This window comes from Sapajus apella, unplaced genomic scaffold, assembly GCF_009761245.1.
Source record: "Sapajus apella isolate SASKATOON/1434 unplaced genomic scaffold, GSC_monkey_1.0 scaffold30, whole genome shotgun sequence".
Classification (NCBI taxonomy): Eukaryota; Metazoa; Chordata; class Mammalia; order Primates; family Cebidae; genus Sapajus; species Sapajus apella.
Window position 1 is genome coordinate 6,518,815 of NW_022436970.1, and position 72,089 is coordinate 6,590,903.

Consider the following 72,089-nt stretch of genomic DNA (forward strand, 5'->3'; position numbering starts at 1 on the left):
ATATGAAATTGTATGTATACATACATATACACATACATAAATATACATAATATATGTATATATGTATATTTGCTTCTGTACTGCCATTAGAAGAGGTGCAGATTGAGCACTTACAGAATGCCCCCTTTGGCTTTTCTGAGGGTTGGTGTCACTTTGCCCTATAACAGTAGCCTAAGGTTGTTTTAAGGTGCTCTAAAACCACCTGCATGATGCCATTTTAGGAGCAGAACAAGATAATTAAACAGAGCTTTACAAAGAAACCATATTTGCCGCAAAATCATGACCTTGTAGAAAAACTCAAACACAATAATGATTCAAATAATGCAAACACTAAAACATATTTTTCCATTCCCTATTTCATTTTACCTCTTTCCCAGGTACTATTTGAATCGTCATATACAAGGAAATGGCACATGCCTTTCTTTAATGCATTCTAGCAAACTTATATTACTTTATGGTTGGTAATTGTAAATCATGGGGTAATGAGAGCTGCAGCATGAATATAGAATATGCTGCTTTTTTTGGTATGAAGCTAGTTCTTAAAAATTATCCCTGATGGCTTTAAATTGCCTATAATTTATGTGACGCTAATGATAGTTATGTAGCCATCTGGAATATGGAAGAGTACTTATTTGTAAAACTTCTTTATAATAATATTTACACACAGAGTGCACCAAAGATTAAAGCACAGATGATGATGGAAGGCACAGTCATCATAAGCTATCAGCCATGTGGAGACAAAGTAAATTTTTTTTGACTGTTACTTTTCTAATCCCACCACGAGACAAACAGATGTTGACTATCTTATTGATGAAATTGAAAGGCTTGGAAAGGATTTTATGATGCTTCATTGTGAACTTGAATATCCCATGTAAACATGAATTTAAAAATGCTATTCCCAAAGATAAGAAAGGAATACTGAAAATGTTATGAACGAGAAATATTATGAATAAGATCTTCTAATTCTTATTCTATGCTATGTAAGATGAAAGGGAATCCAGTTTATACACACACGTGTGCACACTTGCACTCATTTGTTAATGTATTTATTTGCTTTAATTCAATAAATATTTAGTAATTGTTAAATGTCAGGTACTTTCTTGGTGTGCTTAGGATACATCAGTAAGTAAAAGACAAAAACCTCTCCTCTTGTGAAAAGAAGAGAAATTCCATTGCAGATATTTAGTACCTTAACATGTATTTTATGTTCTTGAAGTAACTGAATAAAGACTTCCTGTATTGAAATCATTTTCAGTATCTTGGAGTATTTAATCTCTGTCAAGAATAAAATATATAAGATGTTTCTCCTTTTTAAACAATTAGTATATATAAATGTTTTATATTTTGGAGCAGAGAGAGGGAAGGAGATAACCAGCCTGACATATATGCCTTGTAAGTCTTGCATTTTTATTCAGAGGTGCTATAGCTTGTATCAGGCTTCTAATTTAACTCATTTTTTTTTCTGTAACATCATTTTAATGTCCCTAAAGATCAACTGTAGTGACACCCTTTTGTAATTATCCAGAAATACATTAGCCACAGCAAACATTAAATGAACACTTCCCTTTTATGTCACATGGTTTGCTAACTTGTACAGTCTCATTTAATTCTTGATTAACATTATGATTTAAAGGATTTATTGTCTCCACTTCATAAATGTGAAGGCTAAGGCTTAAAGTTTTTAAATAATGTGTCTAACATCATGCTGTTGATAAGTAATAAAATCAAAATTTGAAGCTGGCCATATTTCTTCTCAAGTATAGAGGGCAAAAAATCTGCCACATGCTTTGCTGCAATTCATGAACACCACTACCTACCAGCTGAGCTGTTTGTCAAATCATGATTTAAAAAGCTCTCTTTTCTCTGGACCTTAAGTAGAAATAATATTAGTCACTACCTCCCAGGACCACTGAGACGATAAAATCAAATAATTAGGTTAAGCATGTTATAAAATCTGAGTCACCTTGGTTGTGTTCATTTTTCATATTTACAATTTACATTAGAGTCAGAGACTTAAATATACACATATATACAACCAAATATTGTCATGCCTCCTCATTGCAGAAGGCATTGTGCCCTTTTGTTCTCTAAGAATTCATTTAACCAAGAGATGGTATTCATTCCAGTTAAATATATTAGAACTTCCATATTTAAGAAATAAAAACATAGACTGGAATAGAAATTCTTTTCAATTATTCTTTTAGCAAAGTTTTTCTCAAAGGAAACAAAATTGATTATGCTATAGAATTTGATAGCCCGTGTCTCTGTGAAATATAGAAAATAGCTATTTATCTAAATGCACTGTATCCCTTGGTAAAAATTTCTGCTCTGGACAGGAGGAATTGTTGCAAATGATGTATGCATTGTCAGAAACATGCATCGGTATCTTTGCTATGTATTTTGCATAAATTCCTATCATTACAGAAATTTTATCAAACACATATTAAATAATTTCTTCTAAAAAGTACATCTCATGTTTATTTGTTCCTATATTCAAAATTTTATATATTGGTATTTCTTTTAAAAAAACTCTTAAATAATATAGTAAATCATAACACTAATATAATGCATACATTATGAAGATTGTATAAGCTACTTAAAACAATGCTTTATTCCAATATTAATGCTGAGTTAAGGAGGTATAATTTCTGGAAATCTATAACCTGATTTATTCAGTAGTGTCCTGTTAATGACAAGGAACCTAATGAGAATAGCCAGGACAATTCTAAGCTAAAATAATAAAGGTGGAGGCATCATGCTACCTGACTTCAAACTATACTACAAAGCTCCAGTAATCAAAACAGAGATACACACTCATGGAACAGAACAGAAGCCTCAGAAATAATGCCACTCGTCTATGACAAACCTGATAAAAACAAGCAATGGGGAAAGGATTCCCTAATTTATATTATATAATAAATAGTGTTGGGAAAACCGACTAGCCATGTGCAGAAAGCTGAGCTGGATCCCTTCCTTACACGTTATACAAAAATTAACTCAAGATGGATTAAAGATTTAAACATAAGACCTAACACCATAAAAACCCTAGAAGAAAACCTAGGCAGTACCATTCAAAACATGGGCATAGGCAAGGACTTCATGATTAAAACATCAAAAGCAATGGCAACAAAAGCCAAAATAGACAAATAGGATCTAATTAAACTTAAGAGCTTCTGCACAGCAAAAGAAATTATCATTAGCGTGTACTGGAAAGCAACAGAATGAGAAAAATTTTTGCAATCTACCCGTCTGACAAAGGGCTAATAACCAGAATCTACAGAGAACTTAAAGAAATTTACAAGAAAAAAAACAAACAAACAAAAAAAAAACACCTCATCAAACAGTGGGTGAAGGATATGAACAGACACTTTTAAAAGAAGACATTTTTGCAGCCAACAAACATAAGAAAAAAAGCTCATCACTGGTCATTAGAGAAATGCAAATCAAAACCACACTGAGATACCATCTCATGCCAGTTTGAATGGCAATCATTAAAACATCTGGAGAAAACAGATGCTGGAGAGGATAGGGAGAAATAGGAATGCTTTTACATGGTTGGTGGGAGTGTATATTAGTTCAACCACTGTGGAAAACAGTCTGGCGATTCCTCAAGGATCTAGAAATACAAATACCATTTGACCCAGCAATCCAATTACGGGGTATATATACCCAAAGGATTACAAATAATTTTATTATAAAGACACATCCACACGTATGTTTATTGAGCACTGTTCGCAACAGCAAAGACTTGGAACCAACCAAAATGCCCATCAATGATAGACTGGATAAAGAAAATGTGTCCCTTTGCAGGGACAAGGATGAAGCTGGAAACCATCATTCTCAGCAAACTGACACAAGAACAGAAAACCAAACACTTCACGTTCTCTGTCATAAGTGGGTGTTGAACAATGAGAACAGATGGATACAGGGAGGGGAACATCACACACCAGGGCCTGTTGGGGGGTGGGGAGGCTAGGGGAGGGATGTCAGGGGATGGGAGGATTGGGGAGGGCTAACATTAGAAGTACCTAATGTAGATGACAGGGGGATGGATGCAGCAAACCACCATGGCATGTGTATACCTATGTAACAATCCTCTGTGATCTGCACATGTACCCAGAACTTAAAGTATAATAAAATAAAATTAGAAAACACCTACAAAAAAATTAAGTATAGTCACAAAGCTTATAAATACAAAAAATATATAACAAAGAAGTTAACACAAATTCTGGAATCAGCCTTCCTGGAATCAAATCCTAGCTTTGCTCCTTACTAACAATTTCTCACTGTATTCACTTTCCCCATGAGTATAATTGATAATAGTAGTACTTCTTCACAGGTTGTATGAGAATTCAGTGAACTGGTTTGTATATTTTAAGTTCTTAAAACTGCCTGGCATGTAGTAAGCCCACAATACATGTTAATATTATTAATATCACAATTTGACAAACTATGAACACACGCTTTGAAGGTGGTTTTTGTTCTGTTTTTGGTGGTAGGGTTTTGAATTCAGTGTTCTCTGTTTCAAAGCTCATAGAGACAGCAAGAAACACATTTGGATCAAAACAATGGATGTTACATTTGCTGAGCTGGATCCTGTGTTCCCAGGCAGACAGAGTCATTTGACTGCAGCAGATACCTCACAGTACAAACAGTAATTGGAACTATTAGCTTTGAAATTTTCTCCTGGCAACCCTGACACATTCAATCTTTCACAGATAGTACACTCAGTAGTTCCAAGTCTCATTTCCCCTATTCTTGTCCCTCAAATCATTTAGAGGTAAACAGAAATGGAAGTGAAACTGTATCCAAATTATCCCTTGCTTAATCAAGAGCTGAAAGTATGACATAATGCAGACTTTACATTAATTCTGTTTGCCCAGATCACACATCTCAGGGAATAACTGACATAATTAAAAGTGTAACAACCTCATTCAACATTGTTAACTTTAGCACATGTATTCCATTTCAGTGATTTACGGATAACTTTGAAAGTCAACATTATTCAGCCCCTTTCAAATCCTATGGATTGATCATTCCATAACTACAGCAAGTACATCCAGTAACTGTGTTATAAATTAAATGTTCCTTGGAACAGATGATTTACTGTGACAGTTCAACAGTGCTCAATTTTGGTTACAATAACTCTTCATTGAACAGTTAAATGCTACCAAGAAATACAATGAAAATATGTGACAATGCCAATTATAGAAGGATATTGTATAGCTTTGTTAAATGTGGCCTCTATTTTATTTTCAAAATGATGAATAGTTCGGTGATTTTTCCCCTTATAAAACAGGCACAATTTTGCATCATTTTGATTTTTATTTTATGCTTACCTTTTGCCATCTAACTCCAAGTCCATAAAAGGCCTCTAGTCTCCTCATTGAGTAAGGAAGTACTCAGAGTAGGACCTGGAATATAGAAGGGATCAAGCGTAGCTATAATTGCTATTGATTGATTCACACATTTACAAGTCCTCACAAAAATGCACACAACTAAATGTGATCATGTCTAAGTAAAAGTAGCTCTAAGGGACCTGATTAAATGTTATTACTTACTTATTACATTTAGAACTTACTTAAAAATTATAAAAATTTAAGCTGTTTCTCCCTTTTTGGAACAGTACATGTGTTACAGACTTAGGTAATCTTAAATTGGCACAGGAAAACTCTGTGTCAAAGTATTGCAGGCATATAGTCAAAAGAACTAATGGTTTATTGTTTCCTTAATCTCCTTATAATTCTTTGTATAATATTATCTTAGTTAAAGCAGAAGCTTGGGATTCAGACCTACTGAAGTCAATACTTGTTCAAATTAAGACTAAAAATTTAAAAGTATTTAAAGACTGTACAAAATTAAAATACCACCATCAATTTCATTTCTAAACACTAGTAGTTAGCAAACTAAAAGTGAAATTAAGAATTTTCTTCTATGTACAATATAACCAAAAGCAATAAAATTAATAACAATACATTTAACAAAAGAACAAAAGAAGCACACGGTAAACTGCAAAACATTACTGAAAGAAATTAAAGACCTAAATAAATCCATGTTAATTATCAGAAGGCAAATTTCTTAAAAATGCTGTACTCTACAAATTAATCTACAGATACAACAGAGTTCCTATCAAAATCCCAGCTATGTGTTTTTGGGTAAAATTTGGCAAGGATTCGAAAGTCATTTGACCAAACATTTTTCTAAAGAAGATACAGGAGTCCATGAAAAGATGATTAATATCATTATCATTAAGGAAATGTAAATAGAAACCACAATAAGGCATCACTTCATACCCATTAGGATGACTAAAATAAAAAGACAAACAGTATCAAGGGTTTAGGAGAATGTAGAAGAAGTAGAACGCTCCTCTATTTTGGGTAGAGAAGTAAAATGGTTCAGTGACTTTGAAAATCAGTTGGCATTTCATCAAAATGTTAAACATAGAGTTCCCATATGACCCAGCAATTCGACTCTTAGGTCTTCCACTCCCAAATAAATAAAATCTTATGTCCACGTAAAAATGTGGACATGAATGTTTACACTAGCATTATTCATGATAGCCAAACAGTAGAAAAACCCAAATGCCCATTAAATGATGAATGAATAAGCAAAATGTGGTGGAGTAATATGGATTATACTTGGCAATAGAAAGGAATAGAGTATTGATATATGCTATAACATGTATAAGCCTTGAAAGCATTATGCTAAGTGGTAAAAGCCAAGCACAAATGTTCACATCTTATATGATTTTGAATGTCCAGAATAAGCAAATCCATAAATACAGGAAGAAGATTAATGTTTTCAGGTGCTTGGGGTAGGGGAGAACGGGCAATGACTGCTAGTAAGTACAGAGGTTCTTTTGGTGATTAAAAAAGTGCTGGAAAATTGGATAGTGATTATGGGTGCACAGCTCTTTGAATAAACTGGAAACCAATAATTGTGCACTTTAAAAAGGTGAATGTTAGTAAATTATACTGCAACACAACTGTTATGTAAGGAAAAAATTAAAAAAAATTTTTTTAATGAAAGAAAGACACCCTAATTTTGGAGTTACCTAAAATGGTAGTACAGAAAAAAGACCAAGTACTTCAAAGTATGTAAAAATGATAAGTAAAAAAGCAGTTTACCATGCCTATATATGAACAATCTTGTACAGATTTCCTATTAACAAACATGTTAATTTGTATAGGGTAATTAACAAGAAGTCAGTTTCCTGGGTCATATAATAAATACATGTTTAACTTTATAAAAATTGCCAAACCATTTTACAGTTGCTGTACTATTTTAAATTCTCAGAGCAAAGTATGAGCATTCCCATTGCTTGATATCTTTTCTGACACTTGGAATTTTTAGTTATTTTTATTTCAGTGCTTCTAATATGTGTAACGTAGTATCCCATTGTGGCTTTAATCTGAATTTACTTAATCGCTTTTTTTTTTTTAATTTTCAAGAGCTAGAGAGGACTGAACACTTTTATTTATGGAATATTGGGAACCAGCAGAAGGTTCTTAAACAGATAATAAGATGTAGCATATACATCAATGTCAAGACAAATTTCTATTTGTGCTTTCTTTAGCTCCCATTACAACTCATCTCTTTAGTTAAAGTTTGCTGACGTATCCTAGAATTTGGCATAATCCTTTCCAGTGTTGGCTCAAATCAAAATAATCTGTGAAGATTTTAAATGACTGAGCTGCTGGGATCAGTGCAGGATCTTCTAACATGAGTTCTCCAGGACTTTGCCAGGCTTGATGTTTTTGCAAAGACTCTCCCATTGCAGAAGCAGGATTGGGAACACCAGCTACTATTCAGCAGGCCTGGAGTCCAAGAGAGTCTCCAACATAGTCACTACATAAACCAATGTAAACTCTTCCTACCTCCAATACTGTGACAACTGAACACTGGGTAACTTACATAGAGTCTCTTCCTCTGTTAAGAGGGATGCCAGTGTCTTCTTATAGCCCTTTATTTATTGCCTGAATTGTCACTCATCTGCATGCTACATAATGGATAACTCTAAATGAATATGAAAATGGAATGTTAATTTTATTAAATTTGCCAAATAATGAAATTAAGCAGAAATGTAACTTTGATGGTGTTTTCTTTACTCATTTACAATATGGAAGGAAAAAACTGTTATTTTCATATAGTCTGACAGCAATAGAGAAATAAGAACCATGACAAAGACCTCATTACGGCCATAATTTATGATTTTTGTAACCTCAAATTATCAGAATTTCTATTTTCAAGCAGAACCATATCTTAACCACAACAGAGCTGCTTTTTCCATGCATACCATGACCATAAACATGGATATACTGTGCTTTTGGAGGCTGAGGCAGGAGGACTCCTTGAAGTCAGGATTTTAAGACCAGCCTGGGCAACATAATGACATCCTGTCTTGACAAAAATAGTAATAGTTGAAAAAAAAAAAAAAAGTTGGGTGTGGTGGTGCACCCCTACAGTTTCAACCTCTGGGGAGGCTGAGGCAGAAGGATTACTTGATCCCAGGAATTTGGGGTTACAATGAGCTTTGATTACACCATGGAACTACAGCCTGGGTGAGAAAGAAAACCCTGTCTTAAAAAATAAATGGACAAATTCCATGTTAACCACTGACATCTCCTATCCTATTATCAATTATCATAGATTATCCAGATTTAATATTTTATTAAGTATGAAATTAGTCATAAACTTGTGTTTCACAACATAATTTGTTTAACATTCTTATATTTTAACTTACATCTGTATCTTATTTTTTCCATAGTAAGTAATGTAAGTTTGAAAATTTGAAGTACTTTCGCCCCCTTCCAAATAAAAACTTAAAATCCTATGATTCTACATCCATTTTCCTTCTTCTTTTCATATTCATTCTGAAGGTAATCTCATTATGAATAGAAATAATATTTAATCACACTGCTTTACAGGGGCGGTAGAAAGCAAATAATGTAGGCTCTGCTCTTTCTGTATAATGTGGACCCCTCTGTTTTGCATTGGAAGTAATGCGTATGCTTTCACTCGGATGTGTCTCCAATTATTGGAGAAACCCGCATGCTGTGTCCTTGCATCATTTAACACTTCCACAGACCTCTTTGGAAGTCTCAGCTGCTTTCCCCACACTACACTAGGGGAGCTGGTTTTAAAACCAAGATTTAAAACATAACAAAATACGCAACAGCTTTTGTGTTTTGGCCCTCCCCCAGACCAGTTGGGATTTTTCTGCTCTTTCCATTTACCATTCTACCTTCAGTTTTATCCTAGTTTGTGGTGGAGGGGTGAATAAGACAATTCTTCTGTGTCTGACCTTTAGTCATTTTTCAATCCCTTTTATAGTTCATCCTCTAGCCCAGAAAAGGGTTGTTTCTGCTCTTTTTGATCACATGACTGTACTTTATTTTAGACTTTTTGGTCTATACTATCAATGCTATACCTGAGTACCCCAGACTTCTCTGAATTGTATAATTACTGCCAATCTAAGTACTTTGACTGAATTCATGTTATCTCATTGCAAGACTTCCCATAAAGCTACAGTAATCAAGGCAAAAAGGATACTTTCAAAAGGATAGGCATTCATCTCACTGAGAAGAATATACAGTCTAGAAATAAACCTACACAAGTATAGTAAATTAATTTTTGACAAAGATTTAGAGACAAATCAATTGAGAAATAAGTCGTGCCTAAAAAGGAATCTTGATCCATAACTCACAACTTGTGCAAAAATGAACTCAAATGGGCCATAAATCCAAGTGCAAAATATAAAATTATAACTTTTAGAAGAAAATCTAGAAAAAAAGGACTCTAGGTCAGATAAAAAAAATTCTTAGTATAATCTTCCCCCAATTTGGGCTTTATCAAAATTAAAAACTTCAGCTCTGTGGAAACACAGAATGAGAAGACAAGGCACATACTGCAGAAAATAGTTTACAAATACTGTTTTTGACAAAAACTTGTTTACAGATTATGTAAGAACTTTCAAAACTCAACAATAAGAAAAGATGCAACCTGATGTTTAAAAATAAGCAAAAGATTTTGACTGATTCATCCAAGATGACATGGATAGCAATAAGACCAGAAAATATGCTTATTTTTAACAGATTTATCAAAGACATATGGATAGCAATAAAACTATGAAAACATGCTCAATATAATTATTAATTAATTATCAAAACGTATTAAAATCACAATGAGATATCACTGCATAGTAGAATGAAAAAAAAAAAAAAAAAAAACTGGCAATACTAAGAACTGACAAGAATGAAGACCAGTTCTAACTCTCACATGTGACTGGTGGGTGTGCAAAATAGTGCAGCTGTATTGGAAAGCGGTTTGACCTTTTCTTATAAATACTGAGCATATATTTAGTATATGACCCAGAAATCCCATTTTTGATATTTAGCTAATTGGAATACACAGCTATGTTTATATAAATCCTGGACCCAAATGTTAGTTTATCATAGCTTTATTTCTAATCATAGAAAACCTCGAAACAACGCAAATGTTCTTCAACCAGTAAAAGGATAAACAAATAGTGGTACACATGCCATTGTACACTCTCAGCAGGACAGACTATTGATTCCTTGAACAATATGGATGACTGTTGAATGCATTTTTCTTAGTGAAAGAATTAGATGTGAACAATTACATACTATCTGATCGTATTATATGACATTCTGAAAAAGGCAAAGTTATAGGGACAGGTATCAGATAAGTAGATTCCAGGGGCAGGGCTAGAGGTTGAGGGGGAAATGGTTGTATCTAAAGGGGCAGCCTGAAGCAATCTGGGGGGTAATGGAACTATTCTGTGTCAGGATTGTGGTGGTTGATACATTACTCTATGTCTTTGTCAAAGCCCATAGAACTGTACTCCACAAAGTAAATTTTATTGTTTTAATTTTTAAAATTAAATAAAAAGCACTTTGGAAAATTCAAAGTAGTGATGACTTTGTTCTAGGTTGCACTCTCCCTCTTTCTGAAATAATATAATTACTTAATTCAGTGTTTAGATGGTTAACTAGAAACACTAAAATTTACAAAATAACATATACTAGAAAATATTTAGAACATATTATCCAGTTGCTCTGTTACTAAATTGGGATTCACCATGCTTATGGTGAATTTCTGTAATCTTATATTGCCTCAGCATTGATTTTAAATATATTTTTAACTTTCTCATGCCAGAGGCAGGACTTCTTCACCCTTGACAGTTTCGAGTTCACCACCACCTCCCAGTTTTTCAATGTGACTGACACCTATAATTGCCTTATACACCTGCCTCCTGGTGGCCACTTCCTTATGGGACAGCAAGATACAACTTTACTGGCCCCCCCACACAGCAAGAGATGCACAGATATGCCACAGTGACCACATCTCAGTCATGGCATGACTCTAGAGAACTCATGCCTGCTTGTTATAAACCCACCAATTAGAACTCCCTGAGGGAAACCTGCTTGAGTAATGCCCAGGACCTGATCAAAGGCTTTAGCCCAGAGAACCTTCGCTCTTTCTCTCTCACTTCCCACCTAGTGGTTCACCAGGCATATCCCTGATGGCCCTCCCTTTGCTCCATTGGTCTTATGAGGTATGCTGTTCTTTACTTTCTGGGAGCCATAAGTAAAATCTGCTTCTGTTTGTTGAATTGCCTCTTCTGTATCTCACCTGACTGACACAACCAGAACCTAACTTCTTCCCGGCTTAGAGATCTCCTACAGAGTGGCGATTTTGGTAGGAATAAACTGGACATAGATCAGACAAGAGCCACAAAGATGTCAGCCAGTATATACAAGTATCCTATGAGAGGAGCACATGGTCACAGGTCAGACACACAGGCATTGGGCCACCAGCAAGGATAATAAGTATCCAGTGATAGGCATACTGGAAGCATCCTTGACCAAATCCCTGGAGCCCTGCCAAGGCAGGGATAGAGTTCATAGCCACTTTCCAGAGACAACAGCAAATCAGAGGAAAATACAGTTGTTACTTATTACACCATATGTTTTCATTGTCATGGCTTATAACATAAACAGATTTTATGTTTACTATGTACCATAGGCAAAAACTCCAAGATGACAAACATGTTAGAATCCAAAAATTCATTGGGGATTTCTCCAGGAAGTTCTCCAAAAATGGGTTTTAGATGCCATTTCCATTGTGTTCAGGGCATAGGTATTTGTAATTACTTCTATTGCTGAACATGAAATTTATAATGATCTATTGATAAACAAATATTCCATCAGAGTAGACTCATTAATAAGATATAAGAAAAGAAATAAATGAAGTTGCTCATTAGACATGAAGGAGAGAGACAGAAAAATTGATTTTACAAATATGATTAAAGGGGTTTTATATTTTACAACAAGAGCCACATGGAAAATTTCACATTTTTGGCACAAGATCTTAAATATGAAAATAACCGAGTTAAAAAAATCTGTGCGAAATCAGTGTTAATAGGATCTCATTTGATGGGCTTCTGACTGATTCTTCTCAGGTAAGGGAAAATAGTGAAGTTTGCATCAATGCTTCTTTTCTAAATTTCAAGTGATAGGTCAATCATTGAGCCTTCTACATTTGTTGCCATCACATCAAAAATGTGGAAAGAGGAAAACTATTAACCATGGCTTTTTTTTTTTTTTTTTTGAGACGGAGTTTCGCTCTTGTTACCCAGGCTGGAGTGCAATGGCGCGATCGCGGCTCACCGCAACCTCCGTCTCCTGGGTTCAGGCAATTCTCCTGCCTCAGCCTCCCGAGTAGCTGGGACTACAGGCGTGCGCCACCGTGCCCAGCTAATTTTTGTATTTTTAGTAGAGACGGGGTTTCACCATGTTGACCGGGATGGTCTCGATCTCTTGACCTTGTGATCCACCCGCCTCGGCCTCCCAAAGTGCTGGGATTACAGGCAACCATGGCTTTTAAGAAACACAATTACGTATATTATAGTATGGTGTACCTAACAGAAAATGGCAGTGCAACATGTTGCTCCAAAAGGCTCAGTTTGAGCACTCCTTTAAAGTAAGTTGTCCTTCTAACTATCTCACATGCTATGATATCAAAACCTAGTGAACAACTTGCCCTTGATCCAGTGACTCTCCTAGGCTATTGTTTCTTCCAGCTACAAAAGTTCCTACCATGTTCTTCAATGAGAAGCTACTGTCATGCTCAGTACACAATTATTACCAGTTTGATCATTTTGTTTACCTAAAGCAAAAGAGAAAGCCCTTGCTCAGTTGACTTTTGGAGACAGTCATCTGATCTATGACTCCTAATTGTCTTTACATATATATATTCCTATTACTGGTGTAGATCACTCATAGGAATTTCTTCCCAAATCATAATTCCTCTTTCAATAAAATATATTTCTAATATTCCACTCTACAATGGCAAAATAGTTCTAGAATTTCATTTTGTAACTAGTGCCAATGACATGAGCATCAAAAATATAATTCACATATGTTCACTGATAGTACCGAATACATTGGCTTGAAATGATATGCTTGACTATCTACTTCTTTCACTAGACAATAATTTCTTCCAATTGGGGATGGTGTTTTATTCTATTTCTGGTAATAACAGGAGTATAGTGATGCCCAGTATATCAATGAGTATCATGTGCTCGGTTACATAAAGGTAATGCATCAAGGTTTTGATAATCATATAGGATGTTACAATTTCAAATTGTAGCGGGTATTCTCCGCATTTTATACAATGGGACATTTCTCATCTGTTCATTGTAAAGCAGAGAAATGGTAGAGAATGCACGATAGTTTAATACAAAGAACATACAGTACATACACTACACATAATTACATGTAATCAGAAGCAAATTTTCATTCTTGCATTAATTGGATATGGCCCTAAAGAAGTCATGAAATATACTGAATTCCAAGGTTTTAAGTGGGTGTATAATTAGGAAGCAAACCGGAATTTTAAAGTATAATGACTTTGATTACCTTCAGCACATTATGGTGCCAAGATTTTTATGACATTCTCCTCAATCATTTAGTAGTTTTCTGCTGTACTCAATTAGACAAAGATTACTTGGTTGAGGTTCAGTGCTTTGGGTGTTGTGACCTTGTTTTTCTGTTGGTAGTTCGTTAACTCTGGGTCATAATACTTGTATGTTGGTCAAGTCCAGTGTTTCTTCCAGGGTGATTTTAAAAAGTACAAATGCATTGACATCTCAAAGACAAATCAAGTCAGAATTTTAAGAGTGTGATCATAGTATCATTTTTTAAAGTATTCCTAATGATTCAAAAATGAACTTAAAGTTGAATCATTGGTCTATATCCCAATAAAGTTAAATGGAAAAGCCTGACCTCATTAAATTCTATCCTCAGAATGGCCACCAAGGAATTGGCTAGTTTCTTGAGACAATACATTTAGTTTTATATATTACATATACATATATTTGTGTGTGTGTCTTCACTATTTTAGTAAATGTTATGTTGTGAAAATTAAATATGATAATCAAATTACATAGACTTAAGTTTTAATGAATATTTCAATGAACAACTCCTTCCATATTATAATTTCATAGATAAATGCAAGTTAAAGTAGTTGAACACAAATATAAATGAAGAATAAAATGTGAATACAATGATATAACAAATAAGTAAACATTTTCAAAGATTGTACATATTTAGATGAAGACATCATACTACACATTTACTGGATACAACATTTCGTTCTACCACAACAACTGGTGAAAGATTATTTACTTTAAGTCAGTAAACTATCCAAATGACAAAAAGAGCTTGTTGTCTGAATAATGAATATATTAATACCATGATCTATGAAACCTGGATATAAGTTTTAGGTAGAAAATATCAGAAATGCCATACAAAAGTCATCAACTTCAAAGACCAAAAGTAGATAAATCCACGAAGATGGAAAAGAACCAGTGCGAAAAGGATGAAATTGCCAAAAGCCAGAACACCTCTTCTCTTCCAAGGGATCACAACCCCTCAGCAGCAAGGGAAAGTTTGATGAATTGACAGAAGCAGCCTTCAGAACATGGCTAACAACAAACTTCTCAGATGAGTCCCAAATTCAGGTCTGAGCTCCTCAGCAGCCAGCAGAAAAATGGAGTCCCTCAGAAGGGAGTTCTAAAGAAGCAATTGCAGATAACTATTTTCTAGCTCCAGACTGGAGAAGAGATCCTCTTTGACAAGACCAATCAGAAAAGTGTTGTACTGACCATGTGCATGTAGGGGGAAAAAATACATTTGTATAACACCTCCTTGCTTATAAAGGGCTTCCACATGCATTCCCCTCCTTCATAAAAAATAAAAAATAAAAACCTTCTCCTCCGAGCTAAAGGACCATGTTCTAACCCAATGCAAAGAAACTAAGAACCTTGAAAAAGGTTACACGAAACCAGAATAACCAGTGTAGAGAAGAACATAAATGACTTGATGGAGCTGAAAAACACAGCACGAGAACTTCATGAAGCATAGACAATTTTCAATAGCCAAAACAATCAGAAGAAAAAATATCAGAAATTGAAGATAAACTCAATGAAATAAAGCAAGAAGGCAAGATTAGAGAAAAAAGAGTGAAATGAACAAAGCCTCCAAGGAATATGGGATAATGTGAAAAGACCAAATCTTAGTTTGATTGTGTACCTGAAAGTGACAGGGAGAATGAAACCAAGTTGGGAAACACTCTTCAGGATATTATCCAGGAGAACTTCCCCAACCTAGCAAGGCAGGCCAATATTCAAATACAACAAATCCAGAGAACAGCACAAAAGTATTCCTTGAAAAGAGCAACCCCAAGGCACATAATCATCATATTCACCAGTGTTGAAATAAAGGAAAAAATGCTAACAGTAGCCAGAGGGAAAGGTCAGGTCACCCACAAAGGGAAGCCCATCAGACTCACAGTGGATCACTCAGCAGAAACCCTACAAGCCAGAAGAGAGTGGGGGCCAATATCCAACATCCTAAAAGAAAAGAATTTTCAACCCAGAATTTCATACCCAGCCAAACTAAACTTCAAAAGTGAAGGAGAAATAAAATCCTTATAGACGAGCAACTGCTGAGAGATTTTGTCACCACCAGGCTTGCCCTACAAGAGCTCCTGAAAGAAGCAGTAAACATGGAAAGGAACAACCAATTCCAGCCACTACAAAAACATATCAAATTTTAAAGACCATCTAGACTATGAAGAAACTATATCAACTAATGGGCAAAACAACCAGCTAGCATCAAAATGGCAGGATCAAATTCACACATAACAATATTAACCTTAAATGTAAATGGGCTAAATTCCCAAATTAAAAGACAGACTTTGACTGGCAAATTGGATAAAAAGTCAAGACCCACTGGTGTTCTGTATTCAAGAAACCCATCTCAAATGCAAAGACATGCATAGACTCAAAAAAAGGGAGGGAGGAAGATTTACCAAGCAAATGGAGAACAAAAAACCAAACACACACACAAAAAAACAGGGGTTGCAATCCTAGTCTCTGATAAAACAGACTTTAAACCAACAAAGGTCAATAGAGACAAAGAAGGGCATTACATAATGGTAAAGGGATTAATGCAATAAGAAGAGCTAAGGATCCTAATCGTATATGCACCCAATACAGAAGCACCCAGATTCACAAAGCAAGTTCGCAAGTCTTAATGGCCTACAAAGAGACTTAGACTCCCACACAATAATGGTGGGACACTTTAACACCCCACTGTCAATTATAGATCAATAAGACAGAAAATTAATAAGGATATCCAGGACTTGAACTCAGAACTGGACCAAGCGGACCTAATAGACATCTACAGAACTCTCCACCCCCAAACCACAGAATATACAATCTTCTCAGTACCACATCACACTTATTCTAAAATTGACCACATAATTGGAAGTGAAACACTTCTCAGCAAATCCAAAAGAATGGAAATCATAACAAATAGTCTCAGACCATAGTGCAATCAAATTAGAACTCAGGATTAAGAAACTCACTCAAAACAGCACAACTACTATAGAAACTAAACAACCTGATCCTGAATGACTACTGAATAAATAATGAAATGAAGGCAGAAATAAAGATATTCTTCAAAAGCAATGAGAATGAAAACACAACATACCAGAATCTCTGGGACACATTTGAAGCATCCTCTAGAGGGAAATTTATAGCACTAAATGCCCATCAGAGAAGCAAGGAAAGATCTAAAATCAACACCCTAATGTCACAATTAAAAGAACTAGAGGAACAAATTCAAACAAATTCAAAAGCTAGCAGAAGGCAAGAAATAACAAAGATCAAAACAGAACTGAAGCAGATGGAGACACAAAAAACCCTTCAAAAATCAATAAATCCAGGAGTTGTTTTTTTTAAAATATTTACAAAACAGATAGACCTCTAGCCAGACTAACAAAAAGAAGAGAGAGAAGATTCAAATAGATGCAATAAAAAATGACAAAGGGGAAATCACCACCAATCCCACAGAAATACAAACTATCATCAGAGTTTACTACAAATACCTCTATGCAAATAAAGCAGTAAATCTAGGAGAAATGGATAAATTCATGTACACTTACACCCTCCGAAGACTAAACTAGGAAGAAGCTGAATTTCTGAACAGACCAGTAACAAGGTATGAACTTGAGGCAGCAATTAATAGCCTACCAACCAAAAAAAGTCCAAGACCAGACAGGATCACAGATGAATTTTACCAGAGGTACAAAGAGAAGCTGGTGCCATTCCTTCTGAAACTATTGCAAACAATGCAAAAAGAGAGAATGCTCCCTAACACATTTTATGAGACCAACATCATGCTGATACCAAAACCTGGCAGGTACACAGCTAAAAAAGAAAATTTCAGGCCAATATTCATGATGAACATTCATGCAAAAATCTTCAATAACATACTGGCAAACCGAATCCAACAGCACATCAAAAAGCTTATCCATCACGATCAAGTAGGCTTCCTCCCAGGGATGCAAGGCTGGTTCAACATCAGCAAATCTGTAAACATAATCCATCACATAAACAGAACCAAAGACAAAAACCACATGATTATCTCAATAGATGGCAAGAAGGCCTTCAACAAAATTCAACAGCCCTTTATGCTCAACAAACGAGGTATCGATGGAGCATATCTCAAAATAATAAGAGCTATTTATGACAAACCCACAGCCAATATCATACTGAATGGGCAAAACCTGGAAGCATTCCCTGGCACAAGACAAGGATGCCCTCTCTTACCACTCCTATTCAACATAGTATTGAAAATTCTGGCTAGTGCCATCAGGCAATAGAAAGAAATAAAGGGTATTTGAATAGGAAGAGAGGATGTCAAATTGTTCCTGTTTGCAGATTGCATGATTGTGTATTTAGAAAACCCTATCGTCTCAGCCCAAAATCTCCTTAAGCTGATAAACAATTTCAGCGAAGTCTCAGGATACAAAATCAGTCTGCAAAAATCACAAGCATTCCTATATGCCAATAACAGACAAACAGGGAGCCAAATCATGAGTGAACTCCCACTCACAATTGCTACAAAGAGAATAAAATACCAAGGAACACAACTAACGAGGGGTGTGAAGAACCTCTCCAAGGGGAACTATAAACCACTGCTCAAGGAAATGAGAGGACACAAACACATGGAAAAACATTTCATGCTTATGATTAGGAAGAATGAAAATGGTCATACTGCCCAAAGTAATTTATAGATTCAACGCTATTCCCATCAAGCTACCAATGACTTCCTTCACAGACTTGGAAAAAAAACACCTTAAACTTCATATGGAACCAAAAAAGAGCCTGCATAGCCAAGACAATCCTAGGCAAAGAAAACAAAGCTGGAGGCATCATCCTACCTGATTTCAAACTATATTACAAGGTTACTATAATCAAAACAGCATGGTACTGATACAAAACAGAGATATAGAACAATGGAACAGTACAGACGCCTCAGAAAGAACGCCACACAACTACAACCATGCAAGCTTTGACAAACCTGACAAAAACAAGAAATGGTGAAAGGATTCCCTATTTAATAAATGGTGTTGGGAAAACTGGCTAGCCATATGCAGAAAGCTGAAACTGGACCCCTTCCTTACACCTTATACAAAAATTAACACTAGATGGATTAAAGATTAAACATGAGGCCTAACTCCATAAAAACTCTAGAATAAAACCTAGGCAATATCACTCAGTACATAGGCATTGCAAGGACTTCAAGACTAAAACACCAAAAAGCAATGGCAACAAAAGCCAAAATAGATAAATGGGATCTAATTAAACTTAAGAGCTTTAGCACAGAAAAAGAAACTATCATTAGAATGAACTGACCAACAGAATGTGGAAAAAAAAAATTACAATCTACCCATCTGACAAAGGGCTAATATCCAGAATCTACAGAGAAGTTAATCAAATTTACAAGAAAAAAACACAACCCCATCAAAAAGTGGGTGAAGGATATGAACAGACACTTCTCAAAAGAAGGTATTTTTGCAGCCAACAAGCATGAAAAACTGCTCATCATCACATTAGAGAAATGCAAATAAAAACCACATTAAGATACCCCCTTCACCAGTTAGAATGATGATCATTAAAAAATCGGTAAACAGATGCTGGAGAGGATGTGGAAAAATAGGAACGCTTTTACATGGTTGGTGGGAGTGTAAATTAGTTCAACCATTGTGGAAAACAGTGTGGCTATTCCTCAGGGATCTAGAACTATAAATACCATTTCACCCAGCAATCCATTACTGGGTATATATCCAAAGGATTATAGATAATTCTGTTATAAAGACACATGCACACATATGTTTATTGTGGCACTGTTCATAATAGCAAAGACTTGGAAACAACCCAAATGCCCATCATTGATACATTAAAGAAAATGTGGCGTATATATACCATGTAATACTATACAGCCATATAAGAGCATAAGTTAATGTCTTTTGCAGGAACATGGATGAAACTGTAAACCATCAATCTCAGCAAACTGACAGAAGAATAGAAAACCAAACACCACATGTTCTCACTCGTAAGTGGATGTTGAACAATGAGAACAGATGGACACAGGTGGGGGAATATCACACATCGGGGCCTGGGGTGTGGGGGGCATGGGGAGGAATATCAGAGGATGAGGACATTGGGGAGAAATACGTAATGTAGGTGACAGGGCAATAGATGCAGCAAACCACCACCATGGCACGTGTATACCTACATAACAAACCTGCACGATCTTTATATGTACCCCAGAATTTAAAGTATAATGAATAAATTTTTTAAAAAAAGAAAATGCCATCAAATCATGGTTAGCAGATTATGATCAACTGAAAGAAGACTTACTATCTACAATAGAACGTTGCTTTAATCAACCTAGAAATTCAAAGCAATTTTAATCCAATCATCAACAGGTGTTTTGTGTTTTACTTTTTGAAACTTTACAATTTGATTTCAAACTTCTTACAAAGGATTTACCAGAAATAGTCAAGTCATTCTGAAGTATAAATAAGAATAACTTGCCCTATAGAATAATAAAATTTACCATAAAAGTCAAGTAATACAGATACTGGGATATTGGCACAAGAGTAGGTCAATAAATCTCTAGATGACTAGAACTGAAAGTCAGAATCCACACATACATAATAAAAAAGAAAAAATGTGGGTAGACAAGATACACAGTTTTAGGATTAACAATTTCCTCCTCCTCCTCCTCATTATTATTATTATTACTATTATTATTTGACACAGAGTCTCGCTCTTTTGCCAGGCTGGAGTGCAGTGGCTTGATCTTGGCTCACTGCAAACTCCGCTTCCCAGGTTCAAGTGATTCTCCTGCCTTAGCCTCCTGAGTAGCTGGGACTACAGGCACGTGGCACCATGCCCAGCTAAATTTTGTATTTTTAGTAGAGATGGTGTTTTACTATGTTGGCCAGGATGGTCTCCATTCTTGACCTCATGATCCTCTCACCTCAGCCTCCCAAAGTCCTGGGATTACAGGTGTGAGCCATCACGCCCGGCCTCAAAAGATATTTTTAATAGCATATGGGATGTTATATTTAATAGCATGTGGGATGGTACATTAAGTAACCTTAAGTAAATATGAAAAATTAATGTTTATCTGCATAATTGGTGAATGGGTATTTGTTAAATTATTTTCTCCATGATACTGAAATATTTCACAATACAAATTAAAAACTCATTTACTACATCAGTAGTGACAGAACTTAAATTTTAGACTCAAGTATCTCTGTAAACTTCGCTAAGTATCACTTTTCTCATTTATAAAATAAAGCTATCAGAATAGATCTGTAGTTTAAAGCCAAAGTCCATACTCTAAACCCCAAATGGCAATGTTCCTCTTTGTTCCAACCTATGTAATTCAAGAAATTTCAATGGGCCTTGACTTTTAACTGTATTTATTGGTCAGCCTTTATTTGTCAAATAAGTGACTACAGTTCTTAACTCCCTTTGCTTATTTCTCCAAGAAGGAAGCACTTATCATGCCATTTCCAATGTAATGCACTAACTGGACCTTAATGGTTGTCATCTTCAAGTTTATCCTTAATTATGGCAACATGCCCATAACTTCACATATCCCTTTGGGAAAACAGCAAAAGTATACTGCTTTCCATTCAAAAGAATGCAAACAGATCCTAGCTAGACTGCAATTCTGTATTGAAGGCAGGCACTAGCTATGTCTGTAAAGACGTGCCAGGCCCTTCTTGGTTCTCTCATACTTCCTGAACCGTCTTTTCTATATAGAATACAGCTGAAGCAAATGAAGATACCGTCTGTTTAATCTTCTACTCAACTTCCAGAGTGTCTGCTTTACATAATGACCAGATAGGACTGTTAAAAGGGGATTTAGTGGAAAATAATACTCCTACTACAACCACGTGCTTAACCAGAGGAGTGATCTCTTGCTGCCCTCCAGGTAAGCTGTTACTTAGATGATCAACTAAAACTAGGAAAAGGGCAGGCTTTGACGATATCCCTGGTGTAAAGAATAAAGACAGCATGACCATTCACTCATTATATACATTCCAGTATTGCATTTTAATAAAGATGCTGAGACTTCAGGATAATCACTAAAGTTATTTGTAATGCAACCCAATTTCAAAGTCAACCCATTCCTTAATCTCCTCCTATACAGCATTTCCGTAAGCTCCTTTCATTATTGGGCCTTTCATAGCATCATCCTTATTCCCCAAAGATTATTGTACCTTGAGCTGTTGCACACCCTGCAGAATTAAAGTGCTTTGCATACCACTCACTTTCCACTTCTCTCAAATTGCTACTTAAGACTCAGAATTCCCCAACAGGAATTGGGCAATTGAGTGAGCAGATCATGGGCTCTCAATCCTTTTCAGGTTCTATTGCTTTAATTGAGGGTAAAATCACCTCTGGTTCAAATATTTTTGCATTCTAAACCTCGATCCTTATAACTTAACTGGAAATTCTCAAGGCCTTGGAGTATAAGGAGAATGGATCATGTCAGCTTCATTTAAGGGTGCTGAGTTTTGCTCTGGCAGGCACTTCAGTTACTGGGGCTACATTGGAGCTTGTCAGGCTTGATTTTATTCTTTATTATGGTAATCAATTTTAGTTCTAACTTAATCCTTAGGCATATGTTCTTATTTTGGAGCTTGATCCTTGGTTTTAAAACCTTTCCTTTGTGGAGTCTCAATTGAATGTCCAAGGTGCTCAAGAGAGCTGCTTCACCCTTCCTGCACTGGGAGTCACAGTCCCTGGGAGCCTCACAGCAACAGCTCACTGTTAAGCCTCACAGGATCTCTTCCAGCACAACCACAGCTCAGCCCAGGAGACCTGCTGAGAATCCACACTCAGACTTCCCCAGCCTCCCTCTATGCAACTGCCTCTTCTGTTATATGCTAGTTTCCCAAATCCCAGCTGCTTCAGCAAGACCCCATCCACTTGAGCTTCGCCTCCTGGCAACGTCCACTGAAAGTGCCCCAGGCAGAAAGGGTGATCAATGTGGTTTATACATAGATTCTTCTTAAAGAGCAGGGTTTTGCGCTGTCTTTTGTTCAATGCAAGAAAATCACTGCTTCATATTTTGCACGGTTTTATAATTCCTCGTGATGGGAGGGCAAGAAGAGTACCCATCATTCTGTCAGGCTGGAAGTGGACACCTGGCTCTCTTTTTCCATGATGACTTTTTTTAATAGCCCAATTTCAGTACAGTATATTTTCATGAAAGTGCCAGCAGATGTCAGCAAAAGGCAAGGTAGAGATATATGCATTTTGTAGTGGATGCTAAAACTTTAATTAGCAAAGCCAGAGTTCAGTCAAACATCTCCCTTTTCTAAATGTAATGACTCCATCTATAATTCTGTTTTGAGGGGGGGATTGGATAGCTGGAAGTGCAAAGAAGAATCTGATCTGGCAGATGAACAATGAGCCTGCAAATCACTCAATTGCTCTGACCTGTCTTACCGGGTCCTGTGAACTCTAACTCAGAGGACTATTTACAGAAAAAAAATGCTACACAGTGGTTTATTTAGTTCCATCTTGAAGGGGACAGTACCCTATTACACCAGATTTTTGAATAAAGTGGTAGCCTGAAGTTGTACCCCCCCAAGATTGACTAAACCTTAGACAGGCATGTTCCTGTCTCTAGCCTGACCTTCTTTTGCTTATGAGATTTAAGTTATAAAATATGTAAAGTCTTTCTCTGCTCCTCTGAGATGTAACTTTTAAAAATTTCCTTGCCAGTTTTACGTGGCAGGACTTTTTCAAGAACCTGGGACCATTCCTTTGAAATGTCATCAAAAGGGAAGATACCTCCTTCATCTCCCAGTTTCTGTCCGAAGGTAGAAGTTTAACCTTAGTGGACAGCAAGTTGTAAAACTACCTTCTGCCATGAAGATACAGAAATGCTTATTTTGTCCTTTGAGTAACACCAATTAGCAAACATAGAGGCCCTATCATCTTCCTACTCCATCTCTTGAAGAGTCTCCAGCGCTTTGTTTCATCAGAGGTGAGCTCAAACTGACTTCTGGACTCTCTCTCATGTTGCCATAGCCTTGAATAGTCTTCCTTGACCTGTTTGTACAACTTTGCCTTTAGCATAAAAAACTGAGATTTATTTTAAAATTTTTAAGTTAGCCTTTGCCAAAAGTATGGTATTCAGCATACTTAATATTATGCAGGCATTCAATAGAGGCTCTGGGTTTTTGAATGTGAAGTACTTGTGTGTGTGAAAAGGTATGAATTCCTTGTTTCAGAAAAAATTTCTGTGACAGTAATAATGATTGATTAGATCAGTGAATATACTAAAAATTATTAAATTGTACACTTTAAGTGGTAAATTGTACTATAACGCACACATGGGTGGGTTCAATCCACTCAGTGACTACAACCAAGAAAGATTTGTAAAGATTGTATTACTTGCAACAAGTAAGGAGGACCTGGAAATAATCCCCCAAAGCAGTACCGCTCCAAACAAAGGTGAAAGCTGGGCTTTTATTGGGCTAATAGCTGAACTGTTGCATGTAGAGGTGCAGTAAAGACAGAGCAGGCGCAGCCGTCACTGATTATGCTGCTACATATGTCCTGTGGATACAAAATGGTAAATAAGCTCCAACTTGGGCTGGGTTTTGAATATGGGAATGAGGAGCATTCATCAAAAGTTTATCTCCTACTTAGGCATCTCTGAATCCAACTGGTTTTTGTTTTTCCGAGGTTGGGCTTCTTCTTGGGACTTTTTGAAACAACAAAAACTTAACGTGCAAGTGACAAACGGGTTATTCTTCACAATGTGTACCTGAAAATGGGGAGCCTGGGTTACAATATGATATGTGAATTAAATCTCAGAGAAATCTGCCTCCCCTGTAATTCCAGCACTTTGGGAGGTGAGGCAGGCAGATCACAAGGTAGAGTCCTGGCCAACATGGTGAAACCTCATCTCTACTAAAAATACAAAAATTAGCTGGGTGTGCTGGTGTGCGTCTGCAGTCCCAGCTACTCGGGAGGCTGAGGCAGAAGAATCACTTGAACCCGTGGGGCAGAGGTTGCAGTGAGCCAAGATTGCACCACTACACTATGGCCTGGTGACAGAGTGAGACTCCATCTCAAATAAATAAATAAATAAATAAACAAACAAACAAATAAATAAATAAATGAAGAATGGTAGGAAGTGTAGAGTCCTGGTAAAATAAGCAACAAAAAGGAAGTCAACCCCGGTGGGGAACAATTGTTCTGAGAGATGGCTAACCACAAGCAACTTGCTGACACAATATCCTGTTCCCAAATATCTCACTCCACATACAGCCTCGGAAACACTAGCTGATCTGCATGTAGCCCCTCTCAGCAGTACAAAAATCCTCTCCAGCTCCTGCCTCCTTGCAGACAGCCCCTTCTGTATTGTGCTGCCCATTGCACTCTCACAACGTATCTTGGCACTTTCTCTAATAACACTGCCTTTCTGTACCCACAAGTGTCTTGGTAAATTCTTTTATTGCCCACAGCCAGTTGCACCGGCAACATGAAGTATCTAAGGAGTACAGTGATTGTTAGCTAAACTAAAGCCTAAAAAAGGCAAGGTAGGAATTTTTTTAGTGGTAATAAGATTCATAGTTTGTGTTGTTATTTCACACATTAAAGAACTCCTTTGTCTCTTAGATGTTTCAAATGCTTTCAAAACATTGTTCAGATAATTATACAATTCATGAAACAGTGGTTTGTGAAATTTAAAAATGGCTAAAATTAAATTAGTTGATTATGCATGCTAAGGGAGTCTGCTTACTAAGCATTTCTTTAAAGTACATTGTGTTTTTAACTGCAAAAAAAGTCATAACTTTAGCAGCTTCTCAATGGGATTCTTGAACTCTCCAGAACCACTAATCAACTTGAGCAAAAATTACATTTTCTTATTAATAATTGCTTGATGCATATGGCTTTAAAATATATCTTTGCTAAAAGCAATGTACATTTCATTGACTCCATGCTGTGAAAGCAGTGTTATTGTACACTGTGAGTCTAGTAGTAGAAATCATTTGTTATACACAAGATTTTATAATAACCACTTTATAAAACAATGTTCTTCCATGTGTAATAAAGCCAAAATATAGCTATTTTCCTATGATAAATTTGTTAAAAGCAACTGGGAAAAAGCAAAAGCGTGCAGTGAGTCTATGTCATATGTGAAATTGCTCTTAAATTGCTCTTACTTTGAAATCAAAGTTTTAATGGTATATAATTTCTTCACTAAACCCTGTGTACAGCAGAAGGTATTGTATTACTATTTTATTTTGAACTGAATAGCATTCTAAAGTAATTTGATCACATTAACCATGTAACACTTATGCTATAAACTGAGTCTGGATGAATTTATAATACTCCTCTTTCTAATTGTAAGTAAAGACAGTACTCTTGTGATTTTTTTATAAATACAAATATTTCTATATATATATACACACACATATATGTGTGTATGCACATACATGCCTATATACACTGTATATAAATACATATGCGTATATACCTACATATATATTTAAATATAAGCATGTATGTATCTAAATTTAGATACATCTTTCTATTATCACTTTTTGTAGACTCATGTGTCTGTTACATAATCATGATGAATAAAACATGGCTATACTGTTCTTAAGAAAATTTTCTATTTAAAATATTTAAAAAATAATTATTGTTTTGTTACAGAATGTTTAAGTATAAAGACTCTAGATATAAAACTGCTATTCTATAGAAAATATATACCTATCTTAAATACAAAACTATTAAGATTTGAATATCTTCCCATAAACACCTAAGCAGTTCACGAAATCATACTTGATAACAATATGAGTTGGAGAACATATTTCCTTAAATCAGTTACAATGATGAAAAAGTCTATTTAAATAAATAAAACCAAAATATTCTCTTATCATCAGTTCTGAATTCTATTCTCAGGGTCATAAAACTGACAAACTGACTTTGAGAACTGTGTTGACCAAGCTAGTGGACAAATACAACTTAAAGAAGTCAACTGATTCTGTTAGAGTGAAAATGACATTCTATTCATTTAGTACAAAGAGCAAAAGAATGTTTGTGAGAATCAAAATATTAACTACATGACTAAAACACCAAAAGCAATGGCAACAAAAGCCAAAATAGACAAGTGGGATGTAATTAAACAAAAGAGCTTCTGCACAGCAAAAGAAACTCTCATTCAAATGAACCGCCAGCCAATAGAATGGGAAAAAATGTTTGCAATCTACCCATCGGACAAAGGGCTAATATCCAGAATCTACAAAGAACTTAAACAAATTTACAAGAAAAAAACAACCCCATCAAAAAGTGGGCAAAGGATATGAACAAATACTTCTCAAAAGAAGACACTTATGCAGCCAACAAACATATGAAAAATAGCTCATCATGACTGGCTGTTAGAGAAATGCAAATCAAAACCACAATGAGAGACCATCTCATGCTAGTTAGAATGGCAATAAATAAAAAAACAGGAGACAACAGATGCTGGAGAGGATGTGGAGAAATAGAAATGCTTTTGCACTGTTGATGAGAGTGTAAATTAGTTTAACCATTGTGGAAGACAGTGTGGTGATTCCTCAAGTGTCTGGAACCAGAAATACCATTTGGCACAGCAATCCCATTACTGGGTATATACCCAAAAGATTATAAATGATTCTATTATAAAGACACATATGTTTATTGCAGCACTGTTTATAATAGCAAAGACTTGGAAACAACCCAAATGCCCATCAATGACAGACTGGATAAATAAAATGTGCACATATACACCACAGAATATTATGCAGCCATAATAAAGAAGGAGTTCTTTGAAAAGTGGGCAAAGGATATGAACAGACACTTTACAAAAGAAGACATACATAAGGCCAACAAACATATGAAAAAATGTTCATTATCACTGGTCATTAGAGAAATGCAAATCAAAACTACATTGAGATACCATCTCAAGCAAGTTAGAATGGCAATCATTAAAAAATCTGGAGACAACAGATGCTGGAGAGGATGTGGAGAAATAGGAACACTTTTACACTGTTGGTGAGAGTGTAAATTAGTTCAACCATTGTGGAAGACAGTGTGGCGATTCCTCAAGGACCTAGAACCAGAAAAACCATTTGACCCAGCAATCCCATTACTGGGTATATATCCAAATGATTATAAATCGTTTTACTATAAGGACACATGCACAGTAATGTTCATTGCAGCACTGTTTACAATAGCAAAGACCTGGAACCAACCCAAATGCCCATCGATGATAGACTGGACAGGGAAAATGTGGCACATATACACCATGGAATACTATGCCACCATAAAAAAAACAATGAGTTCGTGTCCTTTGTAGGGACATGGATGAACCTGGAAACCATCATTCTCAGCAAACTGACACAAGAACAGAAAATCAAACCCTGCATGTTCTCACTCATAAGTAGGTGTTGAACAATGAGAACACATGGACACAGGGAGGGGAGCGTCACACACTAGGGTCTGTCGGGGGGAAACGGGAGGGACAGTGGGGGGTGGGGAGTTGGGGAGAGATAGCATGAGGAGAAATGCCAGATATAGGTGAAGGGGAGGAAGGCAGCAAATCACACTGCCATGTGTGTACCTATGCAACAATCTTGCATGTTCTTCACATGTAACCCAAAACTTAAAATGCAATTAAAAACCCCTATTAAGGTTCAAATAAAGACAATAGGAAAATCATTTAAAAAAAAAGAAAAGAATGAGTTCATGTCCTTTACAGGGACATGGATGAAGCTGGAAACCATCATTCTCAGCAAACTGACAGAAGAACAGAAAACCAAACATCACATGTTCTCACTCATAAATGGGTGTTGAACAATGAGAACACATGGACACAGGGAGGGGAACATCACACACCAGGGCCTGTTGTGGGGTGGGGGCTAGGGGAAGGATAGCATTAGGAGAAATACTAATGTAGATGACGGGGTGATGGGTGCAGCAAACCACTACAGCACGTGTGTACCTATGTAACAAACCTGCATGTTCTGCACATGTACACCAGAACTTAAAGTATAATAAAAAATTAACTACAATTTGATATTGGCTATTCTTTAAATTTCCAACAGCCAATTCAATATAACCAACTTTTAAAAGCTGTGTTCATTTAATGTCTCAATTGCTATAAAACATTTTAAAATTTTGAAAGTGCATTTTATTGAATTAAAATATTAGAGAAAAAATTTTAAAAAACCAATGTATTGATATTATGTAAGGCAGTTGACGTTTTAAGGGCAGGTGGTAGGTAACTTTCTAAATAAAAGGAGAAAATCCTGCTACTTCATATACATTGAAAATCCAGGTTTAATCAACTTCCACAAAACTATTTTACCTTATGTATTAACATATGAAATAGGTACATTATATATGAAAGTAAGCCTATTATTTAGATAAACATAAAAAATAAAAAATGCTATATAGTTTAAATGCTTACAGGTTTCTACTAATAGCTTGAACATAAACTATGAAAATAATCTGCTAGGTTGTTTTGAAAATTCTGATTCATTTTTAAGTTGCAATGATAATTAGAAAATAGCTTAGCCCTCACTCACTCAATTGTGCCAAGATTAATTTCACCTCAAAATTGGGCACTGCTTGTAGCCACCCTGCCTGTTGGCATTTATTCAGAATGATGTTGAGCTGACTGCCGAATATTAGCATATGTAGAAATCATCAAAATTCACACACTCCAAAGGCAACATTAGTGTATATGGTATATGTATAACTTTCTGATCATTTGGCACGTGAGCTTAAAATGTTTGATTATCTCAGTTGCAACAAAAGTTAGGATTTAGTTTGATCCACAAATTATCCAACATTCCTATAATCAATGTTCTCTATTCCCATTCCTCCAACTCTCTCAGAGTCTCTTTGGTCTCTGGCACTCACCTTTTGGTTCATTAGAGCCCTCACAGAGAGAGACATGCATAAACATCCTGTCATCCAACCCTCATCAAAGCCTTTCTAGAAATCCTTCCAGTTGGCATCAGGAGACTCTGGCTATCACGGACTCTGTCCTCTCCTTCTATGACTGGTTTGTGTGAACAGCAGATATTTCTTTCATTAGCTTCTATTCATTAGCTCATTTTTCATTTATCAGATTTGGTTTTTTTTTCTCAGATTTATTAATTATCTCAACATTATATATAGTTCTTGTATCTGAAACACATTTTCTTCTCTGGCATTCTCCAGGTCAATACCTACACTTTCATTATTTATCTGCATAGACACTGGACAAAGCTTTAAATGAGGTGCAATCTGCTTTCCACATTTTGCCCTGAGAAAATGGCAGCCTCTACCTTAATTACAGGTAATTTTCTTTTTGCAATCTTTTGTGTCTATTAAATAGATCTGAACCCAACTTCTACAAATTCTTAAATTTTTCAACAATAATTTCTTCCATGAAGGAAGCAAGTTTAACTTTTCAGAAAGCATTTTCCTACATCTAAATTAATTAAAGGAATATCATTTGTGACAGTCCTTGAAATTCATGTGATGAGTAGAGGAAATTTTATGAAATTCACTGGTGTAGATCTGAACACCTGCTTTAAAAGGGAGTGGGGATTTAACAATGAGAACAAATGGACACAGGAGGGAAAGATCACACACCAGGGCCTGGAAGGGGGTGGAAAGCAAGGAAAGGGAGAGCATTAGGACAAATACCTAATGCATGTGGGGCTTAAAACCTAGATGACTGGTTGATGGTTGCAACAAACCACCATGGCACATGTATACCTATGTGACAAATCTGCATATTCTGCACATGTATCCCAGAACTTAAAGTAAAATAAAAATATAAATAAATAAATAAAAGGGGATTTAGTTTACTTCATACTAACATATGACTTTGTATATCACTTTGCTTAAATTTCTCTAGTATCTGTAGGAAAGCATATGATAGTAACCTGTAGTAATAGCATTTTGACATTGCAGCCTCTGTGGACCTGCATGCAAAAGAGACTATGTCTTGCTTTTAAATCTTCTACATAATGGTATAAGTTTTTCAAAAATTTAACTTAAAAGGGCTCACTTTTCACAAGTCGTTAAAATGTTAAGGGATCTATTTCTTGACATGAGAGATAGATACAAGCTTGCAATATAAGCTTATATAAGAGATAGATGTAAGAAACATAGTTACCATTTAAGGCAATTCACTGAACTACATGCTCATATTGTGTGTACTTTTCTATATGACTGCTTTACCTTCATTTTAAAAAAATAAGAAAAAAAATACTATTTTCAGCTATTATGTAGTAGTTTATACCAGTCCAACAATCCTACATGTCTACCAAAAGCAATTAGAAAACCTGGGTAAAACAAAACAAAACATATGTTTGGAGGCATTGTGGAGCTGCTAAGCTTAGCAGCCAGAAATTCAGAAGTCAAGCTTCAGGAGAGAACTGAATTTCATTGAAATGAGACTAAAATTAGGAGTCCACTTTACCCTTGGACTATTTGGTGATTCTTAGAATGGATTGAATGGCTGACTAGTCATCAGAGTTTTGAGCAAATCATACTACAGTAATATGCAAAAATTGGAGTCGGGGATCTTAGGGCTTAAATCCTTATTGGAGGAGCCAAGCTTCCTGAGAACAGGGAGGCATAGAGAAGGGAGGTCAACACCTGGAGGTTTCCCCATCACAGAAGTTACTCTTCAAGCAAAAGGTTAAGAAGTCAAACAAATAGGGAAACAGTGGAATATGTAAATATATTTCCTAGCTCTGAATTCCTAAAAAGAATAATAGCCTAATAGCACAAGGTATACCTAGTACTCAGAACTTGATTTTAAATACTAGTCTCCAATAAAAGGAATGATGATGCTTAGAGAAATGGCTAGTTTTAGGGCTTGAAGAGGAAATATAATATAGAAGCTGGAAATAACTTGTGATGACAGAAAATAAGGAAGACCGGAAACAAACAAAAATGAATAAGAGAAGAAAGCACGTCAAAAGGGCACAGGATCCTACAATCCACTGGAAGGACTTCCCAATGGCCAAAGCTGAGGCAGTTTGGATAACAAAATAAATACTGGTTGTATTAGATTATAGCCTGTAACATAAGGTAAGCCCACATGAGTCCTTTCTGATATAAGTGAACCATTAAGTGAAAATTAAATGAGGAAAAACGACTTTACTCACATTAGAAAAAATGAGGAAACCATAAAGTCACCATTAAACAAACACCACGATAATAGTTGTTGTAGGTAATATCAATGGATTCTAAAATTAGTGACAAAAGTCTGCTGAGAAACAGGATATTTTATGGTCTTAAAGTATTTCTCACATGTTACTTTACTGTTAAGAACCCTGGCAGATACCACCTTAGTCATGGGATCAAGGTTAATATTGCAGCAATAGGATATATCAATAGTATAATATGATGCACTGGAAAGGTATATTCTTATTGCTGTGGTACTCTTGCCAAATGTTTATAACCTCAATCTTATGATGAGGAAGCATCAGGCAACCCCAAATTGAGAAGCACTTAATAACCAAGTAGTATTCTCCAAACATACCAAAGACACGAAGAACAACAGAAGACTGAATGCCTGTGAAATATTGGAGGAGACCAAGGAGGCGCCTACATACAACAATCCTGGCTTGAAAACATACAAAAAATGAACATTATTAGGAAAGTGGCAAAATACAAATAAGGTGTATAGATTATTTTATATCAACACTATCTGCATAATTGTGATAATTAACACTATAGTTATGTAAGATGTTAGCATGAGGGAAAGCTAGGTGATATATACAGGAGAACTCTCCCTACTACTTTTGTAAATTATCTGTTAAAATTTTATAAATAAAAATGTTAAAATAGCATGCCACAGGGTATATAGTGATGCAATGTATTCATGATTTTCTGATGCTTATGTTTAGAAATACTTTATATTCTAGTGTTCTAAACCAAAGATCAGCAAACTGTTTTGTGTAAAGGGCAATTAGTAAATGTTTTAGGCTTTGAGGCCCATAAGTTCTCTGTCTCAAATATTCCAGTGTGCTCTTGTAATATGAGAACAGTTATAGAAAGTATGTAAACAAGGGCAAGGACTTCATGACTAAAACACCAAAAGCAATGGCAAAAAAAGCCAAAGTAGACAAATGGGATCTAATTAAATTAAAGAGCTTCTGCACAGCAAAAGAAACTATCATTAGAGTAAACCGGCAGCCAACAGAATGGGAAAAAGTTTTTACAATCTACCCATCTGACAAAGAGCTAATATCCAGAATCTACAAAAACCTTAAACAAATTTACAAGAAAAAAACAAACAAACCCATCAAAAAGTAGGTGAAGAATATGAACAGACACTTTTCAAAAGAAGACATTTATGCAGTCAACAAACATATATAAAAAAAGTCATCATCACTGGTCATTAGAGAAATGCAAATCAAAATCACAATGAGACATTATCTCATGATAGAATGGTGATCATTAAAAAATCTGGAGACAACAGATGCTGGAGAGGATGTGGAGAAATAGGAACAATTTTACACTGTTGGTGGGAGCGTAAATTAATTCAACCATTGTGGAAGACAGTGTGGTGATTCCTCAAGGATCTAGAACTAGAAATACCATTTGACTGAGCAATCCCATTACTGGGGTATATACCCAAAGAATTACAAATCAATTTATTATAAAGACATATTCACACGTATGTTTATTGAGCATTGTTCACAATAGCAAAGACTTGGAACCAACCCAAATGGCCATCAATGATAGACTGGATAAAAAAATGTGGTACATATACACCATGGAATACTATGCAGCCATTAAAAAAACAGAGTTCATGTCCTTTGCAGGCGCATGGATGAAGCCGCAAACTGTCATTCTCAGCAAACTAACACAAGAACAGAAAACCTAACACCATATGTTCTCACTCATAAGTGACTGTTGAGCAATGATAACACATGGACACAGGGAGGAAAACATCACACACCAGGGCCTGTTGTGGGATGGGGGCTCAGAGAGGGATAGCAGGGGGATCGGTGACTAGGGGTGATGTAGCATTAGGAGAAATATCTAATGTTGATGACAGCGGGGAAGGATGAAGCAAATAACCATGGAATGTGTACACCTATGTAACAAACCTGCACGTTCTGCACATTTAACCCAGAACTTAAAGTATAATAATAGAAAAAGAAAGTATGTAAACAAATGGATATGGTTGTGTTCCAATAAAACTTTATTTACCAAACAGGTAGTAAGCTGGATTTGGCCCAAGGGCAAGAGTTTGCCAACCCTTTTTCCAAACTAAGGTCAAAATATATCACTTGGGTTAAGTTTATCAGAGTTGTCGCAAAGTAGTATGAACATTTCTTCTCCTATACCCAAGGACACCAATTAACAGGTAGCCAGTATTATTGATTTTTAAATGTAAAAGAAAAAATATAATTCGTGTCTTAATAGGGTTAACTAATGAGTTTTCTAATCTTTCCAACCGGTTTTCTACTTTCCTGCTTTATATGATGCTATTTAATACCCCGTTTGCCCTTTTTAAATTATGCTATTCAACAGTGTTATCCCTTATGTTCTTCCACAGTAATATTAAATAATAACAGATGACATAAATTGGGGTTTGGTTGTTTATCATAGGATCAGTATAAAATGCGACATTTTAAATCATATTTTAATATTATAATAACAAAAACATTTGGTTTATGTTGCTTTTCCTTCCAGGAAAATGAAAGAAAAAAATAGCAATTACTTACAAGAGAGAATTTATTTAGGGTGTCTAAAGATATAATAAGAATATCTAATTTTTATTTTATTAACTGCTTTGAATAATGATTTAAAAGATCTGAGAAGACTCATGTTTGTACTATACAAGTGTAAATCTATTTAAAGTCATTCAGACAGTATCAGAGAAGATATAACATATGTAAGAATTCCAGAAACAAACCCTAAGAACAGTATTTGAGTTTACATGGAAGGTGCAGGGAACACCTGGGGAGTAAGACAAGAAAGGGCAGGTGGCGGGTAAGGGGTATCTTGACAAGCCAGCTGGCACTGTGGGTGAACAGCGTTTAATCCCGCTGGGATTCTAGGAAAGTCAGCAGTCATTAGTTAAAGCCTGCTCTGGAGGATGTCAATTCCTCAGCACCTCTGGCCTGCTGTGCACACAGTGAATCAGGCTCTGACAGCAGTTAAAGCCCTCAGGCAAAAGATGTAGTTGCTAGCCACAAGGAGTCAGGCCAGGGTATGCTGAAGGGGACCCTAGGAGGGAGCTGAGGTGGGGCGTCAATAGCGTCTACTGTATTATATTTAACTGATGAACCTATACCAGCTTTTGATGCTTAGAAAATATTCTTTTTCTTTCTCTCTCTCTCTCTTTTTTTTTTTTTTTTTTTAAGATGCTCTTGCTCCGCCGCCCAAGCTGGAGTGCAATAGCACAATTTCAGTTTCATGCCTCAGCCTCCAGAGTAGCTAAGATTAAAGGTATGTACCACCACGCCCAGCTAATTTTTGTATTTTTAATAGAGCCAGAATTTTGCCATGTTGGCCAGACTGGTCCCAAACTCCCAGCCTCAAGTGATCCACCTGCTGTGCCTTTCCAAAACGCTGGGATTGACAGGTGTGAGGCACTGTGCTCAGCTGATGCTTAGAAAAAATTTAATGCTGTTTTTCTTTCTCTTCTGTAGCAGAGTACAAAGCAAGTTTGTTTAACAGAATATTTTAATTTTCTTTAAGTTCTGCAAAAACGGATCACGTAACAGCAACAAGATGTATTTCCCATTTGACATGAAGTTGCTTCACAGCTTGCAGCTTACTTCCAAAGCCTCACTGTTGTTCTTTCCTTGGTAAAGAACATTGTTGATGCGAAGGACTATCCAAATAAATGGTGAGTCTATGCATTCAGGTTAGCAACATGCTACAGAGTCTCTCTGAGGGGTCCAGCAAACAGTACATTCTATGAGCATCTTGGTGTTGGCAGAGATGGCGATCATTGTCTCCAGGCTGGGCAATGACCCTGAACTCACGTGTCCTGCCTTCCCAAACTCACAGGGATTTGCTTTGTTGGTTATCTGGGAGACTACAGTTTGCTTTGGATGTTGTAAAATATCTTTAGAATGCATTGGTTTCTCTAAGTTCAATTAATTTCTTCAACATATTTTACCTAAGACTATACCAGGGAGAAACATAAATTAAAAGCTAACTCAATTTTTGCCATTAGCCTGAAAGAATAATAGAAGAGACAATTTTTTATTTTGGAAAATAAGTTAACATACTTGTTTGACTACTAAAGGTGGGATTTCCTGATATGTAACTTAGTTTAGATAGGTTTAGATAAAAGGTACATTTTCTTCTGAAATAAAGTAAAAGGGGCTGTGGAGTGGTGTTCTGTTCATGCCTCTAGAGATGGGAGAGGAGAGGAGAAAGTAAAGGGAAAAGGAGGAGTCTAAGGGGCTAGGAAAACCAGTAACTTACGAGAAGGCTGCATCTTACTGAAGAACATATTGACCGAATTCCTGTGGTGGGCACTGTCCTAAATGAATTTACAGGAAATGTGATATGTAACCTTAAATTTAAAAACCATCTACTCTGTAATGCAACTCTTCAAAATACTTTCAACTAAAGTCTGGTAAAAATAAAAGCCTTGGTTAGTGGAACCTGGGACAGGGAAAGAAGAGAAAGTAATCATTATTATCTAAGTCCAGCAGCACAGCACGCAATATTTAGCAACCAGAATGTCTAACTACACTGTGGATTCTAATCAACTTCCTCCCAGTAAGGCATTCTAATGCAGGGACATCCACCCTACTTTGTGGGGTTTGCAAACTTCTAAGAAACAACCCACTGAAGAGTGTCAAATGTTGAATAAGGTAATTGGGCAACTGACCTAGACTCTTGGTGTTTTTTTTTTGTTGTTGTTGTTGTTGTTGGTTTTTTTGGTAAATGTTGTTAAAATAAAGAAGATTGGAAGGAATGGAAGGCTCCTCTTTATTACTTCTTCACAGCAGGTAAAAAGCCTCTAAAAAATTGTTTTGAGGCAATTAAGCAGGCAAAGGTTTTTATAAGGTTTTAAAGATGGAGTCCCTATGACAGTCCCAGGTAGCCAAGTAGCAGAGACAATGAGAATAAGACCCAGAGAAAATTCCAAATTCCCCAACATTCGGGGTTGAAAGTTTCCAAATAGGATATCATAACCATGAGAAAAAAATAATATAAAAAAGATAAGAAAATGTATTCCCTGTCATTTCCCCGAAAAATGTATGAATAGTTATTTCTCAGTAACTTGGCATTAACTTAGAGCCAAGTAGAACACTTCAGAGACCTAGATAAAACTTTTTGAGACCCTGGGGATTCAAGATAGTCCAGGAAAATATAGTCTTTCAGTAAAAATAAAGAACATAAATATGCATAAACTGTCCATCCTAGATGAAGGAACATAATGATCAAATACAATGTACAAATTTAAATTGGAAATAAAAGAATCCAACCAAAAGAGATATTTGGGGGGCAATTAGGGCAATTTATTTTTTTAATTTATTTTAAATGGACAAATTAAAGATTGTATATGTCATGTACAATATGATTTTAAAAAATATGTATACATTGTGGAGTGGCTCAATATGGCTAATGTATGCATTACTTTGCATAGTTTTTCATTTATTGTGGTGTGACACTTAGACTCTACCTTTCTCCAAGTAATTTACCAAGAATACAATGCATTGTTATGAACATAGTCATGTTGTACAATAGATCTCTTGAATTTACCTCCTATCTAACTGAAATTTTGTCTCTTTGACTAACATCTCCATTCCACTCCCAACCCCTGAGAACCACCATTCAACTCTTGTTACCGGAAAAGGGGACTAATCCAGATGCCAGGAGAAGGTTCTTGGATCTTGCACAAGAAAGAAAGACCTAAAAACCATGCAATCAACTTGATGTAATTGACAATAGAGATGTCCTCCATGATGAAAAGAACATACATAGGTAGCAAATATACACAGGACAAGATTGTCACTATCTTTAGTCATTAGAAAAATGCAAATTAAACCATAATGAAGAACTGCTACACACTTATTAGAATAACTAAAAATAAAAACTGACAATATCAAGTGCTGCTGAAGATGTGAAGCAACAGGAATTCTCAAGAGATTGCTAGTGGAATGGAAGCAGAGCAATCACTTTCACAAACAGTTACCCGGGTTTTTTTTTCTATTTTGTTTGTTTTCATTTGTTTGTTTGTTTTGGGACAGGGTCTTGCTCTATAGCCCAAGCTGGAGTGCAATGCCACTATCAGGGTCACTGCAGCCTCTACTTTCTGGGCTCAAATGGTCCTCCCACCTCAGCCCCCCAAGTAGCTGGGACTACAGGTGCACACCACCATGCCCAGCTAACTGTTTGGAATTTTAGTAGAGACGAGGTCTCACTGTGTTGCCCAGGCTGGTATCAAACTCCTAAGCTCAAGTTATCCTCCAGCTTCAGTTTCCCAAAGTTCTGGGATTATAGGCATGATCCACTGAACCCAAGCCTTCCATTTAAAAATATCAAACATGATATATTAGTCAATTTTCACACTGGTATACAGAACTTCCCTGAGACTGAGTTTATAAGTACAGGAAAGAGGTTTAATTGACTCACAGTTCCACATAGCTGGGGAGACTTCAGGAAATTTAGAATCATGGCTGAAGGTGAAGGGGAAGCAAGTACCTTCTTCACAAGGCACCACAGGGGAGAAGCAAGCCAGAGCTGGGAAACTGCCTTACAAAACCATCAGATCTCATGAGAACTCACTATCACAAGAACAGTACGGGGAAAACTGCCCCCATGATCCAATCACCTCCCTTCCTTGACACCTGAAGATTACAATTTGAAATGAGATTGGGGTTGATACACAGAGCCAAACTATATCATATGATTTAGCAATTTTAACTGTAGATACCTACCTAAGTCAAATGAAAATGTATGTCCACAACAAGCATGTATGCAAAAGTTTATAGCAGCTTTATTTATAACAGTACCTAACCGAAAATAAACATCAAGTTTTGACTAGACAAATAAATGTGAGATATTCATATAGCAGAATACTATTCAATAATAAAAATAGCATGCCACAGATATGTGTATCAATATGAATAAATGTTAAGAATTATCATAAATGAAAGAAGCCAGACACAAAAGGCTACATACAATCTAATTCTATTTATACGACATTTTAGAAAAGCCAAATGATAAAACCAAAAAAGAGTAGAAATGGTCACCAGAGCCTGCAAGTTGAGGGAACGGGACTGACTACAAAAGGCACAAGGAAAATTTTGGAATAATGGAAATGTTTTATTTCTCATTTGTAATTGTAGTTACATGGTTGTACATATTTGTTTAAAAAGAAATGTACATTTAAAGGGTGAATTTTGCAGTGCTGAATTATATCTCAACAAATCTAAATACTTGAAGTTACTGAAGAAAAATTCTTTGAAGAAAGGTACCCTTTGCTGAAATTTCCCTGTAGGGTTTAAGGGATGACTCATGGTGACCTAGCTGGGGTAGTATTTTAGCACCCCTACAGCGCAGTTAGATACACACCTCAAGGGATGAAATAGAGTCCACCATGTGGGTTTCACTGACAGACTTGAATAGTGCCAAATGCTTTGCTTAAGCCAGGACAAATAATAGTTTCCTACTCTTCCTTTTATCTTTTTTTATTTTAACAAGACTTCATGTTTTCTTTAGAGTACCTTCCTACTGGCTTAAAAATTTTCTAGTATATCCAAATGAAGGTCAAATCTGACTTGGCGATGTCTTTGTTTATAGACAAAGACATTTTCTACTTCCATTAAATGAAATAGAAATCATTTTCTATTTCTATGAAAATTTCAAAGTAAACAAGACCATGGATTCTGTGTGCCATTTACCCAAAATTCTCATAAATAAGTTATTTAAAGGGTTGATAAGTGGAGAGGATTAACTGTTGTAAAGCACCTAACTGGTTTCTATCCACAGAATTTGACTTCCTGTTTAAAAATGAGAATATTAATACACTCCTTGCAGTATTCTAAGAATATTAACTGATATTATGTATGTAAATTATCTGAGGCTCAGATAAAGCAATTTTCTTAAATTCATCCTGAATAAATGACAGATGAGTGATCTTTTACTAATCATTAGTAGACCTTGTTAGATATATGTGGAAAAGTGTTGGATAGCACGACTCTTAGAACTAATGTTTTGTAGGTCCAATAGTGCAAATTACTTTACTGTGACTTCACACAGTAATCCTTACAGAGACCTTCCTTGCATTTGTTTAATTTTTCCACCAGATGGCATTATGAGTCCACAGGGTGTCAAATACTGTTGTAAGAGTTCTAAAACTTTGACATCTTTTATTTAAGTAAACTTGTGCCTTAACTGCACTTGTTCCCATAATGTGTTGATATTCCTTTTACCATTCTCAAATGAAATATCTGAAAAAATGCAACATGTTAAGTTGTTTTAACCACATTGCTTTGGTTGTGGTATGGTGAGACTCGACACGGATCCAGAAAGAGAAACCAGTTTTACAGTTGTTTCACTCCCAACTTCTGGGAGAGCACAGATAGCCACCCCAGGCCACTCCAGAGAGGCACTGGGTTGGCCTCAAGGCAGGGGCAGGAAGGGGCTGTGGGCAAGAGCTGTTATTATGGTTTCCACCAGAGGAAAGGGCAAAGCAGTACAGGCAGATTTCAGGTTAGCTAATTTAAATAATTTCAGTGTGCTAGGGCACAGGGCCTGTCCCCTGCCATCTGGTACCAGGCCGTGAGAAGACAAGGGAGGTGGTTGAGGGTGTGACCTTGGTTGGCTGTTCAAGAAGGAAGCCGACTAGCTTCTAGCCAGGACCTCAAAACTGAATTAAGACCACACAAAACAACCAACCAATGAAAAACAAAAGCACAAAAACAAAATCCCTATATTGTGTAGGTATTAATTTCATTTTGTGTTGAAACTGTTCATATTTCATATACACGAAGGTCACTCACAGCTTTCTATCTTGTTGAAAATTGAGTCTCTTTCCATTCGTCCCTAAATATTCATGAAGGAATTGTGACAGAGACTACAAACCTACTCTTATCAAGCAGTATTTTGGGACTGAGAAATATAAGTCTGGGTAGTTTCTGTTCCTAGATGTTGGATTTGGACCTGTTGAGTGTGAACCACTTTCCTCTGTGTCTTATTTTCCTTGTGAAGAAAATTACAAGGCTGAAATACATAGTGAAGATTTACTCCTTTAAGTCATGATATTTGATTCATGGAACTTTAAAGAAGAGCCTGGAAGAATGGTGGGCAAATATATCCATCACGGCATAGTTAGCAGAGATGATCTGATTATGTAATATATCATAAAAAGAAAATATTGTGGATCCTGGTAGTGAAATGATTAAAAAGTTGGTGGGCAAAGGGACATAAAAATTCAGATGAAAACAGAAGAAGTTCAGGTAAAGAGGAGAACATATATTAAAATTTGAAATTTGAAACCCCAGAAGCAGTAGCCGAAGTTTATATCAATACCCCCCGGCATTCCAAAATCAGAAAGGGATCCTACTCCGATGCAGAAGCAAATCCTCTGGCAATCAGTTCTACTCTGAGAGCTCTCAATCTGGGAGGTCCTGAAGTAGGGCATTCACATTTTTTCCACCCATGAATTTGGCCGGGCAAGATCTCAGTGACGGCGACCAGAGAAGCTGTTTCCACAGCAGCCCTCAGGAATACCACTGGTGGATTTGTCTGTGGCAAGGAGAGAAGCATATCAGCCAGACAGACTAATTGGTGAATCCAATGTGAGTAGAAAGGGAAGACTAGAAAGGATATTTTAGAGATAGTATTATACTGGGAGATACCAGGGAAACAGGGAAAGCATTATCACAACTTACAAATAGAAAGGTGGTGCAGAAGCAGCAAGATAAGCCCAAGTAGAATAAATTGCTTGACCAGGTTCAGGAATTAACTAAAGGCATGAAAAAATATATTACAAAATGCAAAATGCTAAGCTTTACTACTACTGTTACTACAACATTTGTGTTCCTTCTTTTTTTGTTAGTTTGGACAAAAATAAAATCAAAATTTATTTTTCTCTAGGTTAAACTTTCCACATTTTACAGGTAGAGTAACTCACTTGGGGATAAATTGCATAGATTTGTATTTTTTGTATTTCAAGATTTCTTTACAGCACACCCAAGCTTTCAAATTATACTGACAGTATTGAAACTCTCATTTTGTTGACGTCTCTCTTATTTTTTTATATTGAATCTAAAATTCACTTTTCCCCGACTCTGTAGCCTTATTTGCCTCTAATTATTACATTTTATTATAAATGTATGTTTCTATGACTAAGCTCTCCACTAGGTTATCAACTCCTAATATACTGTCTTCTTTGTCATTTTCCGTTCCCCAAAGCCTGGCACATTCCTTAGCATCCACTGGGTAATTAACATATGTTAAATGAATGAATGAAAATTTGTATTTTGATACTGTAGGTGAAGAAATGGAAAGTGGAAATAATATTGACATGGACTTATCATTGTGAATAATATGACCCTGGACCCTGGCCCTGTCCCAGAATTTTATAACCAATTTTTAATATGAAAATTAATGATCAGGAAAGAATAGCCAAGAATAAGTAGTTTAAAATATCAAAAAGTAGAGTTTTTTTTTTTTTATTTAAAAGAACAGTGAAAACATTACACTGAGATTAGAACAGAATTAATTGTCTTGTGAAACATAAACATAAGAGAAATTTTACCGGAGTGCCCAGACTCCTAGGAGTAAAAGACATGCAAAGAACACATAAAGGGACATGGATGAACCTGGAAACCATCATTCTCAGCAAACTGACAGAAGAGCAGAAGATCAAACACCGCATGTTCTCACTCATAGGCGGGTGTTGAACAATGAGAACACATGGACACAGGGAGGGGAGCACTACACACTGGGGTCAGTTGGGGGGAAATAGGGGAGGGACGGTGGGGGGTGGGAAGCTGGGGAGAGATAGCAAGGGGAGAAATGCCAGATGTAGGTGATGGGGAGGAAGGCAGCAAATCACACTGCCACGTGTGTTCCTATGCAACAATTTTGCATGTTCTTCACATGTACCCCAAAACATAAAATGCAATAAAACAAATAAATGGGAAAAAAAAGAAGAATTCAATGATGGTTTCTTTTTGTACATTTAATTTTAAGTGTAGATTTCTATATTATTTCCAATATTTTCTCATCTTCAATTTTTAGTTACATTTCATAATTTACAGAAAAATATTAAAAATTTAAAGTCATCTATTATATAAAATAAGTTACTATCATTGCATTTATATATTTTGCTTCTGGTGAAGATTTTTATTACACATTTTTAATTTGTTATCCTCAATTAATAATGAATGAATGGCACCAAGGAGAATAGGGATGGATGTTCCAGAGATTGTACATATATAGCACATAGACAGCCCAGGTCTTCCCCATCTATATCTTATCCTAAGGAGAGACAGAAGGCACTATTCTGAAAATAAACAATTGTGCTCATGATTTAGAACTCATTGGTAAAGAAGAAACAGCAAGAGGCTAGTGATGAAAGGAAGAGAAAAGGCTGGTTTGTCAAAGAGCTTATTTTTAAAATATTAAAGGACGTTTCAAGGGTATTTGCCACTTGGGAAATCCAAGAAAGGCTAAGATGGATTGTTTGTATTTCTAATCCATGTCATAAATTCCTTGGATTTCTTAAGAGCACTTATGACAATGTTTTATTCTTAATTCAGTATATCTCTAAAATGTCTGTTTTTCTCATTCCTTTGGATTTGGATATTTTTATACTAGCGGGTCTTTCCTCCACTCTGAGGCCAAGGCCAAATTATACATGCATCTTTTAAAGAACAACAGTTCTGTAGTTGCAGAGTAATTACTTTTGCAACTTCCACCATAAATTTTCTCTTTTTTTCACACTATCTACAGTGTGAAATTGAGTAGACATCTGATGAAGCTCAACCCATTTATTTTTCCCCTCAAAAAAAATCATCAAGTTTTAGTCACATTGAAAGCTGTACTGACATTAAAAAATGCACTCTATTGCTTTAAATTGCTTCCCTACCTATACATTATCCAGGTACAAAAACACCTCACAATATTTCACATTTTGAGCTGATATCTTTTAACACAGGAACACACATACACAACTTTATTATTAAGATATAATAGCAACACAAAATAACAAATGTGATTTACAGTTTTGGTTTTTGGGATTATAATTATTAATTCTTATGGTCAGAAATGCTATTGACAGTTGAGTTTTTGTGTGTTACTCTATTTGGTACTAATTTTCCAGCAAAAGTGCTACCACTTTATAATTCATTTTGCCTTATAAGATTATCTTAATTATGCAGAAAATATTTGCACTATGGTTCACTTTTAATTAGCATATTCCAAGAAGAGAATTTAGTCCAAGCAGGGATATAAAGGTATTGATTATCTGCCTCCTATGCCATTGGGTCAAGTATAATGTAGAGGCAGTTTGTATTAACATAAATTTCTAGCAAGAGCATTAAAATCTATCACTATTACTGATTTTTGCTTTAAAGCCAATGCCCACTGATTTGAGCAGAAAAATTATTGGGATGGATTTAGCACTTGCTTACTATGACTTGTAGTCAATATATGACCTAGTGAGTAGACATGCATAATATTGCACTTTATGCATTTCCATCAAAGTACATGCAAGAAGATACAATGGATGAAAATATTAGATGTGGCCTGTACCCACTTGTCTTTGGTGGTTATTTTCTGATGGATTTCCAGGGAGACTGAATAAAAGTTGTGCATAGGTGCATGGGTGTGTTGTAGAGCATATTCAGCAAAAGCTGTGGCATATGAGATATCACTGTAGAAGTTGCCAGAATTTGTAAGAAAATTTCCAGGACACTAAGAGCATTAGAGTATAAGTAGAATCTGGATTTCTACACACAACAATAGAAGTAATGACAATTACAGGCAGGTTCTGAAAGTATGACTAATTTTGAAAATTCAACTGACATAGATCTGAATGCTTATATTCTGTGGCCTTGGAACTAACTCGCATTTTTGGTGTGTCATTATTTTGTGTTGTTAAGCCTGTAAATATTACACACCTCCTCCCATTTAACACCTGCTTGATACCATGAACCTGTCTAAGAGTCAGGCCCCAAACCTGATTTTATAACCTCCAGTGATTCTGCACGAAGAGAGAAGAAAACACACATATGATATTCAACAAAAGCACCTAAGGGTGATTCCAGGGCAATGAGCAGACTTCAACTCTTATGGCTTTATTTACATTGCACCTATTATTTTCTTGTTTCTTGAGGGCAATGTTAATTAAGAAGGAAAATTAGCTGATCTTGATTATTTCTCTCCCAAGATTCATATTACTAATTTGTTCAATGGTCTTGATTTAAATCATCTGTGAAGTTCTATTAAATTATACTATGTTGTAGAACCCCTGCTAAATATTATTAGTAGTTCAATATATTTCATCATGAATTAGGATTTTTAGGCTTGCGGTTGCAGACAGTTCAGTATCTGTGAAGCATTTAGGTACCTGGCTGATAAATATTTGAGTTGGGTCTGAATTTTAATGCATCATGTTCTCAAATATCAAAGATTATTGAATTTGGTTGTTCTTGAATGAACTTCACTCTGTGTATTCCAAATTTAATAATCTGCCTGGTTTCTTTCTTTTAAAAATGAGCCTTGTTTTTTTTTTTTTTTTTTTTTTTTCTAGTTCACAAAATGTGAAGGCACTGATCACAAGCCCTTCTATGGATTTAGGCAGCCTCTTTTAATACTCAATTCTACCACTTAGTGACTATGAATTTGGGCAAGTCACCCAATTTTTCTAAGGGTATTTTCTCATCTGTTGAAATAGGAAAATTAAAAAATTACGAAGTTTAAATAATTTTTTTACATATTAAACTGCACCATATTTTAAGTGTGACCTGATTGCCATTAATAATTTTATTGTTATTATCATTACTATTATTACCTGATTTCACCAAATTGTGATTCAACACTAGAAGTTGGCTGTAATTCTTACAATTTGATATATGTATATATTTTTTAACTCTCAATGATGCTCATGTGCAAAATTATTCTGCCTTATTTTCTCTGTTAATTTTCTGAAATTTACAGAGTATTGAAATGAGCATGTCTCTGAAAGTGCAGCAGAACAAAACAAAAAAGACGTAGAGAAAGACTATAAAGTTTTATGTGAGCCAGAGAATACTATAGGATGTATTCATTTTCTATTGCTGCATTACCACAAATTTAGGAACTTAAAACCACCACCATTTACCATCTTACATCTTCTGCAGGTCAAATTTACACACAGCAAAGGTAAGGCCTCTGCTTAGGATTTTATAGAGTCTCTCTCCTTTCCCCAAGCTAGAATGCAGTGGGGTCATCTCGGCTATCTGCAACCTCTGCCTCCTGAGTAGCTGGGACTACAAGCACATGCCACCACGCCTGGCTAATTTTTGTAGTTTTAGTAGAAACCGTGTTGTCCAGGCTAGTCTTGAACTCCTGACCTCAGGTGATCTACCCGCTTCCACCTCCCAAAGTGCTGGGATTATAGGTGTGAGCCACCGTGTCTGGCCTGCTTAGGATTTTAAAAGCTGAAATCAAGGTTTTTGGCCAGGCTGTGTTCTATTCTGGAGTTCAGTGTTTTCTCCCAAGCTCTTTCAGATTGTTGATTGAATTTAGTGGTGCAGAACTAAGGTACCTGGGTTGTTTGTTTTGCTGGCTGTGAGCAGGACGGCCAGTAGAAAGACCCAAGGACATCCCTATAGTGTCTTCCATTGTCCGATTTCTTCCAGGCCAGTAGGAATGTCTGCTGCTGCATCCTGTGTCTTTTAAGTACTTACCTGATTAGTTCTAATTCAAGATAATTTATCTTTTGAGAACTCAAAGCCAACTAGTTAGGAACTTTAATGTTATCTGAAAAGTCTGTTTTGTCATACAACATACTATAATCAAGGAAGTAAAGTTCCATCCTATTCACACTTCTATCTGTGCTCAAAGGAGAGGATTATATGGGTAGCAGGCAACTTGGGGGCTATCTTAGAGTTCCGCCTACTAGAATTTTACTTGAGTGACAAAGGCATTAATAAAAGGTTTAATATTGGCTGTACTAGTCAGTAATCTTTTCATGGAAGCAAACTATCATCTGCAAGACATTGAAATAAATCTAATTTAGGAGTATAAAAGAGATGCAAATCTATGAGAGTAGAAAGCAAACAAAGGCTTGAAATGGAAGTAGACAAAAAATGACAAAAGAACAGAAATGAGGCTGCCCTGCTTGGAGACAGGCTTAAGGGAAAGTGAAGTTCAAACACAAGGTGGTGTCAGTCTATAGGGAGTCCTTTTGGCCCAGCAAGAAAATATGAATTCCACAAATTCACATGAGAGAAATGTAGTTGTGTTTCCTACAGACTCTTAAGCACAGAAAGGGAATATCTGCAAATAAAAATATTTGCTAAGATATATAAGGAGAAACTCATTGGATGATTTGTGTTTTTTTCCTCCAGAATGAGGTAATAACCTCAGGAGAAAAGGGGGCATAATTTGAGCATATCTACTATTTTCTGAATGTTTATCATGTCAATGGGCTCAATGCTTTAGATGTATTATCTAAATTTTAATGTTTATTTGATGTTAATTTCTCAGTTTTATGAGTAAGGAAACTTCCTTTAGGGGCTCTCATTCACTGGTCTTGTGACCTCAGTGAGGCACTTAACCTCTTCGAAGAGTGAGAACCCCTAAAAGAAGTTGAAACTAGACCTGATTTGAATGCCTCCTCTTCCACCTGTCTGCCTGCCCCCAATAAAGGGTGGTTAAGAAAGAGGATTCAGCCAAGACACACACATATAAGGTAAGATGCTTAGTCTTTTTTTAATAAAATAATTTTAGTACAGGCTCACACCTGTAATTCCAGCACTTTGGGAGGCCAAGTCGGATGGCTCATGAAGTCAGGAGTTTGAGACCAGCCTGGCCAATATGGTGAAACCCAATCTCTACTAAAAATACAAAAATTAGCTGGGTGTGGTGGCACACACCTGTGGTCCCAGCTACTCAGGAGGCTGACCCAGAAGAATCATTAGAACCTGGGAGGTGAAGGTTGCAGCGAGCTGAGATTGTGCCACCGCACTCCAGCCTAGGCAACAGAGTGAGACTCCATCTCAAAAATAAATAAATAATAATTTTAAATGAGATATCAGTTTTCATTTATCAAATTATAAATAATTTTTTCTGAACTTGAATTGGTATATTTCTCAACTTGATTGGTCCTCACATGACAGCAGACTGAATAACATACCTCATTTAATTGCCTTGATTTATATTTTGAAAACACATTGGTAGAGTATCAAATAATAGAATTTCTAAAACCTGGTACCATCTTTGTCTAATTTTCTTTGATGGCTAAGAAATCTGAGAACATTTTCCTACAATTTACAGACGTAATTCTTGGGTCAGTGCTAAACAGAGTAGGATATGAAAGTTGTCGATTGTCCAGTTACTCTAATGATAGGAGGGTAAAAGCTTCAGATTTCCAGGACACACTCTTTATTTGGGATGTGGTCCTAGGAAATGCTAGTAGGCGAGTAAGGAAATGACTGAGAGAAAAGGAAGGATCAATAACAATGGCATCCCAGGCCAGCTACAACTGGAGAACTCTGGAGGCAGAGTAGAACATGTGCCTCTGAGCTAGCCTACCCAAGGGGCAAAGGAACCGTGACGAGTATCACCAACTTCCATTAGTCATGGGGTGAGACCTGTTCCTATGGGATGTTAATTCTCTGATGCTTCGAAAAGCCTAGCAAAGACATTACACAGGATCTGGATACCAGAGAATGCCTCTACCTAAGGAGACGTGAACACTGACTATTCAGTGAGCGACATGTACACTAACAATAGCATTCAAGAATATGGGTGGAGTCCTGACTCATACTTTTAACAATATTTCCTTACTATTTGACAGTACTTCTTTACTACTTTATAATATTCTTTACTCCCGACTCTAGGTGATGTGAACACTGACTATTCAGTGAATGACATGTACACTAACAACAGCGTTAAAGATTATGGGTGGAGTCCTGACTCATATTTTTAACAATATTTCTTTACTATTTGGTTTTAGGTTGCTTCTGTATTATGACTCATTAAATTACAGTATGCATAGAATGAAAAATCAACCATTAAAAAGCCATCATATTAGTGATCATTATGGATTATGTGTTAATATGAAAATATGTTTATTACATAAAAATTTTAAAGTAGAATGTGGATGGTATATGCATATTACATATATAACAGGTTTGCAACTATGATAAAATCCATATACAAAAATCAAGGAAGAAAGTACAACAAAAATTTCAAATTTTTTTACAGTATTATATTTCTTTTTACTTTTCAGTACTTTATTTCTTATATTTCCTTATATATGTAGATCTTCCTTTTACATTAAAAATGAGGCCAGGCCCGGTGGCTAACACCTGTAATCTCACCACTTTGGGAGGCCATGCCAGACAGGTCACAAGGTCAAGAGATCAAGACCATCCTGGCCAACATGGTGAAACCTCATCTCTACTAAATATATAAAAAATAGCTGGGCATAGGGGTGCACGCCTATACTCCCAGCTACTCGGGAGTCTGAGGCAGGAGAATTGTTTGAACCTAGGGAGTGGAGGTTGCAGTGAGCCGAGATCCCGCCACTGCATTCCAGCCTGGCAACAGAGCGAGGCTGTCTCAAAGAAGAAAAAAGAACAAAAACCAAAAAACAAACTCTTCATTTTCAGGTCCATTTTAGAAGTGGCGTATAATCGAGATTCAAGAAATTTTATACAGTCACAATGACATTTAATGTATTTTAATATTGGTCAATAAAAACAAAAATAAAAAAATAAGGAGCCAGGAAAGGGAAATGACACTTTGGATAGCAGCTTTTATGAACATTGTATCTTTGCAGATGTCACCAATGAACAACAGCTAATATAAGACACTGTGTGAGATCTTATGTGATATCTTTGTCCACCTTTAGTCAGTATCTGTGTCTCTTTGAGCTATCCTCTTGCAAGTATTGAGTCTTTATTAACATTTCCTTTATGTGCTGGAGTGAGAGATAAAGGCTGTATAAAACTGTAATGTGCTTTACAATCCAACAATTGGCTCTAAGAATTTGCATTGAAACCTTTATCAAGACAATGAGACTGTGTAACCTCTTTGGGAAGAAATGCTCCATGGTTTGCTTAGTTATTTATTTAAAGAAATCTATGTTTTTAATATTTAAGCAAAATTTAGGTTGTATAAACACACACATACAAATATATACATACACACATGCACATATTCTATTTCTACTGTATGATCACATTATACAAAGAGTTAGATAGATGGATGGAGAAAATATCCCAGTCCCAAATTTTAGCCAGGAATAGATATATTACTATATTGTGCTGCTGACCTGTGGACTGCCTCATTTGTCCATCCCCACCAGACACAAGTGGTCCTGATTCCATAAAGCTAATAAAAAGCAGTCCTCTGCTTAACCCAACATGCAATACTCGCTCTGCGAAGGCTCACATCCTCCCCATCTGGGTATAAAATTTGATAATGGCTTTTTTTTTTTTTTTGAGAGAGATAGAGAAAGCCATTTCAAAGAACCATGTGAAGGGAAGCAGGGCATAAACCCTTCCGGATACTGGCCATTTGGCAGCTCTTTTCTCCCAGGATATGGAGCACATATCCCTAAATAGCAGGGTGCTGGTTGTGGGTTTCCCAATTGCTGCACATTGCTAGACACAGTTTCACCAATGATATTGGATCAGAAATGTCCCTTTCTGCACCTTATTAGCTTTGTTTCTTTCAAGACTAGTTGTATAATGAGAAGTTTTTTTAAAGCAGCATTTAAAATGAATGTGAATGCATTGTAAACAGCATTTACTTTCCTGCAGAATAATTGTTCAAACACTGTAATTCTCTAAAATACACAAAAAAACCCAGCAACCATTAACAGGTCTCAATCTTTTGATATTAAATAGATGGATAGGATCCAAATAGCATTAGAAATAATAAAAACACCTTCATGGTGCCATAACATTTTTTGTTGTATCAATATTTCAAAATTCCAAAAGAGATTACCAGAATCAGAATAACAAATTATGAAAACTTAAGCTTGAAAACATGAAGGGAATTATTATATGTCTACAATGATGGGAATTAAAATGAGAACCTACATATTTTTCACACAACATTATTTGTTCTGTAGGCTTTATACATTATCAAAATCAGAACAAATAAAGTCAAGAATATTTCTAATCATTGACTAGAATTGCTTTAGGGTTTCTGATTTTCTTATTTTCATTTTAAGCAAATAGAAAGAATTTATTCTATTTCCGAATTTTAAAAGTTGTTCTCAACTATATCTCCTCTATACCGTTTGCAACAAAATGTGTAGTCTCTTTATCAAATATGCAAATGTTTATTTTAATTTGGTAGCTCTAATTCAATTGAGTGATCCTGTAAAGGTGAATCAATTCTGATACTTGCCCATTTCTGATTATTTTTTATCTCAATATGTATTATATGGCAAGTCTTTTAAAGCCTGAGGTGCAATCATTTTGGAAGTAATTTAAATTGCATATATTATTCAGGTCCCAGTAGATTATTGCCATTTTGAATGTCACAAGATACTTTGAGACGCTGATGGAATATGTATAGATCTATAAAGATCTGTGGATAATTCCCCTTTATTATGTACAATAAATGACAAAAATAATATACCGAATTTCAGGGGAACTGTGCCCTTTCAACTGAGTTCACAGACTTCAATTAGGAAATTCTAGTTTATTTTTGTTCTCCATGTGTAGTGAAGGGAAATAAGCAAACAGCAAAAACAAGTGAGCTATTAAGTTAGAATGGTGATAATGACTTCAACTGCCTGCACCTCAGTTTCCTCTTCGGCAAAATGAGGTGATTAAATGAGATGATCTTGGAATCTATTCCACCTCTGACATTCTGCAATTATATATAATGATTACAATGATGATGACAGTAATTTACCTTAAAAAAAAATCTTCATACTGTGCTCTGAAGCTACGGGGTATTACAAGGTGCTTAAAAGCCATCATGTAGAGAGTGAAGGGTGTTAATCAATAAACTGGATTTAAGGCTGCTCAGGCCCTACAGAGAGCTGGTCTTCTTGAATTTCTTTAATATATTAGACATCTGCATGTGAATTTATTTAAATAATATGGATATATGTATCTAAAATATGGTTTGGATATTTGTCTCCAAATCTCATGACAAAATGTAATTCCTGAAGTTGGAGTGGGATCTGAATCATGGGGATGGATCTCTCATGAATGGTTTTACACAATCCCCTGGGTAATGAGTTCTGTTTACACGAGATTTGGTTATTTAAAAGAGTGTGGCACTTCCTCCCAGCATTTTCTTGCTCCTTCTCTAACCATGTGGTGTGCCGGCTCCCACTTCGCCTTCCAACATCATTGTAAGCTTTCTGAGGCCCTCATCAGAAACAGTTGCAGGCACAATGTTTCCTGTATAATCTGCAGAAAAATGAGCCAACTAAACTTCTTTTCTTTAAAAATTAGTCAGCCTCAGGTATTTCTTTACAGCAATGCAAAAACAGCCTAACACAATATATAAACATATGCATGTATATATGTATGCACATATATACATACACACATTCATGTATGTGTGTAAATATGGAAATAAAACTATAGACCAGCACTTTCCAATATAATTATCTGTATTATTGAAAATGTTTCACAATATGTTCTATCCAGTATGATGACCACTAGCCACATGTGATTATTGTGTCCTTGAAATGAGGACAGTAAAATTGAGGGTTTGAATCATTAGTTTTATTTAATTTTAATTTAAATAGTCATTTGTGCACTTGTGGCTAAATTCTGGTGATTGGATAGGACAACTAATGACATGTTTGAGCTAAATAAAATGGCTGCAGTTTTTCATTTTTTTCAATCTTTAAGTATTCTCTAATGACTAATTAATTGTTTTAGAGCTCATTCATATACCAAATGAAAAGATCAAGTTACTATATCTGTGGCCCTCAGCTTCTGTGAAGCAAGGACAATAATTCCTATCTTACAGCATTGCTGTGAAATTATGGAAGAGAACATGTATCAAGTTTCCATCATAGTGCTTAGCCCATGTAACTGCTCTTCAACAAATGTTATTTCACCTCTATCTGTAGTTATATAACATGAAATTGAGGCCATATTTAATTCATCTTATAAAAGGTACGGGTAAAATGGGCCTTTAGTATTGAGGATAGAATTTTTTAAAAAAAATAATATAAATGCTGTTAAATTAGAGTTTTACTTCTTCAAATGTGACTTTTAATTTAGTGGCTAATACATCCCCACATATATCCCCACACTGTGGGAGCAAAGGGATAGAGAGTAAGATTTAACAGTATAGCTTAATATAAATGATGCAGATTTGAATCTTGCAAACATAGCTACTGCCACTAGTGAGAACAGTTACCATCAATTCCAGACTGTGCCTTGACTGACATGGAGTCCCTAAAATCCTGTGCAAGTGCTTATGTGAACAAGCAATTTTTTCCATGATTTTACTTCTTCTCCAGTAGGAATATATCAACTATTGCAGAGATAGGTTGATTTATCAGGAAGAAAGTTCATTTGAACGGCACTGTGATAGCCCTTATCCAGAATTAATTCTAGTAGCATGCTTCCTCCTTGTCGCTATCTAAAACAGTTTTTCTTGGCAAACATCTCAGTAAGGGACAAAGAAGGGGGATTCTGTTTTCTACTGGATAATACATTTAGTGCTCTAAGCAGGCCTGGCACACAAACATAGAACTTGAACACATGTTTCCATGTTATGTGTATTTTCCACTTATTAGTCACTCAAAATTCCAATTCACAGATTTCCACCAAAAAGTGCTGAAGAGACATAAGTCCAGAAAATCTATTCTGCCATTCCACGAAAAAACTGAGTTTCACTGTAGTTGAAAATTAGAAGCCTAAAATATAATTTTGTGTTACAGTAGTTATGTAATTATTTCCTTGGTAAGGAGTGTTATTTTTTATATTTCTTTGGATAACTCCAAAACCGAAGTGCTAACTCTTCCTGTGGGACTCTCTTTGAAGCCCAATAGCACAAAACAAATTTGTTCGATGAGTCTTAATAGGCTCACAGGACATTTTACTATCTCAAAAGAGAAATAATTTTATACTGTGCTTTTCAGAAGACTAATAAAGGTCTGGACTTATTTTATCACTAAAGATATATTAGTAATGAGAAGCTTATTTACAGATGCAGACCCTGATTGACATTTGGGAAGGTGTGTCTAAGCAGACGGCTCCAATTGACTTCAAGATGCAAAATGGACCCACAGTGAGATACTGAATTACAAACCTTACCTCCTTCACTAAAATGAATTTTATGTAAATCTCTCCAGCATCTGCTAGAGAGGCCTGACCTGCAGGGAACCTGACTGTCTAATTCTGATGCCCTACAAAGCTACATAATGCAAACCCCTTTGCTTGTTCTAAAAATAGTGAGTATAATTAGTCTTGCAAATCAATGTGTCCACTCATCAGGATGACAAAATAACTTGTTAAATAGCATGCCTAATTTACATATTCAAGAGTCAACAAAAGCTTCAACTACTATTTATTTGATTATATCTTTTTAGGAGAAAAAAATGCAGTTCATTGGCCAGCTGCCACTCTCTAAAACATGGGAGGTAATTAGAACCATACTGTTGTCATGTTTTTATAGCAAAATAATGTGCTTTCAGAGAAGACATGCCATTATCTTATCCAGATCTCCTTTACTCATAATTATTATATTTATACTTATAAAAATGATTTTTAAATGAGAACATTGAAAATAAATTTCACTAGTGTTTTGTGATTGACTTAACAAAATTTTAAAAAATAAAAATATTATGTATAAAATGTATACATGGAAATACTTTTTTTGTCTAACAAAGGACAAGAATGTTTTCTAACACAGTTAGTAATACTATTGACATATCCTTAACTGATTATTTTCAAGTGATATGAAACCATACTATTTAAAAAACTTTGCCCAGGCATGGTGGCTCACACCTGTAATACCAGCACTTTCAGAGGTTGAGGTGGGTGGATCACCTGAGGTTAAGAGTTTGAGACCTAGCCAACATGGCGAAACTTCGTCTCTACTAAAAGTACAAAAATTAGCCAGGCGTGGTGGCATATGCCTGTAGCTCAAGCTGCTCAGGAGGATGAGGCAGGAAAATTGGTTTCAATCTGGGAGACGGAGGTTGCAGTGAGCCAAGATCGCACCACTGCACTGCAGCCTGGGCGACAGAGAGAGACTCCTTCTCAAAAAAAAAAATAAATAAAAATTCACGGATACTGGAATTGCACCATTATTAAAATATTTTGAAAAACAGCAGAAAAGAATATACTGAATTTATGAGAAAATATAAAAAACTTGAAGAGAAGGCTTAACTTAGTTGTCTATGTGTTTGTTTTTTCAAACATCATATCATGTTCAGCTGACTGGCATCTTGTGAATAGTGATTCTGCCTCAATCATCTGCTTTCTCAGAATAAATGCTGCATGACTTTTAAAATATGGCAGTTTTAAAAATTATAAATATATAAGTATATTTACCAAGGAAGTGGCATTTCAAATCACTGATACCAGTGATTTTTTCGTGGTGGAACTTGGGAAGCAAGTTCATTATGGGAAATTAGATTGGGTAGCATGACCCTAGAATCAAGAATGACAAGTTTCTGGCTTCAAGTTAAAATAACATCATAACATTTTAAATGAGTGCTACTTAAATTTTTTTTAAAAATGTGAATTCAATTACATTTAAAATCAATAAATACTTGTTGAATAAATGCATGGACACTAGCATGTGATGTTTCCGATCCAATGTTAAGGACTGAAAAGCCAGTGACGGTGACTTCCCTTACAAAGCTTACAAGGAAAAGAGATGATCAAAAATTCATAAATCATTTACCAAGTGTGGAATAGGGTACCTTGAATGTAGCTAGTAGGGTGAGCTGGGTTTGTCCAAAAGTCCTCTGGATTTTCTCTGAAGATATTGAATATAACCCGAAGACTGAAGAATGAATAGAAGTTGAAGAAAGAGATTTATTTTATTCTTCCTTTCCTTGCTTTAGTTGATTGTTTCAAATATTTAACATTAAACGTTAAATTATGTTATCTAGAGGTTGAATTACCACTTAGCCTCCTTGATACTAATAGCTTGGTAATATTTTTAGATTATTTGAATTTATTATTAAACATGATAGATATGTATTTTTGTTTTTGTTTTGAGACAGGGTCTCACTCTGATATCAAGCTGGAGTGCAGTGGTGCAATCTTGACTCACCACAACCTCAACCTCCCCAGCTCAAGTGATGCTCCCACCTCAGACTCCTGAGCAGCTGGGGCTACAGGTGCTTGTTCTTGCACCACCATACTCCGCTGATTTTTAATTCTTTGTAGAGTTGGGGTTTCATCATGTTGCTGAGGCTGGCCTCAAACTCTTGGGTTCAATTGATTGGCCCACCTTAGCCTCCCAAAGTGGTAGGATTACAGGTGTGAGCCACAACTCCCGGCCAAATATGTGTATCTGAAGTTTGATATACATTTTTTTGAATTGCATTTTAGGTTTTGGGGTCTTGTTCTGTCTCCCAGACTGGCATGCAGTAGTGCGATCTCAGCTTACCGTAACCTTCACATCTTAGGTTCTAGCGATTCTCCTGCCTCAGCCGCCCCAGTCGCTGGAACTATAGGCACACACCACCATAATTGGTTAATTTTTGTATTTTTAGTAAAGACAGGGTTTTTCCATGTTGGCCAGACTGATCTTGAACCCCTGGCCTCATGTACTATGCCTGCCTCAGACTCCCAAAGTGCTGGGATTACAGGTATGAGCCACTGCATCCAACCTGATATGCTTTTTTTTTTTTTTTTTTTTTTTTTTTTTTTTATTTTTTTTCCCATTTATTTATTTTATTGCATTTTAGGTTTTGGGGTACATGTGAAGAACATGCAAAATTGTTGCATAGGAACACACGTGGCAGTGTGATTTGCTGCCTTCCTCCCCATCACCTACATCTGGCATTTCTCCCCCTGCTATCCCTCCCCAGCTCCCCACCCCCCACCGTCCCTCCCCTATTTCCCCCCAACTGACCCCAGTGTGTAGTGCTCCCCTCCCTGTGTCCATGTGCTCTCATCGTTCAACACCCGCCTATGAGTGAGAACATGCGGTGTTTGATCTTCTGCTCCTCTGTCAGTTTGCTGAGAATGATGGTTTCCAGGTTCATCCATGTCCCCACAAAGGACCCAAACTCATCATTTTTGATGGCTGCATAATATTCCATGGTGTATGCTTTCTAAACAGAATGTGTATGTACAAAGTTTTCACTTATTTCAAGTACCTTTTTCTTTTCAGGTACCTATAGAAAAAGGTACTTGAAATAAGTGACAACTTTGTGCAATACACATTGTGTTATTTGCAGCAAGCCTATCCTAGGAACTATAGCATCAAGATAAAATAGTACAATAGCAAATATTATTATTTTTATAAACATATCTTACATATTTTTATATGTAATTTATGTAGATTATAGATTATAAAATTATAATGTATTATATGATATAAAAATTACTTCTATCTTTAAGGATCAGGGAAATTAAATAACTTTACATAGATTACACAGCAAGGAACTGGAGCAAACAGGACCAAAGAAAAGGACCCATCATCCATTTCTACTTAAACAGTCAGCTACCCAGATGAGATTCTCACTATATGCATGGTTCCCTATTAAGTTTAATAAGAAATTACAAATAAGTTACAAATCTATTATTCTGTACACTGTTCTATTTATTATGATTGTCCTTATATTAAAATACTTAATGTATTTTGTCAACAATTAAAAAGTACATATTACATGCTAAGACAGGGGTCCACATTTTAGAGTCAGACACATTATGAATATAATACACGGTTCAGAAAAAACTTTTGTGTTTATAATCTCATTTGATGCTGAAAAAAAATAAGGTAAATAGGAGAGGTATTGTTATTGCATTAATTTTAAAAGGAAAAGTTACCTGACTTCCCTTCCATGCATTTTGTAAATTATAGAAATGGACTATGTGGCCTTAGGTTATAGGATATCACAAATTTAAACAAAAAACACTTGAATTAAGTCCAAAAATGAAAATGAGCTATAGATTCTTAGTTAAAAATAGAATAATTAGAGTGGCAAAAAATTTTAGTTAAAAATTCTATCGGGATAATGATTGCTAATGCAGCCTCTCCCAATTCCCCCACCAAAGAAACAATTAAGAAAGTGAAAAGAGATTAACATTAATCTAAGAGTGGCAATTAGCTATCACCAAAATCTGGAGCTGGAGAAATTCATTAATTATAATGTGTGGATCCCAATTAGCCATCATAATCAGAAGTTATCATTCATTTATTCATTTATTATTAAATGTTTACTGTAAGCCAGACATTTTGTTCCTTCTTAAAAGAAAGGTAGCAATATGATTCAGGTTTATTATCTCTACTTCTCTGCCTTTGGCTTACAAAAACATAGTGTCTATGTCAAGCAGAAAACTGGGCAGTTTTTCCTTCTTTCTGAGTTGGTCAATAGTAATAGAGTCATATTCAACTTCCCAAAGACTGAGGCAATCTAAAAACAGAAGGGCAAAAACTGTAGTTATTGTTGTGTGTCCACATGCATTGTAGAGGCAGTGGAGAAATGGGCACTAATTTTAACATGCAAGCCAAAATACCAAAAGCGAGTGAAAGCAGAAGAAAGAGCGTGGCATTCTTCATTTTGTTTTTATTCTCTACTATTTCATATCATGGGAAAAACATGCAATTAAATAGGAGATTATATTTCTGTCCAGCAAAGTTTAAAAAATTATATACTTGCTAGTCTACTTTAGACTTGTGATGTATTACAAATCAGGGCTGTGGAGTCGATCTCTACTATTTACAAATACAGATTAGAGCAGGTGAACAACCATCCTTCTCTCTGTAATAAAATGCTTACTCAATTCTAGCAACACACAAGTGGACATGAGCAGGGAAAAGGAGAATTTATATACCTTGATTGTACAACATCCCAACAGATTGATTTTTACTCTAGAATAAGTAAACATATAAAAATGCCCTGATGTTCTGCTTCTGCTTAGGATGCAGAAAGCTTCAAGAGAATATTACTTTCAAACTAACAACAGTGAGAGAAAAAGCCAATAATCTGCACAATCATAACTTTTTATTGAACCCACGAGAGAGCTAACGTTACAAGTCAACCTAGTAAACTGAATTTGAGAGAGAGAGAGAGAGAGAATCCTCTCCAGTGAGAAATGGGACAAAGGAACATTTTTACTCGAGCAAGAGAACAGATATGGATGCCATACAAACAAGTAAGAAAAAAAATTAGCTGAAATTGTAATATGTTTTCAAAGACCAATTCTGGGCTGGCAAGTCAGGTTAGAACAGCTAAAATCCCCGGACAAAAGGAGGGTCAATATCCTCTTACTATCTGTCTTGCACAGGAATCTTGTAGATGCTTATGAGGGAGCAGAGGGCTATGATAGGAGCCTGAAGAGACCTCCTTTGGTGGCACAGGTATGCAGGGGGTGATCAACCACTGCTTGGGTGCCGACATTGTGTGATTTTCTCTGGTTTCTTCTAAAAACCTTAGTGTTTCACCTTTTGTATTTGTGTCTGCATTCTATTTAGAATTGATTTATGTGTATAATTTGAGGGAGAGGTCAAGGATAATATTTTCTATCTACATATCCAATTGATTCAACAGCATTTATTGAAAAGATTATAATTTCCTTATGTCTCTGCAGTTTTTATCAAAACTCAGCTTGGGGTAAAGGGCCAAATTTTTCTTTGGGCTAGGATAATCCTTTAATGCACAGTTCTATGTAGCATTATTCAATTAGGTTCCACCAAGTATGTGCCACATAAACACTGGTATTTATTTTTCCATTTTTTTTGTGTGTGTACGCTGATTCAGTAATCTATAGTAAACCAAAAACTAAAAAAAAATGTGCTGCAGAAATATAGTAAGTTGACATAATAACTTCCTGATTTTGGCAATAATTTACAGCTTAGTTCTCTTTTTCATTGAATTTTTCAGCAGTGGTACCAAGTTATCAATTAACAAAATTAAATCAATACAGTGCTAATGAACATTTAAGGAAAACTTTGTAGTACGAATGATAAGTAATACTTGGAATTTATTCAGATGTAACTTTTTAAATTTGAATAGCCAAGCAAATATATTAATTATGTTTACTGCTTTTTCCATTTGCATTCAAACTATTCTTTATGTCAATTACACGGGCAATGCACTTTAAATATATACAAATCTTAGAAAAGATAATAAAATATTTTACATGGGTATCATTACCACTTATATTCCTTATTTTTTATGCCAAAAGTTACTGGTGATTATTTTGGAATCTGATATCTAATTTATCAATCATGAAGCACATTTTTCCAACTGTGAGTACTTTCCTATTATTTGCATTTTATTTTACACTCTTTAATCTGTAAAAAAAAATTATTGAAATGAGAAATGACCGAATAACAAGATAAAAGACAGTATCAAAGATAAGGGAATTTTGTTAGGATGTTAAACAAAACAATTTCTCGTTAGTTTTTTCCAAATATACTAGTCTACTTATGTGTGTAGATGCGTATCTCATTTGGATATATCATTCACAGCTCACAAGCATGAATATAATTTGAAGTAACTATAAAGTTATTCTTTTCCACCTAAGAATACTAATTTCTTTACTTAATGAAAATATTGGAAATACTTCCTATGTAACATGATAAACCTAAACGGCAACAGGTTATGACTAGCTGAAAAGGTTACCGAAATGTCCATCAAAGGCAAGATTGGATTTGAATTGCTTGAATTTTGCAAGAGAATAGAGTCAGCATATCTAGAACTGGAGATAAGAAATATCTTTAGAATGCTTGGAGAGAATATCTGGACTAGAAGCTGAAAGTGATATTCATGTCAATTCAAGCTAGGTTCTGAGCTGATCCAACCTGCTTTTTTAAAATTTGATTTTGTAAACATTCTACACATATCCTGTCCTTGGAAGAACAGCCTTCGCCCTGTTAAGTTGCAATAGTATTAACACAGAACTGGGAGACATTTAAAGGTGTTACCAATGAAGCAAAAATTTTCTTTGGCTAAATAATCTAGAGAATAGCATTTTGGAAAATAAATTCCATTGTCTAAACACTACAGAATGTTAATATTCTTTTATTTTTACAACAAAAACATGCCAATCAATACAAGATTGCTTGAGTAAGAGCCTGGTGTGCTGAGCAGTAGGGAGACTACCTCTACAATATTTAAAGGTATACAATTTGGCGCTCATCCTCATAGTGATACAAATTCCCGTTCTTAAAGTATCAAGGAACCATCTTTACTAAAGCATGGATTTCTGAATATTGCTTGAATGAAAGAAGCCATAATGTAGCATTTATAAAGGTGGTTTCGATTTCAAAATTCTCATTGTAATGGTATTTATTGCTATTGATGTGGATTTGCATCTTTATATTCCTATCTGCAGAGGGTGATGCTCTTGGTAACATAAAAATACATCAATTAATGAATCTGAGTCCTCTGGTCAGTATTCATCTGCGACCAATAATTTTAACATTAACAGATGTGGAAAGGATTACTTGAACCTGACCAAACATACAACACCATCAAAATCTCATTAATTTGGTCATAACCTTCAGAATGTATTTTTACTTGAATTACTGTTTACTTTCAATAATCTTGACAGACTTAAGCGTATAGACTAAATACCTGAGAGTTATTGTACTTACAAGCCCTTCAGACACACTCATTTACCTAAATGATGCTGCACTTAACAATAACTCATCCACAATGATTTTTAAATGAGGAATTGTATCTTTTTTCTTCTGATTTGAAAATGTCCAAAGGTCTTCAATATTTAAATAACTACCCCTAATCTCATGATATCTCCTTTAAACCTGTCTTATTTCAGTCCTTTTTTACAAGGGACAACATTTTGAACTTTTAGTTCTTATATTTGTTCTGTAAGGAATTATGCACAATCATGTGGGAGCTTGTCCAAGGTAGAAGAATCAAGGGACCTGGGAAAGAGAGGCAACAAGAAGGAAAGATAGTTACAGTGAATGATTACCTCCTAAAAATGAAGCAGAATACTTCAGTGAGTTGTTTATTAAAACTACAAATAAACAAGAGAGTTATCTAATACTTTCCTTCTCTCATCATCTGAGATTGTCCCTGGGGGCATTATCTCTCTTAGCAACTGGATAATACATGAATGTAGTCTGAAAAGTAGCCTCCCCAGGTCTTTAGTGAAGGAGGAATTTGAAGGCAAAAAGTGAAGATACATGGTTCACAATTGAGGTTAGAATCTATCACCCAATCAGCATATATAGAAGTCAAACACACCTAGGCTTATCCATGGTATCCACAGCCAAAACTGAGATTAGATCTAGCAGATGTGAGTAGGCTTAAAGCGTTTCTACTACGGTCCAACCACTGACCTCTCAGATTGTCTCATGATTTACTGTTACCTAGATTTCATAGTGGTTGTCAGATGCAATCTTTATAAAAGAACAACACAGGAGAAATCATGGAATAAACTATAGTCTTGATTGCTATAATTGGGCCCAAGATCATAGTAGGTTTGCATCATCTTGCTTTATGACCACCAATTCTAGTGTCCCCACCTTCAGCCAGCACTTAAAGTTGTCGGGTATATGACCAAAATAATAAAAGTGAAAAGAAACAGAAAAATGTACTGCAGATAGAAGAGAAAATGTAGGTAATCAAAACTATTTTGGGGTTGACAAAGCTGTTATCTCAAGGTTAAAGCTATTAAAATTAAGAAACAAATATTTTAATGGGATAATTACAAATACATTCAAGGACATAAAGAAGGAAGTATTCATAATAAATGAATATATAGGGAATGATATTAGGAAAATTAAATAACTAAAAATTCTATAATTAGAATGTGTAATTCTGAAGTAGGATGTTCACTGGATAAATTTAGGATCAGAATGAGGATAAAAAATAAAAATCATTCATTGTAAAAGAGAGAAAGGTATTAAAATAAAATGAATGAGGCTAAATTATTTGTGATATAGTATTAAATAGTATAACGTCTGGATAACTGAAGTCTTAGGAAAAGAGGAAGGAGCAAGTATGGCAGAAAATATATTTCAAGGAATAAAGTTGCCAATTCTCCCAAATTTGTGAAACAATATTAAGTTAAAACCCAAGAAGCTGAGCAAGCCCCATAAATTACAAGCCTCGCTTTCATCACTACTTTTGTCTTAAACAATTCTATCTTGAAGGTACTTAAATAATTGAAATATGTTACATTTACCCATATAGTTACCATTTCCACTGTTCATTCCTTTGTGTAAATGAATATTTACACTGGTGTGTTTTAGTACTTTCTGGAGAAAGTATTTTATATTTTTCTAGTGCAAGGCTTTGGTGCAAGTCTCAGCATTTTTATGTCTAAAGAGTCTCTATTTCAACTTAACTTTTGAAAAATATCTTTGCTGAGTACAGAATTTCAAGGTGCCTATTTTTTTAAGTACTTTATAGATGGTATGCCACTATTTCTAACATTTGCAGCCAGAAGGCTGCTTTCATTGTCATCTTTGTTTCTCTGTAGATATGTGCCATTTTCTTTAAACTTATTTTTTATCTCTTGTCTTAAGCAATTTGATTATGATGTGACTTAGTATGCTTCCTTCATGTTTCTCATGTTTAGAGATATTGAGCTCCTTGGATATGTGGACTTACAACTTATATCATATTTGGAAAAATAAATAGGTAAAATCTTTTCAAATATATTTTCTCCTTCCTTTTAAATCTTCCAGTTACATATAAACTAAGGCACTTGAAGTTATTTTACAGTTAATTTATAGTTAATTTATGCTCTTGATATAGCCAGCCACCTTGGTCTCTCCATATCCTCTTTTCAACAGATGGTGACTGCCATGCTCCTGATTTTCCCTTGCCTGGAAGGGAAGCATTCTCCAGTCAGTATATTTTAGCAATCAGCTCACATTATTTGTTTCTCCTTTCTTAGTGATCACTGTCCTTTGTTGTTCAAAGTTTACCATTTCTTGAAATACCACTGTTTGCATATTTACTTTTGTTTTTTCGTTGTTTCACATGGGATGATATATATATTTTTTCTGTTATTCACTGAGCCAGAAGATGAACTCCTCGTCAGTGCAGTTTTAAACGTTTGTCGTGAAATTATATCTTATTGTAATTCCAATGTTCATTTTCCTGATAACAAATAATGTTCAATACTTTTATTGGTAATTTCTATAATATCTTTTGTGAAATGTTATTTTGTCCTGTTATTATTTTTAATTATAGTTCCTGGATTACAGTGTACGTTTATATTATAGTAGATTTAGGGTTTATATTTTATTACTTCATCTTTGGATGTAAGGTTAAAAGTGAATATAATATCCAAATATGCCCATGAAAACCCAATCATGTACAAATAAATGGGATGTGGCAGCCCATTCAAGAGAATTTGCCAAAGTCCATTCAACCTGATATATATGTTTGTTCACTGCTGACTAAATAGAGAGTGGAATCATGAATTGATGGTGAATTAAGGAGGAAGAATAGGTTTGAAGATACGGGGTGAAGAGATTAAAATTGGAATTCAGCCTCAGTCATATTGATTTGTAAAGCCTATTGAAGAAGCAAGTAATAATCTTTTGAATATACATACAAATGCTTGTCAACCAACAATGGTACTACATCCTGATAATCCCATCGTAAGTCATATCATGAGATGAAAATTCATTTAATACCCCAATAAACCCATTATAAAGTCAGAAACTTGGGAGCTGAACTATTATAAGTCATAAACTATCTGACGTGTGTGTGTGTGTGTGTGTGTGTGTGTGTGTGTGTGTGTGTGAGAGATATATTGAGTGGTAGTTGGGAGCCATTAACATTTTCAAGGTAATTAAAGCCATGCTAGTGGCTGTATCCACCAATGAGCAGAGCACACGTGAAGTGAACATGGAGGCAACTGAATAGTTTGAAGAAGCAATTGGATCATGGTCACTTCTGATCTCCTCTGAAAGTTATTAAAATAGCTTGTAAATTTTAAACTAGTTTCAGATTCTGTAAAACCAAACCAAATGCAAATAATATTAAATACCTGTAAATGATCAGATTACCTAATTTTTAATAAAACATTTTCAAATTCAGATTAATTCTGGATAAGTTAGAGAAATAACTTCATTTATTCAATTTATAGAAATATTTATCAAAATCATTTTACTTTGTACTATAAGATACTGGAATATAAACTAGCTAGTAATAAATATTATGCAAAATAATAAACCAAAGAGAACCTTGCTTATAAAGACTACATAATTAGAACACTCATTTTCATCTAATAATGATGAACATATAATAATTTATTCATACTGATTAAAATAATCTCAACATTGGAATTTAGTAAAATAGTAAATCCTATTTTTGCTCTGTAAAATGTTTAAAACTCATAGCAAATGAACCAAATATCTGAAAGAAAGAAATGTTATTTGTACTCATCTTCAACTTGTAGTACTAGCAGACAACATTAACAAAAATAGATATTTCCAGAAGAATCTGTTATTTAAGTTAATAAGTTTGCATATCTCATGAGAAGACTAGATTGAAAAAAGATCTGTAGCAATACGTGTTTCAGAAATAATGACATATTTAGATTTGGAGAACAAGCTTCAAAATGTGATTCAAACATCCATGGATTTTTGTCAAAAAATGTATTTCAAACATTTGTCTTTTTTGTAAAATCAAACAAGATCTAAGAAAAGTCAGAACTGTAAAAGTACAGAGGAAGTTGAAGTTGTACCTAGAAGAAATTATTAATCACCATTAGATGTGTTTTTTGACACAAAGAGTACAATTTTTTAAACTTTTTTTTGGATTCTTGTTCATACAATGAACTTATTCAAAACACTCTGAAGTCATCCATGGAGCTGTCAAGAGTATGTCTGTGTATTTTGAAGCTATAAAATATAGGTTATAAAATAAATATGAATATTCTTTATGATACAAAGGCAAGTTTTCCTATAAATCTTTTGTGATTTTAGGAGGCAGTGAGAATTTGATATTTTAAGGCAATTACTAGACAGACACTGAAATACAACACTATCGGCAAAAGCAAATTTGAAAGTGATATTCTTACCTAAAGAGACCTGGACACAGAAAGCTGCTTAATACTTAATGGAAGTCTATTTTTTGGTTTTATACAGAAAGGAATGCTACTTTTACTGGTGAAGTTAAAAGACATAGCTCCTGATTCAAAAAAGCTTTTCTGTTATATTGTATGTACCTCCCAAAGTGTCCAGCCCATTTTAGATGGGACTTCTCATCAGTAAACAGTTGGTAAACCAAAGATATCCTGTGAAGATTTAATGACGTTAAGATGTCACTATGTGAAGATTACATTTATAAGACGTCAAGTTTTATGTGTCAATAAAATGAGGTTGCTGTAATTTGCAAAGATTTTAGACACCGCTATAAAAGAAGCACTTAGACAAGCAATAGAAATATGTCTAATAGAAATATGTCTGCTAAATTCTTAATTTTAAATTATCTGGTAACCACATTACAAATTAAAAAAAAATTAACAGTATAGTTTATTTAACCCAATACATCCAACATATGGTTGTAGCAAACAGTAATCAACATACAAATTATTCATTTGATATTTTTGTTTGCTTGACAAGTTTTTGAAACCTGGTATATATATTATGCTTACCGAACATCTTAATTCACACTAGTCTTATTTCACATTCTAAATAGCCCTATATATCTAGTAGCAAAATAATGGATTTTGCAGACTTAGATACTGATAAATGTTAGTATTGCCTGTCTTCTAGCAAGGACAATGTATCAATATGCTTCACAACAGGTTCATTATTCCATCCTCCTAGCACTACAATACCTTTTCTCTTGCCTCTCCTCACTCCTACCCCTTAAAGTCCTCAATCATTCCACCATTATTTGTTGAGAATCCACTACATGCCAGACAGTGTTCTCTTCATTGAAGAAACAACAGGAAACAATACAAACAAGTTCTCTGTCATCATCACCCTATACTTTACTGGCTACACCATTTCCTGTATCAATTAGTGATGGTCAGAGGGACAGAACTACTGCTAATAATATGGAATAAGGCACTGATTACAAAGATTAGACCTTACACAATGGTGAAAACTAGCTAACTGGCCTATGTAAAGCAGTTGTTTCTGCATCTAGTGTTTGCCCTGAAGTCAGAGAGCTTGTAGTAAAGAAGGAAAGATGGTATTAATTGAGGCAGATTTGATCATTACACACTGTATGCCTGTATCAAAATATCACCTTTACCCCATAAATATGTGCAACTATTATGTATCCACAAAAAGTGAAAATAAAAATTAAAACCTGGAATCAAGAAATCTGCTTGAAACCATATCTGCCTCTAGCTGCTATTAATCCTGATGCTGTGGGTGGTGAATGGATTAGCACCATTTGCTACAGAGCAATAAAGGGTACTTAATCGAAGACAGAATTGATGAAAAAAATATATCAGGCAGGAGCTGGAGGAACTTTGGTCTGTCTGCTGCCCCAAGTCCACAAGACAAACATCATCAGCAAAGACCTGCATGAACAGCAGTAGTACCTATCTTACAACAATTTTTTAGCGTGTATCAATGGTTGCCCCTTGACTTCTGCCTTCCGGTTCTGCACAAATTCCCCTTGTGGCCAACTTCAATGCAAGCTTATAAAGGAATGAAAATAGAATGAAAAAGAGTTTTTTCTTAGCTAATTTGACGTAGTACAAATCCACCATAATGTCAACTTCATCATGGGTTATCCTTGATATGCTCTTTATAAGTATAGAGATTTTACTTTTCTCTATTTTATATGATATGGTGTAATGAAAGCTTTGCCGAGAAGTTTGACTATCTAATCAAAAATGTCAGAAAAGTAAGCAATTTGCAAAAACAAGGATTATGTGTTCTAATCTGCATATTTTTATACTAATTTACATGTCTAAGAATGCTGAAGTTAACAGGACTTATTTTAAAGTGATACACAGAAGAGGTGTTCCACTTAGGTGAACAATCTAGATATACTGAGGTTACCCCATTAAACTCATAAAAATTGATATTTGCTTAATGAAAGCACCATTATTTTAGTAGTCAATTCTGTGCTATAGTCATTGATGTCCCAAAAATATCACAGTCATTTTCCATTACCATTTAATAATGACAAAGTACTTTTGAAATTAAGTCAAAGATGGTGGAATTATTAACTACAAAATTGTTTCTATACAGCTGCTTAGAAAGTTACTGAAAAGAAGAACAGGAAATAAGTAATACCTAAGCTGGCCAAGAAGCAGTCCAAACACATTAGGAAATAGGGTATTGCTGATCTCTACTTGTCTGCAATACATTAACAAACTAAAAGTGAAATCTGAAAACAAGAGCTGTGCTCACTTAATTTACAATTTTTGTCATACAAAATTGCTTAAGAAAGTAGCTTGCTTTCTTAATATGCATTTTAACTATCTCAACTCAGCTTTTAACAGTCCCTTTCTTTTCATTTCAACAGTTAGGGTCAATCTACAATTTTTGCTGCCATCAATGTATCAACCTCTATGGTTTTTTCCTTACTTATCTTCAATGTAAATCTTCGGCAGGCAGGGAAATTTGGTAACTATAATTCAGGAGGAAATTCAGTACATTCATTTACAGACCCCTAATAGCAATGCAAAGGACTTTTTATCTTCTTTCAAATCATGGGCTTTGTCACTGCTATCTGGGTTGCTCTGATATATATTTCACTTAATTTGTTTTACCTTTCTGTATTCTGAAGATGTTACATGACCAGATTAATTAACTCAGAATAAGCTGGGGATTAATTTATTTATATGTGTAGAATTTATGTTTAATTATGTTGTCGCTAGTGATTTTGCTAGTCTTGGTTTCTGTCGTTAACTAGAACAATTCTAAATGATTTTATCGTCTATCATAAAATAGCTATTTGGAACAAATTTCAATGATACCATTGGCAAAACTCTATGGGAAATTACTTCCAATTCAGTGTTTCATTTCTTATGCTTTCCTCTTAATTCTTCCTGAAATGAATATTTTTTTCACTTACAATCTGATATATGTTAATAACAGTTATTTCCTAAGATTATTGGAGACATTTCAACTTGAGTTACATATTTGAAGGTGATACATTAATGATCTAAATAAATACTTTTGAATCTTCTAACTACTGATGAAACTATATTGTGTGGCATCAACTTGGTGTTGATAACATCGTCTCCTGAATTCTGATAGAGGGGATGCTAATTACAACTTTTCAATTCCACTTGTGTAGTCATTTCCCACTTTTTATCTTCTTAAATTCATGTTTTATAACACTCAATTGCAACAAAATATGGAATGTTTTAATTATAAAACATACTATTTATTGAGCATGTATACTGTGCTAGTTACCACACATCAAATATCTTAGGTCCTCTCAATTAAGCAAGATAAGTAGTACCATCCCTCTTATCCCTCTTTTTATCTACATAGAAACTGAGGTTTAAAAAATTATGTAACTTGCCCTAGATTATATAGCTGAATGAGTCATAGCAAGAAATTTAATCTAGCTCAGTCTGAATCCAGACCCTGTGCTCCTTCCTCTCCAGCATATTGCTTTTGTCAAAAAAGAAACTCAATAGGATATAATGCATATATTTTTATACAGATACAAAAAAATAAATACATGCATCCAAATAACATATACATGTGAACACTTATGACGAAAAAGAGGTATAATTGTTTGATTTATGTCAAAGGGTTTTATGAAGCTAACATCTTTGATGAGTTTTGTATTTTATAAAGAATTGCCTAAATAACAAGTTTAAAAGTTATTTGGCAGTAAAGGTAGAATAAATGGGTGGAAAAGAACATAGCCTTTGCCTCTGTTTGTGATTTGGCAGTTAAAAGGAAATAAATAGAGAAATACAAGACTTAGAGTTTTTATGACACTGAGAATTTTGACAACGAGAAATTATTGGAAAATTCATACTTTGTTTATTTAGTATTTTGCATCAGGGTCTTGCTTTGTTGTCCAGGGTGGAGAACAGTGGCATAGTCATGACTTCCTACAGCCAAAACCTCTTAGGTGCCAGTCATTCTCCTCTCTCAGCCTCTCATGTAGCTGGGACTACAGGTTCATACCACCAAGCCTGGCTTACTTTTTTGGTTTTTGTAGAAATGAAATTTTGTTATGTTGCCCAGGTGGTCTCAAAGTTCTGGCTTCAAGCTATCCTCCTTCCCCGGCCTCCTAAATTGCTAAAATTATAGGTGTGAGCTGCTATGCCTAGCTTAAAAAAAAAATGTATATTTAAATATAGCAGAAAGTTTATTAGGTATCTAATAATTATTCAAAAATATCAAAATGTTTTATTTTAACTTACAGAATACATTTATAAAATGTATTTTATACATGTAGTATCTTCTCACAGCATTGGTGTATTATTCAAATTTAAATATGTACAGTTATTTTTTTCAGCTCTCCAATTCTTTGGCAATACCACCTACAATTGAAAGTCATATATTTTGTTCATGTCTCCATACAAATAAATTCAAAAGTATCAATTTATTATTGACTCTTAATTTTCCTTGCATTTTCTCCAAAACTCTTCCATTTTTATTTATTAACTCTTCTAAGTTTATCAGAATAATTTATATTGGTTGCTAAGTCTTCTTCAAGTACTGAGAAACAGATAAAAATACCATGGAAGTTATTAGAATTTTCAAAACCCTTTTAGTGCTTTTATGTAGAAACATACTGAATAATATATGCGATTAAAACAGACATACAAAAAAAATTATTCCACATCTATTAGTTGCTAGAAACCATAGGGTTTAATAATACAGATATGTATACCATTAGCTGAGGTACAATGTGACAGTATAGTGTGGAGTATAAGAGATTAATGTACAAATTTGGACAGATTATTTAACCTCTCTGTATCTCAGTTTTATCATCTGCAAAATGAAAATACTAATATGACTTTCACTACCTTGTGGTGAATATTGTAAGTCTTAAACCCTGTAAAGTACTGAGAATAATGTCCACTATTTAGTAATGAAATGGTCCAGAGGCAATTTCTTAACCACAATACAAAACTGGAAAATAAATTAAGGCTGGTGGTCTCATTGAATTGCTGAGACAAAGACTGAATAGAATATGTAAGACAGAATATTTGGTGAGAGGAATATACATAGAGAGAAATTTTAAGAAATCTAAATAAAGATATTTTCAAGTCTTTGGCTGAGTACTGTTATGAATATGCACTACAGGAAACTTCCTAAGACTGAGGAAAGAAAGAAGAGTAGAATGAATAATTCATGCATCCTATACTGTGTTGAGAATGGTTGTGGTCTCCCCAACCAGAGTGGAAAGACCTAATAATACATGGAGCATTGAGTAGAGTCCTAAGAAGTGAACCACCTTAGTGGTCAAACTAATGTAACCTTAATGCTAAATTCAACATTTATATAACAATTTAAAATAATAAAACTAAATTTAGCATGTCAAAATGTAAAATATACTGGGTTTGACATCCCATGTAAATTTATTAGGAATTCAAGAAAGGCATTCAGAGTTCTAATGCAAAAGGGAGAGAAGAACAAGAGAAACTAAACAAAAATGGTAAGCTGATGGAATTAGCAGACAAGATGTTAAAACAGTTACTCTAAATATGTCCACATGTGCAAAAGATGGGGAATACATTTAAGGATAAGAAGACAAGTTGAATATATAAAAGAGGACTCAGATAAGACTGACTAAATTAAAAATAAAATATTTTTAATGAAGACAAAACCTGTATGAATTAACCTCAGATTAATACCACAAAGGAAATAATGAACTTCAAGACAGTACCTATATTAGTCCATTGTCATGCTGCTAATA